The sequence below is a fragment of the Canis lupus genome, chromosome 28, assembly GCF_003254725.2.
Source record: "Canis lupus dingo isolate Sandy chromosome 28, ASM325472v2, whole genome shotgun sequence".
NCBI classification, from domain to species: Eukaryota; Metazoa; Chordata; class Mammalia; order Carnivora; family Canidae; genus Canis; species Canis lupus.
Window position 1 is genome coordinate 29,838,573 of NC_064270.1, and position 58,957 is coordinate 29,897,529.

Below are 58,957 nucleotides of genomic sequence, written 5' to 3' on the forward strand. Positions count from 1 at the left end.
GGTTCCAATGTGTCCCCAGATGGGCTATGGGGGAACGAATCATCCCACCAGCTCCGTCATCGGCACGGGCCATGTGCCACGAGCTCGTCCAACACCACCTTGCGTTGTCACGGGGGACCCTGAACAATTTCACATGTGTCCTTCTTTCTTCCTGGTTGAGATCCTGTTTCTGTCAAGGTGAACTATTTATCTGTGCTGCATGAAATGTCACAGACGGTAGGCAAAACCAGGACAAACCCACACACCAGAAAATAAGAACCCTCTGATGATGCTCACACACAGCTCCCCAAATCTGTAGAGGCTGTCGGTGAGGACTTTTCCTTTCCCAGGTCGGAACTTACTCTCGACAGGTACTTAATCCAAAAAGGTGCCTGACAGATGACACCCCCAGGGGCCTGGGTTTGACAAGTCATTCTTGAGCTGATTTGCCAAGTGAATCGGTGGACATGCATGACCCCTCCCGCAGAGGCCGGGCAAAGACTTAAAGGCAACAGGTGGCTCTAAGTTTCACCTGGTGGCCTCACAGGATGTTTAATCAGGCTACAAAATGCTCAAAGTATCCAGTGTTTAAGGACTCTTCTGCTTGTGTGTGTGTGTGTGTGTGTGTGTGTGTGTGTGTGTGTTTGTGAACTAAAACCTCAAAGCTATTTGTTGTTTTATGTAAGATTAGCCATCATGCAAAACTTACAGGTCAAGCAGTTAATAAAATACACATATCCCATTGGAGGGAGGGTTTTTTTACATTTCAGTCCTTACAGATAACAAAGCAATGAGAAACCCTGCATGGTCCTGAGAGTGAGTCCCTTTGCCTCTGACAGCCGCCAGTCCTGCCAGCTCTTGGGCGGCTCATGTGTTATAAATTCTCGAAGCCCTTTTCGCTGCAGTTTGGGCATCGGGGGGATCTTCTTCCTCTTCCTCGGTTCGCTTGTGTTTTAAAAACAAGTCAGACTTCAAGAAGCGGCTGTAGCTGTCGTACTTCATGAGGTTGAAGATCTGAGGAGAAAAAGGAAAAAGAGTCTAAAGGTTGAGGCTTAATCAGACCATGAGTCATTCTATCAAATGTTCATTAAATACCTTCCGTGTGCCAAAGAAGGCAAATATGTGCAAAACACACCAAGCAAGTTAAGTCGTGTGCTGGGCAGGGAAGGTTTCCTGGATGGTTTGGGTCATTATGAGTCTCGACGGAATATAATAGTTACTGCCACACGAACAAATCTATCTTTATCTTCCACGGAAGTATGAATGTGGACAGCAGATTCATACTCTTGTATCAAGAGGTCCGTTAAGAACCTCCACTTTATTTGTACAGATAACACAGGGATGGATTTCACCAGAACCTGGAGATGGCCGAACAGAAACCATTCCTGTAGAGAGGGTGGTTACTGGGAAGGCCACGGTCACTTCAGGTGATGTCGATATTGTTAAGACCCCCCAGAAGTCTGGCATCCAAGGTCTCAGATAAACCTGTTATTATGCCAAGGAACAAAAATAGGGCTTATTTAATGCAGGCAGGGGTGGGTGAAACCACAGTCTTAGCAAGGAGAGGCTCTGGGAACAGGCCCTAATTAAAGGAAGCAGCAGTTGGCTGCAGCTTGCGGACACCTGCGCACTCACACAGGCCCAGGAGCGTGGCTCTGGGAAAGCAGGGACTCCCTTGTGTGCTCGTGGGGTACGAGAGGACCACCCATCCCGGAACCTAAGTCCCCTGGATTAGAGGGCTGCCTCCTGCACCACAGGTCCTCAGAGAGTCGCCCCTCTCTTCTTAGCCACCGTCCCTATTCCCAGCCTCCCCTCTCCCCCACTCCCCTACCCCAATCCTTTGCCACTCTCCTCCCCTGCCCTACAAAAGTGGTGGAGAAAGGAGAAGCAAACAGAAAAGTATTTTCCGGCTGTCATGGAGTATCGTCTCTTGAGAAATCTCCCTCATTGTCTCTCTCTCAAACCTTTCAACTGAATTTTCAGGACATTCTGCAGATGGAAAATCTGCAAGTACCCTGGTGTCTTCGCTTACTGAACTATGACAGGCTCAAGTGGAAAGTTCTAGGGGTGTCTAGAATGTCACTCACTGCCAGGCAGGGTTTTCAAGTGGGTGGTAAAACCCTGACATCCTTTTTTTTTTTTCTTTTCAGATTTTATTTATTTATTCTTGAGAGACAGAGAGAGAGAGGCATAGACATAGGCAGAGGGAGAAGCAGGCTCCCCACAGGGAGCCCGATGCGGGACTCGATCCCAAGATCCCGGGATCATGACCTGGGCCAAAGGCAGATGCTCAACCACTGAGCCACGCAGGTGTCCTCCCTGACATCTTTAAAATTTGACCTCAGCCAACATACAGGCAAACTATTTTGAAAACTGAATGTCTGGGGCGCCTGAGTGGCTCATTTGGAGCCTGCTTCTCCCTCTCCCTCTGCCTGCTGTGTGCATACGTTCTCTCTCTCTCTCTCATAAAATCTTTAAAAAATAAAGAAAGAAAAGAAAACTGAATGTCTGATGGAGTCTAAGGACTCAGAACATCTGCCTGGGGGATTGGAGACCTGGAACCTTCCGCCTTTATACCTTCCTTCTCCCAAGATGGCTTCACCCCCAGGAGAAGCGCCTAAATCATTTTGCTAATCCTCCAAGTCCACCGCTCAGCGAATTTAGGACTCTGTGTTTTCCTTAAACTCTTACACTCTTGCCTGCCCTTCCCTGGGTGTCCCTCCAGTCTTGCCTCAGATCTGCAGCTGTTCAGGAAGATCACGCCTCCATAAATCCCCACCTTGTGTCTCTCCATGGCCATCACCTATTTTATAGCAATTTTGCAATCCTAGACTGATTTGCTGGGGTTTGGAGAAATCATTCATTTTAAAACAACAATTAAAAAAAAATCTCCCAGAAAACACAAAAATCATAGCCAAGGGCAAGGCGGGGGATGAGGAATGCCATGATCATGCCGCGGCCTCCCACAAACATGCTGCGCAGGTGCTGCCATCCATCACCACTTGCATTATTTGGCTTTTCCAGGCACAGGGCTCCCAGAGGGGACTGTGATATGCCCACCTAGTCAGGAAGTCTGGAATGAGGCTCAGAGTGACTCATGAAGGCCGCCTCATGAGTACCCCTCCTGGCACCCAGCCCTGCACCCCTCCCACACCAGGTCCGCAGCAGATGGGACCCACCACTGCCAGCAGGATGCGGTTCGACCCAAGTGTCTCGTCTGAAGTCTCTGCATGTGGGAGTGGAACATCCTGTTTGCCTGTCGTGGCTCTGAGGCTCACACTTCAAAGAAGAGAAGAAAAAGGCACCCAGGGATGGAGGCGGCAGGGGACAGAGGGCAGGGGGTTGCTTCAGCTGAGGGGAATGCTCGAGATCCCGAGAGGCCACAGGCTCTCAGTACTCCACGGGTGCCAGCAAGCTCGAAGGGACAGGGCTGCAAACTATTTAACAGGAACATAAGGGCCACTCCCTGCCGTGGGCAGGTGTGAAATGCCCATGAAGGCTTTTGGGCTAGGACTTCCTCCGCCAGGAACCTTCGCCCGCCTCCAGGGGCTGTGGAGTCACGGGGTGGTGGCTGCAGCCATCAGATCCCCATGGGAAAAGGAAAAAGGAAAGGGCTATCGCTCCCAACATTTTCTGGGGCTCTGAGCTGCCTAATAGCTCATCACTGCCATCAGCAAAGGCTCTCCTGGGCACAGGCCTCAGAGCATATGGCAACAGGGTGCTCCCATTACAGGGCCCCCATGGGGGGGGTGCTTGGTGAAAACAGCTCGGAGAATAGAGAATGCTCCCAAAAATCCCTTTCAAGAAAGTGGCCAAAGGCAGCGTACCTGGCTGCTGACCACAGGCCACAGTCTTAGTCATCACGGGTCCAGTGGCCGCGACTGGGGTCCAGTAAACATTCGCCTAATGAATGAACAGAAACCACCCACCGTGCAATGACAGGGGGCTGGCGAAATGACGCAGGGGATACCGAGACTGCAGGGAGCACCTGCCAGCCCAGCGCCAGGCAGCACCGAGCATTCTCGCCTTTAATCCTCACCGGGACCCGATGAGACCTGATTGCAGAGAGAAGAAACTAGGCCTTCAAGGTTTGGTGCCTTGCCCCAGCTTAAAATGGCTCAGATTATGATTTTTTTACTTTATACCAGCGCAAAAACAACACACATTCAGTAGAAACTGTACTTCAAACTTTGAAATTTGATCTTTTCCCCCCGGCTAGCGATTCATAGTACGTTCCTTGCTGGTGACGCTGGGCCCCGGCCTCCAGTCTGTCCCCCGATCACAGGCGCAAACAGCTCATACTGACAACCACCCCACACCCTTACGGCAGTTCTGTTTCCACTTTCAGTCTAATATTCCATAAACCATGTGAGATATCCAACACTTCGTTGTAAAGTAGGCTTTGTGCTACATGATTTCGCCCAGCTATAGGCTAATGTTAAGTGTTTGGAGCATGTTCTAGGCTGAGTTATGAGGGTCGGTAGGTTAGATGTGTTAAATATCATCTTCAACTTACAATATTTTCAACTTATGGTCAAGATGTACCTCCATGTTGAGTTGAAGAAGCTCTATAAGTGGCCGTCTTCCTCTGTGTCCTCACACGATCCTCCCTCTGTGTGTGTCACCTCTTCTTAGAAGGACACCAATCATATTGGATGTAGGGCCCACTCCAATGACCTCATTTTACATGAATTATCTCCTTAAAATTATCTCTTTAAAGGGTTATTATCTGTATATTAGATATTTTAGATATTTAGATTTTAGATTTAGATATTTAGATTAGATATATTAGATAATTAAAATTATCTTGAAACACAGTCACAGGGATCCCTGGGTGGCGCAGCGGTTTAGCCTTTGGCCCAAGCCTGCCTTTGGCCCAGGGCGTGATCCTGGAGACCCTGGATCGAATCCCACGTCGGGCTCCAGGTGCATGGAGCCTGCTTCTCCCTCTGCCTATGTCTCTGCCTCTCTCTTTCTCTGTGTGACTATCATAAATAAATAAAAATTAAAAAAAAAAAAAAAAAGAAACACAGTCACATTCTGAGGTGCTAGGGCTTAGGACTTCAACCTCGGATTTTGGAGGGCGTCACAGCTTGTAACAGCCCAAGAGAGATGGGTGGGATGCGAACACTGGCCACCTTGCCTCGCGAGCCCCTACTCCTAACCACTAGGCAGTCCTACCACTCACCTGACAGACCCATAGGCAGTCACTAAAAATGAAGGCTGCAAAGAGAGACATGGAAAGAATGTAATAGGTGAGCGTTACACCACTGAACATTAAATTTTTAAAATGTATGAAAACGGGAAACAATGATTCCAAGTATGTTCTCCAAGAGTGTATCTGTGGGGGCACCTGGCTGGCTCAGTCGGAAGAGCTTGTGACTCCTGATCTCAGGGTCATCAGCTCGAGCCCCATGTTAGGTGTAGAGAATACTTAAAAATAAAAATAAAAATCTTTTTTAAAAAAAGTGCATTTGTGTGTATAAATGGGAAACAAATATCCCTAAAAGTCAGTACGATGGTTGAATCCTGGACCTGCAAAGTGTCTGTTCACCTGGAACCTCAAAATGTGACCTTATTTGGAATAGGGTTTGGTGAGGATCTCGTCACGGTGACATCATCTTCCAAGGAGCAGGGTCTTCCTAAGAAGAGGATAGGACACACAGAGGGACACAGAGAGAAGAGGCCATGTGAAGACAGAAGCAACCACCAGAGTGATGCAGCTACAAGACAAGAAGCACCAGGAATGCCAGTCCCCACCAGAAGCCAGGAGGAAGCCGGGAAAGATCCTTCCATACAGCCTATGGGAGGAGCACAGCCCTGCCGACACCTTGATTTCAGACTTCTGACCTCCTGAACCGGGAGATTAAATTTCTGTTGTTTTATGCAACTCAGTTTGAGATAATTTGTTAAGACAGCCCTTGGAAACTCACAGTCGGCTTATTGATTTCAGCTCACTCTTACTGGAGCACAGAAAATGAGATGGCCTTAGGTGTTCCAGAAGGTTCTACAAAATGAGGACTCTCTGATGGGGAGAACTGGCCTCACCAGGCCTGAACTGAGAGCATCACCCTTCCAACACACCTCAAGTTGTCCGCAGGGAAGAGAAAGCAGAAGGTGGAGACAAATCTGGGGTGCGGGGTGGTGCTCCAGGTGGGCAGACGGCATCGGAGCAGAGCCATAGAGCAGAAGTCCTTCTGAGAGACAGGCAGCCAATGAAGTAGAAAACTCCAGTTGGCAGCTAAGGTGCATTCCATACTTTTTTTTTTTTTTTTTTGCCAAGACAGCTGTGGCTCAGCAGGTTGAGAGTTTTGGCAGCCCCACATCTGTAGGCAGCATGCCTTGTCTATAACCTATTTAGCATCGTTGCCTTGGGATCCACTCCTGCAGGAGGCTGGAGGTGAAACTCTCAGTGATAAAGGCAAAGAGAGGGAGCCCCCCTGCCCGTGGGCATCTATGTGCCAGGTCCCCTTACATGACCAGGACTCTCCCTCTCCACACCCAGGGTGCTGACTGATTAGGATTTCCCTTTCCTCAAGGGAAAACAGCCACGGAGTGCTGCAACCGGAGGTCATTCCGAATCTGCTGCTCCAGGAAAGGACCCCCTCCGGGAAGCACCCTCATCCATGGAGAAGACAGGATGCCTAAACTTCCTCAGTAAAGATTTCATCACTGTCTCAATCAAGTGTGTTTCAAGCCTAATCTTTTCATGCCTCTCAGACAGCAGGAACATTAAAAGACCTAAATGAGCATCCTCCCTCCTTTTCAAACCCCTCTGCCATGTGATTTCAACTGGGTACAAGGAGAAAAAATAAATCCTTTAATGCAACAAAACGTTTTAGTAGTGGGATTTCATATTTGCTTCAAGAACTGAGTTCTTGAAAGAAGGTGGCAAGCATCACGGTCTCTGAACTACACTTCTAGAACGTGCTCTCCTCCCACACACCCAGACCACAGACATGCTTTCATACCCACACGTACAGACAAAAAGTGCGAAGAAAGCAAGCTCCCTCCCTCCAGCCCTCAGGCTATGAAATGATCAGAAGCCACGGGGCAGGGCACACACAGGGATGTCCCCACCGCGCAAGTTCCAGACGGCCTCGCCATCTACTGAGTGGGGTGCATCCACTGCACAGCAGCTCAGCTCGATACTTGTCCCAACCTGCGAAGCTGGGCCGTGGACACTTCTGTTATCCTGGATAGTGCTCCTGCTTCCTGGACAGGCTGCCAGAGAGGGACAGCGTGCTGGTGGGATTAAAACTCTGGAAAGAAGGTGGACATGGACAGAGGAGGAAAGATGCCTGTTCGAGGGTGAAATCCCCTCACAGGCCCATGGGTGGGGTATTATCCTATGGAGCAGGGGTCAATTCATCTACTTTTTCCTGGAGTCCGTAACACTCTAATCCAAGGCCCAAATGACATGCTTTATACGTGGGGTGAAGGTATTTTATTTTTGCCTTTGCCATCAGGAGGAGAGTTAAAAGCTATTCTAGTATCCCTCTGATCTTCTTCCCTTAAACACATTTTTAGAGTTATATTAAAAAAAATCTCAAAGTATTTCAAATACTATCCTTCCTGCCCCACCCCATCCCTCATAAGGCAAAGGCTGTGGCAGATGGAGGGAGCCAACTTTTCTTCCATTTGAATGAAAACCCATGACCTGCCCTTTCTGGCTTTGCACTCTGGAAAATGCCAATTTCAGGACTGGACTCAATCTTTAGGGGCAGATGTCAGCTGGCACCCACAAGACGGAGGCGCCCAGGATCCCCAGCCTCAGCCCCCACTGCAGACTTGAAGATACTAGGGGTGGAGGGAGGGAGTGGACCCCTACATGACCCCGGAAGCATGGGGTCATGCCCCTCCCCCACTGCTGGATCCTCACCAACTGGTCCACCCCTTCTTCTTGATGTCTAAAAAGGAAGTGTTTCTCACTTCTTGGGTTCTGGGGAAATTCAAAGAAAAGACAAAAGACATTACTAACAAGGGGCCGGACGCATGGTTCCTTTCTGTCAAGGATGTGGCTGGGAGCACTGACATCTCACTGAAGTATTTTCTACATTTTTTTTTAAGCATCGGAGGTTGAAGGCTTCCTTTTCCGTGGAGAAAGCTGCCTCCATTCTCCCTTCCCCCAAACCAGACTTAGCACGAAACCTGGATGGGAATGTCCTGGCAGCATCTGAAAGCTGCTTTAAGTGTAAGCATTGGGATCCCTCGGGTTTAAGGAAGAAGGATTAGCTTGCCCTCAAGCCTTCTTTTTCATGGTCCAAGAAAACGATGATTTCAAGTTGCCATGTGCAATGATCTTGACCCTCCCATCATCTCCAGTCTCCTTGCTGTCCCGGAGCGAACAACCCAAGGATTGGGTTGGAACAAGGATTCCAACCCAATCCTGTGGAATCCAAACCCGAGGCATCAGGGCAAGAAAGGGGTTTAAGATGGTGCTGAGAAACTTAAAGGAGCAGAGTTTTGTTTCAAATCATTGACATGGCATAATGTCAAGTCACTGAGCAGATTTCAAAGCTTTCCATTCTTATACTTTCAGGGAAGGGTCTGGAAGGATCTGAAACATATGGGGCATTACTGCCTGGGAGGGAGAGAGAAGGCACGGCCTGGGGTGTGTAACTTTTTACTTCAGACCCTCATGGGTCATGTGAATTTTCTTTTCTTTTCAACAATGAACATGTAGCTATTTAATAATTAAAAATAATTTTTAGGAGTGCCTGGGTGGCTCAGTCGGTTAAGCATCTGTCCTTGGCTCAGGTCATAATCCTGGGGTCCTGGGATCCAGTCCCATGTCGGGCTCTCTGCTCAGTGGGGAGTCTGCTTCTCCCTCTCTCTCTCTCTGCCTGCCTCTCTCCCTGCTCATACTCCCTCTCTGTCAAATAAATAAATAAAATATTTTAAAAAAACAATAGTGGGCAGCCTGGGTGGCTCAGCAGTTTAGCGCTGCCTTCAGCCCAGGGCCTGATCCTGGAGACCTGGGATCAAGTCTCACATCGGGCTCCCTGCCTGGAGCCTGCTTTTCCTTCTACCTGTGTCTCTTTCTCTCTTTCTCTCTGTCTCTCATGAATAGATAAATAAAATCTTTAAAATAATAATAATAGTAGTAATTCTTAGGGGTGCCTGAGTGGCTTAGTTGGTTAAGCATCTGACTCTTGATTAAGCTTCAGGTCATGATCTCAGGGTCGTGGGATCGAGCCTGGTGTCCAGCTCCACACTCAGCACAGAGTCTGCTTGAGATTCTCTCTCCTTCTCCCTCTGCCCCTCCTCCCGCTTTTGCTCTCTAAATAAATAAATACATGAAATCTTTAAAAGAATTCGTTTTTAAAATTAACCTGCTCAGGATCTTGAACGGCACAGTAGCAGGATGCGCTCAGGGCTAGTGCTGGCCGAGCGGGCCCTGGGTGGCCTTCCTCCCTGGAGCTCCCAGCCGTGCGACAGAACGGGACACACGTGTTCCCAGCCCACTGAGCTGACAGGGCCACCGGGGATGGGCGCTGTCCTCTCTCATACAAAGAGGAGCGCGTTAGGCCGCGGGGATCGATTTTGCTCCCTGCATGTTGGAGAAGGGAGAGCACTGGCGGGGGTTTCATGCTGCCCTACGGCATGTGCAAAGGCGAAAGGTGGCCCCAACCAGGAGGGGACAGTGAGGAAGGCCACCGCTCGGCCCAGGCCAGGTCCGTGGGCCACGAGCCCACCCATTCCCCTTGCCCCGCGCGGTGACCTGGGGCCAGCCGTGCCGCCATCCCCTGGGGTGACCTTTCACACTTCCCCGGGACCACCCCCCCCCAAGTCCCATGAGATGCGCACGTGGAGGCATCGTGGAAACCACGGGGGGGTGGGGCTCAGCCCTCGTGTTTCCCGAAGTCACGACGCTGGAGAAAGCTGCGCGACCCTGGCTGGTTATCGGTGGGGGCCTGAGTCCGCGAGCTCCGCTGCGGGTTTGGGAGTCCTTTGGGAGTTCTGTTGAGCTGGGCTTTCCCGGCCTGGGCACCACCGACACTTGGGGCCGATCATTCTGTGTCGTGTGAGGCTGTCCCGTGCCTTATATTTAGCAGCATCCTGGACTCTGCCCAGGAGCTGCTGGTGGCCCCCTCGCCACCCCGCTTGTGACAGCCAGAAAGGTCTCCAGACACTGCCCAGTATCCCCTGGGCAGGCTGGGGGGGGGGGGCACAAAATCATCTATTAAGAACTATTGCATGAAATTAAAGTTTATCTTCACATGACAGTCTAAAGGACACGCACAGTTAACACGGAGGGCTCTGAGTAAACACAGACACGACTGCATTTCGCCTCGTAAGTGTCTTATCATAATCTCCATTTCACAAAAGGGGAAGCTGAGGCACAGACTGTATCTTGCCCAATGTGTCACAGCTAATGAACTCTGAGGTCATAGGAAAGGGGGGAAAAGTCAGGCCTAAGGAAATAAAGATGTGGCTGGCAGGGAGCGGCTGCAGGGCTCTAGATGGCTTCACTGTGCAGCTCCGAGGGGCAGCAGAGTTTGCCAGAAGCCGCACGCCGTAGAGGAGGACACAGAGGCCACACCAAGAGCCCCCACGTCCCCCACCCAGTGCACCCAACACGCAGTGATCCTGACAGTAAATGTGAGCTCCACATCCAGGAAGTGATGAGCAGCGAGGGAGATGTCAGGCCATCAGGGAACAAATGATGAGCCATGGTCAGGAGGCTGCGGGTTCACAGTTGGTACAGAGAGGCTCTGCACCACCGAGTCATCATCAGGCTCCTGCACAGCTCATGAGACACGGGCACGGCTGGAGCTGGGGATCAGGGCCAAGGCCCACCTTTGAAGAGGCCCTAACCTTATTAGCCCAACTGGCATATTCTAGAACGAGTTACCATTCAAAATCCTTGAAAGTAAACTGGTTACCACAGCTTCAGGGCCTCACCCTGGCCAGCGCCTCCTGACTTAGTTTCTACTGCCGTCCTCATTGACTATATACTCCAGCCATACGGACCTCCTCCAACACGCCTAGTGGCTCCCCACCGCAGGGCCTTTGTGCTTGCTGTTGCCTCTCCCTGGAAGGTCCTGCCCCCTTCTCACCTGGCTTTCCTTGCCACTCAGGTCTCAGCCACCTCTTCGGGGTGCCCTCTCTGACCACTAGATCCCAAGTAGGCCCCCCTCAATCATCACTCTCAGTCCACCACCTGCTGTAGGTACTTCATGGCATTTATCTTTTTCTGTCTCTTTGGTTGGACAGGGGCTGATTTCCTCACTGCATATATAGTTCCTAGCACGGTCCCAGGCACACAGTAGGCTCTCCATCGTCATTGTGGCACAAGGGAGTGAATAAAAGAACAAATACCAGCAAACCAACCAGAGCTAAAATAAACCAGCCAGCAGTGGATTTTTAAAAGAAGAAAACAAAGCAAAACAAAAAAAAAAGACACTGCAGGAAATTGCAATTCATTGAAAAAAATCAACTCTTTGTAAGGTCGCCTCCTCCTTCCTGCTTCCCACAACTTAAATTTGTCCTCTGATTCTAGCTAGGCTAAGGTTCCAAGGAAACGGCCACAGTACTACCCCCACCTCTCCTGGCCTTATCCGCATGTGCAGAGCGCACAGAGGGGCTGTGTTTGCAGAACTGAGTTAAATCGGAGCATGATCCCTCCACTTCCATAAGTTTTCAAAGTGACAGAGTTCTGAGCCCCCAAACTTCTCGTAAGATATCAAACTTCTTTTAAGATATTAAAACGTCTAACACATCCTTCACAGAATATGTCGACCACAATTCAAACTTGATGCTTTGGGGTATCAGGATCACTGGTGTTGCCACCATCCCATAGCACAGGGATGCCCCCACAGTGGTGCGTGGGGCCAGGGGCGCCCACACGCGGTGGCTCTAGATATCTCTGCGCTGTGGTTTTATGTTTAGTTTCGTTTTTCTGTCTCCTCCCTGCCTGTCGGTTATCGCTTCTTTCTGCCCATCGCTGCACAGCTTCTACCGGCACTTCCAATCTGCTGGGACCTAAGAAGCAGAGGCTGCTAGAACTGTGCGTAAATCAAGAATAAATAGGACTTGAATGAAGAACCAAGAAGCTTTTCATTTAAATCAGATGCACAGATGGGGGGTCATCTGATTTAATGCCCAGGGAGGATTTTCCCACCCTTTTAGGTTCTAACCGTGTCCTAAAGTCCATCCTGCCCTCTCAGCACTTCCACGGCTGGGGCCCTGCTGCCCTGAGGAGGGGCTGAGGCTCCCCGAAGTCTTCCTGGCAAATGGGGTTGGGAGGTAGGGAGCGGGAAGCAGGCGGCTCAGACAGCTAGCTGCCTTGAAGTGGTGCTCAACAAAGCCAGAGCCATGGAGCCGGGTGGGATTCAAGTTAGGTGAACTCTTGTGGTTGGTTCTATATATGTGCCTCTCAGCTTCAAATTCCTTCACTTAGAAAACCAGGGCCCTCTGGGGGGCCTTTTGGGAGCAGAGAACCGCAGGACCATGCTGAGCACACATTTTGATGGTTACCAGCAAGGCTTTCACGAGGCAGAGTTTTCCAAAGTGGAACAGAACCCAGAAGCCCTTCCCAGGGATTCACTGTGGAATCAGCTCAGATGCCAAATACCCTGTTTCCACCTTGTTGTACCTTTGAAAGAGAGTTAGTTCCCCTTGCTCCCTCTCAAATCAGTGAATTTTAACAACAGGATACACAAGTACCTTCTTCACACTAAATCCTTTGAACTGCATTGTGGTACAATGCTGTGTGCGTCTGCGCATGTGTGCTCGCACAAAGAGAAGGATGGAAAATCTAGAAATCAAATGTTATTTCTGTTTTTTTTCCAGGTATAGAACTACAAATTTTTTTTCATCTTTATATTTTTGATTTCCTAAGCTCCTTTTGTTAAGCATGTATGACTTTCATAGCTAGGTAAGTAAAAGTAATTTTTAAAATATTTTTCTTTGTCACTTAAAAAAAGATCTTCCTTTGTTCCTTGTGTGTCCTCCTTTCCCTGCTGGCAAACCCCCCCAATGTATGCATCGAGGGGAGCGTGCCCAGTCACAGGGGTCCAGTTCCATTTTAAGATGTGCTGCAGGACTAACTGCAAGAGGCCTGGGTCCTGGGGAGCCCACGGTCTCATCAAGTGCAGGGCTATCAGCTTACTGCATTCCTCACTAGTACCTTGGCTTCTGCAGTCCCGGAAAATGGGGTTGCCTGTGCTCACCTGGTCTCTCCAGTCCCTCTGCTCCAGCTGGTCTCTTGGGGCTTTGAGGAGCCATGAGAGGCCCCCAGGAACCCAGGCTGTGAGTGTGGCAGAGAGAGTGGGGTCTTTGAAGACAGGAGGACGAGAATGCACCTGGCCTCTAACACTTCTTGCTACCTGTGTAACTTTGTGCTAACAAACCACATAATCTCTCCCAAACCTTGCTTTTCACATCACCAAAATCAGAAAAATAACATGCATTGGAGATTAAGGAGATGGTATGTGCCAAGTTGGCATCAGGCACTGAAGGGCACTCCTGAATAGTAAATATTGTTATTACTGAGTTTTCCGTCTAGGACAACAGGGGGGTTCAGTCCAGGTTCTCAACTCTAGCTGTATTTTAAGTGACTCTAGGGAGCTTTTGAAAGACTCTGAGGTCCATGGGGTGCCTGGATGGCTCAGTCAGTTGGGTGTCTGACTCTTGGTTTAGGCTCATAACCTGAGTCAAGGTTATGGGATTGAGCCCCATATGGGGCTCCACACTTGGTGGGGAGTCTGCTTGAGGAGTGTCTCCCTCTGCCCCTCCTCCCCTGGTCTCCCTATCTCTCTAAATGAATAAATCTTAAAAAAAAAAAAAAAAAAAAAAAAAAAGGACCCAGAGATCAGAGATCCAGGTGGAGCAGATATCCTTACGCACTACAGCCAAAAGAAATGCCTTTTCGCCATACATTCTACTTTATTTCCTTTCACTCCACAAATCCATGTCCATGGCATCTTTCCCATTAGCTCAAAACTACCACCTCCAGGAAGCCCTCAACTAGTCTCCTGCACCCACCAGAACTCCTTCAACACCTAAATTTGATTAAGGAGTCACATGGAGTTTGCACTTGCCACTGTGTCAACTAGAAAACATTCTCAAACTACTTTTCAAATTTGTATTTGCTACTTGTTTCCTAATCTGATGCTGAGCAAAGATGGGGCATCATGGATGCTGGGACAGGCTCTGGGCTCTGCACATGCTCCCAACGATCACAAAAAGGCCAACCAAGGTCTTGTACCAGTTGTCGGAGTGTCGTGCCAGGACCTGCAACCTCAGCGTCGCCGGGGAACTTGCTGGGAAGGCAAAGTCTCAGGCCACCCGGGAACCATCAGATCTGAAGGTTAACTCTGGAGGTGAGGCCCAGGGTCTGTTTTAACAAGCCCTCCAGATGGGTATGGGCTTGCTTACCTTTGAGGGCTGCTGAATAAAGCTAAAAGCTAATTTCCACCTGTGAGCCAAGGAAAGCCTCTGCTCCCTTAGTAAGGAAAGTGCATGCAGAGTCTGATATTTGTCTGTGTTCCATCATCTACAAGTGTATAGATAACATGTCGGGAGAATGGAGCACACTCTGAATAGTCACATCTGCAAATTCACGTCTAAGAAATCTCTGAGTGCAATCTCATCCCTTTTCCTGTTACCACTGGCAAATCTCATAAAAAAGCTTGCTAGAAAACTAATTTATCCCTTACAGGTCCTTTTTTAAACTCAATTCTTTCTGCTTTAAGTGGAATAAACTGTCAAACGTTAACCTTTTTCCTTATAACTCAGGAGCCTCACTATGAACTAGCCTACGGTCTTGGGCCGCTGGAAGTGCATGATCATGTTTAGATATTTGCACCAAAAACGGCCCCAGGTTCCCTACCACTGTGAGTCCTCGTGCTCACTTTCTAGATTTTTCTCTCTGTTCCTCCCTTTAGCAGTTACATATTGCTTCCTCCATGTAGGTTCCTTGAATAGCTCCAGCCTCCCTTCTAATCTGGGTGGAGAAGACAGATAATACTGTTGGTCCAACCTGTGTGTAGACGAAAAGTAAGCAGGCATGTGGGAGACTCCGACGGGTCAAATCCTGAGCCTGGCATTCCAGTCCCCTCTAGTTCACCAACCACAGCCTCTCAGGATGCCTCAACTTGCCCAGCTGGATGGGATAGCTTCTGGGGTGTCTAACATTTAGTTTTAACTGAATTCTCCCCAGCCTACGGGTAAGTGTCACATCCAAGTGCCAGCTGGGAAGACAGGTTACCTGGTCCTGCAGTTTCTGGAACATTAATGGGTGCGGTTCTTCCAGTATCTTCTCATTGAGCCGGGACTGCCCCTCGACGTTGACTTGTGACGAGGCCTTACTGGACAGAAAGGTCATGTAGATCTCTTTTGCCTTTTCCTGCATCTGGAGGAGACACAGGGAGCCTGTTATCTGGAAGCCCAGCCCTTCCCCACTGCACCCAGTTCTCTACTCCAGCCAGACCCAGAAGCTGCTGTTGCTCCATAGCTCTTGGGTATTCCGGCTGCTGCTCCAGGGCTAAGGTCTCTGGGAGGGCTCGTGGTTGGTCTAGCCCCTACCCCCACCCCTGTCATGCATCTGTAGCTGCATCTCCTGTTACGAAATTGCTATACTATCTATGGGGAAATGAAGACAGAAAGAATCCCGGCCCAGAGTGAATGACTGTCTGCACCATTCAGGACTATCCTGTGAAGTCTCCAAATTAAGGACTCAAGGCAATCTTGTTCAATCATAAAGAGGAGGGAGGCACTGACCCACACTACAACATGGAGAAGCCTAGGAAACATCATGGTGAGGGCAAGAAGCAGGCACTGAAGGCCACATAGTACATGGTTCCATTCATATGAAAGATCCAGAATAAGCAAATCCATAGAGATGGAAAGATGAGTGGTTGCCCAGGGCTGGGGGGAGGGGAAATGGGGAGCAACTGCAAATGGGTAAGGGGTTTCTCTTTAGGGCAATACAAGATTCCGGAACTGGATAATGCAAGTGTTCTTAATGCTACTGAACTATACATTTTAAAATGATGAAAACAGTAAAAATGAAAGCCCTAAGAGATGGTTAAGTGGTAAGATTTATGCTGTGTGTGTTTCACCACAATTTAAAAGATCAAGTTTGGGATGCCTGGGTGGCACAGTCATTAAGCATCTGACTCCTAACTTCAGGTCATGATCTCAGGGTCGTGAGATTGAGCCACACGTTGGGCTCCATGCTGGATGTGGAGTCTGCTTAAGATTCTCTCTCCCTCTCCCTCTGCCCCTCCTCACCTCCAAAACAATTAAATTAAGTAAAAAATAAAAATAAAAAAGACAAAAAAATCAAGTGAAACCATGCACACAGATCCCAACCACTCATCCAACACCTACTATGCCCAAGACACATGCCAGGGGTTTTACAGCCATGATCTCATTTCCTTAATCCCCTGAGCATCCAGCAAACGGCTGTTTCCTGTTGGCACCACCTCCCTGGGGAGGACACAGAGGAGAGTACTGTGGCTTATTCAAGAAGCCTGCAGGGAAACTGAGAACTGTTTGGCTCCAAAGCCTTTCAATTCTACCACCACCCCCGCCCCCCACCCCAGTTCCACGCTCACGAGATTCATCACCACCTCCAGGTGTACCATCTGTCTGCATTCCAGGACAGGGATTTTTTGGTAATGGGATAGGAGTACAAGCAAAGAGGAGAACACTTGCTGCCCCCTGAGTCCTAAGTGCCGTCCTGCTGGAAAACATCAGCCCTAAGTACATACAGGCCCTTAAAAGGCTTGTAAGCACAACTGGAAAAGATATACCCACCTGTACTCATGGTGCTGTGAAAACCTGGAGCAAAAACACTTAGGGTAAGTGCTTTGTCTTAAAAACAGCATGTCTCCCTGCTGGGGCTGCAGAAGGCAGCCCGTCCTCCAGGGCATCCCCCTAGGGTTCTATTTTCTCCTAGAGAAAGGAGGCACTTCGCTGGCTGCAAAGATGGGGGTCGATCCTCTGAACATTACAGCCTAACTAGTACCTCACCCCACAGAGCAAGTCAGGAGACAAATGCTTCTGACATACAGCCACGGAGCCATGATGTGGGGGGAGCACAGGGGCCTTTGTGGGGCCTACAGAACTACTATTCCCTCCAGAGAGCCCACCTGGGATCCCACACAGGCTGCAGAGCTCAGCTCAGGAAAGCCCAGGCTCTGGAAACGTTCAGCCTTAGAGAAACCACCAGAAGGCTTCAATATTTGGTGCTTGAAAGGAGGGGAGTTTAACTTATTCTGGTTCCAGGGACTGGTTGACAAAAGACCCCATGAGGCTGAGGCCTGACCATCATATCCCCCAGAAAGAAAGTCTTGACAGTACTTGCAAGAAGAATCCCCAGGTGGGGGTCAACATTCAAGGCCCTGGTGTCATTTCTTGATCAACCGTTACTATGAGCAGTTCATTGAGGTCAAACTCAAACAACCCAGGAGCATCTCAAGGTAAATATGGCTACTCCACGGGACAAGTCTGGAGACCATCACAGAGACCCAGGGAGGGCAGCACTTTGGAGCTTCTTTGCCTTTCAAAGACCCACCGTTCCATGAAGTCATGAGCCTTACTCCCACCACCCCTTCTGTCAGTGAGGAACAATTTTAGAGAACTACTTCCTGTTTTAACAATACTTCACAAAAATACAGTTTCAGCTCGTCTGATCAACAAACTTCATGCAGAGCTCTGGAAATAGAAATCACTTTGGGTCTCCCCTCTCCCTTGAACATTCTCTCTATCTCACACACACACACACACACACACACACACACACGTGCGCATGCATGCACACACACACATTTTCCAGATGAATCCAGGCTATCTTGGGTGGTTCTGTAAAGGAGAAGTGTAATGAGTAGCTTGAGGCTTAGAGGTGGGGGTAGGACGGGTAGTACAAGGATGGAAGGCACCAGGAGAAGAGGACGCAGGCTGGGGGGCCTGAAGATATCTTAGCCTCTGGATGGCTCAGCCCCACCTTGAGGCCCCCGTCCCCCCTCCTGAGGCTGTCGGGGAACAGTGCAGAGTCCCCGAGGCACCCAGGCCAGGGCCGGCCTAGTTTGTGGCTGCCCCCACGCATAGGGGAATGGCTTCAGCCACAGAGCTTATCTGGGCCGGGGTAGGAAGCGTGACTGGAAAGGGAAACCCTTAGACTACAGACCACAAGCCAGTCACGGGAAGGCCTGGTGCCCATGCCGAGAACTCTTAACAAAAAAGAAGAACCGGGTCTCTCGAGTTATTTTGGTAGATTTTCCATAGCTTTGTTAACCCTATTCTAGCTCCTGTCAGGAGCTACCCGGGTCTCTGGTTCTGGGTGCGACCTGGAAGGATGGCCAGCTTCTCTTCCCTACCGCGGACAGCCTCCACCAGAGCACCTGCTCCATGGAGAGCAACTAGGCCCAGCATCTGATCCTGACCATCCAGAAGGTGCTGGAAAAGGATTCCCCGCCCCCGGGACCCATGTGATGACTCCTGGCATCATCCTGAGGACTGCCTGTGGGGGCGTCTGCACCCAGATGAGCTTCTCCCAGGAGTCTGGGGCCTTCCTTCCACCTGGCAATGCATCAGCCATAACAATGTGCAGACACCAGTCAGCGCTCAGACGCTGCTCCCTCAGCCGATGCATGTTGAGGAGAAGCAAATTCGTTTTAATATCAGCCCGAGACACAGAAATCTCCTCAGAAGAACAAAAGCATTAGCATTCCAAAGCTCAGAAGAGTGTTGCTGTGTATGCTCTGGCCCCTCTCCCTCATCCATTAAGAGTGCTGAAACTTTTTCCACTGGGAGAATGAAACAAAACCTCCTTCTAGTCCACATGCCCTTACAGCTAATGACCTCCCCACCCCTGACTTCTTACAGAAACATCTCAAAGGAAAAGCATGCACTTGGCTCCTCCACTGTCCCCAAGCCACCCCTCCTCAACCCGCTCAGCCCAGCTTCCGCCCACCTGCCAGCGAGGCCTCCCAGCAGCTCCCTGATGCGGCCTGGTGCCTAAGTCCCTCAGACCTTCTTCTGGTCCACACTCTGGCCCCCAGCTGCCCTTTCAGGATCCTCCAACACCTTCCTGTTTCTGTCTCCTTGGGAGGCTCCTGTCTCTCTGTTCCCCCATAAATTCTGGGTTTCCCAGACTTCTGCCCTAGGGGAACTGCTTTCCCAACCACATGCTCTCCCAAGATTTCAGCCCAACCCCCTCCCCCAAGCTACGGACCACGGAGCCAACCGATTTCTAGAACTGTGGGCCTGGATGTCCCACAGACACCTCCAACTTAACACACCAAAGAACCAAGTGGCCCCTCCTGGACGGTGGGTCCTGCAGTCTCTACTCCTGGACACTGGGAGCTGCGGTCCCCAACACATGCCTCCCCCTACACTGCACCTATCACCAAGATCTGTTCCCTCTGTTCAGTCTGCCTTTTATACGTGCCTGCACAGCCCGCTCTTGTCCACTCCCGCCACTTGGCCGGCAATGGTCCAGAAAAAGAATGAGGCAAAGAATATCAAGTAGAGGATTCGAAAATATTTCTGAGAACTGGCTCAGGAAATGGAAAGCAGTTGGAGGGACAGTGGCTGACTCTGCCGAGAGCAAGCGTACACCTGCATGGGTGTTGGGAGGCAGGGAGTGCCAACAAGGAACCTCCGAAAATGGCAGGAGCTCAGGGGTGTCAGGTTGCCCAGACAGAAGGGACAAGGAGGGCAGCAGAGAGAAGCTGCTAGACCCCCAGGACCCCCGAGGGCCCCCAACCCTGAGCAGTTATCCCCCTCCCTTCTCCGTGGGGAGCTAGAATCTTCTCTAAAGAAACTTAGGGAAGCTGCCAAACAGAAGCCTGAGGAGAACAAGGATGAGACAGCATATAGTTAGGTGGACCCCCAGCAAAATCCTCCCAGCCCCGTACACTGGACCTATGTGTGGTTTCCAAGCACATCAGGCTTGTGGCCACCAGGAAGAGATTAAACAGGGCCCCCAGTCTACAGAAAACAAAAGCAGAAAGAAATTCCACAGAAGGATGTGGAAATAAAGTTGAAATCTCCAAAAGAGAAGTAGGAATCAAAAGCCAAAGAAATGACAAAAAAAGAGGAGGAAAAAAAGATAAAAGCGAAGGGGTCGCTCAGTCCAGGGGATGAGGGCCTTCCCTGGGAAAGAGACCAGAGAAAGTGGGAGGAAAGGAGTTATAAAAAGTCATGACAGGGACGCCTGGGTGGCTCAGGGGTTGAGCACCTGCCTTTGGCTTAGGTCATCATCCCGGGGTTCTGGGATCGAGTCCCGCATCGGGCTCCCCACAGGGAGCCTGCTTCTCTCTCTGCCTGTGTCCCTGCCTCTCTCTCTCTGTCTTTCATGAATAAATAAATAAAATCTTTTAAAAAAAAGTCATGACAATCATAACAACAGAGCATTGCCTCGAACTCTACATGTCCAGATCAATACGCTCCATGAAACACTCACACAGTGGGTGAACCCCAACCCCCCAAAGCCTCTGACTATACAGCTGTAGAATATTTGTGATGAAAAGGAGACTGTATGCTATTCCAGAGGGGAAAAAAACAAAGGGAACAAAACAAATAGTTTACATATAATATATTAATTCTTAACAAAAAGGGAAGGCGATGGGGCAGTGTGTTCAAAGTTCTAAGACAATGTCAACCTATGTCAACATTCAATTCTATGTTCCATCACTGTATCAGTGAAGTGGGAAAGAAGGGGGGAAAATCACATTTTCACTCAACGAGATCTTTAAATGTCCACCTGCCGTGTCCCCTTCCTCAAGAAGCCACTGCTGGCTGTACCACAACAGGCATGAAGGAGTGACTTGGGACCGAGAAGGTGCTGGGTCCCAGAAGCACGAATAGTGCTGGTGGCAAAGGAAGATCTGGGGACACCCCGGGGGGAGCTGCGGTCAGCGGGCCCCAGGAGGATGGTCCCCAAGTGAACCCCAGCTGCAGAGGTGAACCGAGAGGGCTGAGCCCATGCGACACCGCATCAAGCATTTTAGAGGGCTACTGGATGTTATAAAAATAAGAAAACCAAAGATGGTCCAAGAAGAAAAAATGTAATGGAAGCATCCCCTTTGGCTCGGCAGCAAACAAGAAAGATGAGTCTTAATCATGAAAATACAGTAGACAGGGATGCGAGTAAGTGAAAGCTCAGTTATAGCAAGAGGAAGCTGGTAGATAATATCTAAAAGTGATGAGTTAGCTCGGAAGGAACGGGGGTGCAGGCCAGCCAACGCTGGGCCTAAACCACACCGGGAGCAGCTGAGCTCCACGCAGGCCAGCCTGGATCCAGCCAAGCCCATGCTGAAAGGCGCAGCACGAACCAGAGTGGGGGATGAACTCGAGGGTGCTGCGGGGTGAAGGGAACCAACCCATCTTACTCCAGAAGGAGCATGGGTCACTTTGGGATATTTAATACTTTTTTTTTTTTTAACAAAAAAGATGGTTTTTAGGAAAACCTTTATTGTAGCACTTTTTTTTTTAAGATTTTATTTATTTAAAAAAAATTTTTATTTATTTATTTGAGAGAGAGAAAGAATGAGCAGGGGAGGGGCAGAGGGAGAAGCAGACTCACTGCTGAGCGGGGAGCCTGATGTGGATCTCGATCCCAAGATCCTGGAATCATGACCTGAACCTAAGGCAGATGCTTAACCGACTGAGCCACCCAGGCGCCCCTACTTTAGTACTTTAGATAAGAATCTCAAACACACTAAATCCTGGATCAAGTTGTAGTGTTAAATAGTATGTAATAAAAATCATAAATACCATAGGCCCTTACCCCCATAACTCTGTTAACACTAAAACACTATAAAAATGCAAGGTACCATTATATTTAAATACAAGTGCAAGTCGCTCTTGGAGCTATGGATTTTTTTTAAAGGTTTTATTTATTCGTGACAGACACAGAGAGAGAGAGAGGCAGAGACACAGGCAGAGGGAGAAGCAGGGAGCCCGATGTGGGACTTGATCCCAGGACCCCAGGATCAGGCCCTGGCCCTGGCTGAAGGTGGCGCTAAACCGCTGAGCCACTGAGGCTGCCCTTTTTTTTTTTTTTTTTTTTTTTTTTTAGCTATGATTATTAGAAACCTGTACTGTGGGGCACCTGGGTAGCTCAGTCAGTTGAGCATCTGACTCTTGATTTTGGCTCCCGTCATGATCTCAGGGTCGTGAGACAGAGCCGCACGTTGGGCTCCGTGCTCAGCTCAGTCTTCTTGAGCTTCTCTCCCTCTCTGCCCCTCTCCACCACACTCGCAGGTTCTCCCTCTCTCTCTCTCTCAAATAAATAAATAAATCTTAAAAAAAAAAAAAAAAAAGAAAGAAAAGAAAGAAACCTGCACTATCCTACCACTTCACCCCTACTCTCAGCTTGTTTTTCCAAATCTGTACAAACTAACTGGAGCTTCTCCTGAGGTTTTATAACTCAGAAATGCTGCTCGGTTTTAGAAGATAGATCCATCTCTCGTGCTAATTCATGGGGGAGAGGCACTTTATAGAAAAATTTCAAGCCATAAAGAAATTGAGAAGGGGGAGACATGTTCTGAAAGCTGCCTGCTGCATATGAACACCCTGAGTTACAACCATCCTAGAGATTCCAAGGAGGGTGGGGGTGTGGGGTGTCACCCTCCCAACTCCCTAAAGTCCAGCATCCCTGCCACACATGACGAGTGTCAAGACCCTCCCAACCTAAGCGGCCACAGGCCAGGGAAGACAGCAGGAACACAGCACGGGTCCACTATTTGGAGCTTCTGGGCAAACACGTGCGTCCCCGGGGCTATCGCCGCTGCAGGAGGGGAAGGGGCTGGGACCTCGCCTCTGGTGGGTCTTCAGGTGCCCGTGCATCTGAGTGGGGAGCACTGGAAGTAAAGAGTACCAGGCTGCTCTAGGCACTCGGATACAGTGGGGAGAAGACATTGATCTCAGACCTGCAGAGCCTGCGGGATAGAGGGAAGCCAAGACAGTATAGAGGAAATAAAGAAATCATACACATAAGGTGCCAGATAAGTTGGTTAAGTGCTCTGGAGAGATCTAGATAATCCTAGTAAAAGAATGAAAAAGACAAGCTAGCACGGGTCCTATTTAAAATAATGGAGGAGGGGATCCCTGGGTGGCTCAGCGGTTTAGTGCCTGCCTTCGGTCCAGGGTGTGATGCTGGAGTCCCGGGATCGAGTCCCACATCGGGCTCCCTGCATGGAGCCTGCTTCTCCCTCTGCCTGTGTCTCTGCCTCTCTCTCTCTCTCTCATGAATAAATAAATAAAATATTTAAAAATAAAAAATAAAATAAAATAATGGAGGGGCACCTGGGTGGCTCAGCTGGTTAAGCGTCCGACTCTTGGTCGTGATCTCAGGGTCATGGGATTGAGCCCCACATTAGGCTCTGTGCTCAGCGTGGAGTCTGCTTGAGATTCTCTCTCTCCTTCTCTCTCTGCCCCTCCCACCCATGCTCTCTGTCTCTCAAATAAATAAATCTTAAAAATAAATAACTAATAAATAAAACAATGGAGGCAAAGTAAGATTCACACCAATCCCACCACTGCCTTAGTTCACTGTAGAGATGCACCCTTGACACACTCCCCACTGGACCAGACGTGACAAGCCTTATTGTGAAACTCAGTTGGGCTCACTTCTCCTCTGGCCTCCGGCCTCCCCCACTTTTTAAAATTAGTGCTTCAGAACTTACTCCCGGTTTTACTTCCCCTGTAGCCAGACCTGCTGGAGAATACACAGGCCCCGCAGTTGGAGACCTGGATCTACACCCTGGCCCCGTCTGCAGCAAGCCGGGTGTGTATCCTCCCAAACCACAGCCCGCACATCTGGAAGGATGGAGGCAGTCATGAGGTTTAGGGTGATACCCCAGACTGAGGTCTGGGCACCATGGGCCTCGTGGATGCTGCTTCCTTCCCAGCACTGTCTTCTCAGGCAGCTGGCAGGTGAGGCATTCACTGCCCGGAAGCAGTAGCCAGACATGTTCTAGGCTTAAGGACACGAACCTTCCAGGGGTCACATGCTGGGTGTCAGGGGTGGGGGTGCAGCAAGGGACTGCCAGATTCTGGAAGCTCTGTCTATAGGATGTGGATGGGCCAGTGCAAACCAACCCTGCGGCCTTCCAGCATTCACCTTGACTCCCAGGCTCCCCGGGTGTGACCCCCAACTCCCTTCCAGCCTTAAGTGCAGCAGAGCCAGCCTGCCCCTCAAGCACCACTCTCCCATCACCTGGCCTGCCTTTGGCTCATTTCTCCAAGCCATCCCCGCCCACATGCTGTCCCCTATTCCAGGAACACTACCCTTACCCTCAAACTCCACCCCCAAACTCTGTTTCCCCACCGACCCCCACCTGTGCCCCGGGGGAACCCACACTTCCCATTTCTCTGCTCAGCACACTTGCAAAGGCTGTTTGAACAAGCTGCTTTCCTTTTATATGCCTGTTCCCTAAAGAAGCTCATCTGTCTTGTCCGTGTGTGTCTCCCACACTCTTCTCAGGGCCTGGCCCTGAGCAGACACTCCCCAAAGATCTGGTGAATCAACTGAAACTAAGGACGCACAAGCATGGTGTACAGAGAGAGCGTCTAGGTGACCTGGAAATGCTGGTCCAAGTCCCAGCTCAGCCGTGGGACGGGGTGGGGTGGGGGGGTGAGGGCTCAGCTTTCTGATTAGTACAACGGGGTGGTAGGATGGTGGGAGGAGGGACAGCAGACCTGTAGGCCCCTCTCAGCCCCAACACACAGACTATGGCAGAAGAATGGACATGTTTGCTTGCTTGGCTCTCACCTAGGGTTTAGGCTGGGGCTGGACAAATCAATTGCACAGTCCAGCATTTATGGACAGTGGTCCTGGGCACTGGGGCTGAAGGAAAACAATGAGCACTCCTGTGTCCAGGGTGGCATCCTGGCCTTCCAAGGCAGGCAGCCCCACCTGCTTGCTTTTCCCCAGAGGCCACTCACCGCCCAGGAGGCTCAGACAAAGTTGTCCAGGGAGGAGAAGAAGCCTGAAGGAAGCAAATGCCAAGGGTCTTGCCTGGGAAGGCTTTCTAGGCTGACCTAGGAAATTTGAGCTAAAGGGAACCTATCTTAGCATCCACCCTTGCCCTCCACCCCCTCCACCCACAGACAGGAAAGCGATAGAAGGAAGGCTTCGCTGCCCCATCTTGGGGGAAGTGTGTCTGAGTCGGGAAAAGGCTTTGAGCAAACCAATGATGAACATTTTCCAAGCTGTTGTCTACAAACATGTAACCGCTGCTGGCTTTGTGGAGTAGAGCTTTTGGAGACAGAGGCTCAAAAGCTGGCAGTCCACAAGCTGCATCTGCCCGTGGATGTGTTTTGTTTGGCAGGCAAGATTTTACATTTTTTACAAATTAGTTCCAACATTTATAAAATCGGGATGATTTCATAAGAATCCAAATGTCCAGCTTCTCTGGAAAACCAGACAGCACTGGGCTGGAGATGGAAGAAGCTGCCCTGGGAAGAAAGGCCCACCACTTAGGATTCTGCGGGCAAGGGTGGGCAAGCGAAGACCCAGGCAAACAGAACTCAAAGCACAGAAAGCCCAGACAGCCACAGGCCCCAAAGCGTTCATTGCCAAAGTCAGCTAAAGAATCAGCCACAGCCCCTGGATGCAGGGCCCGCTACCCACAGCGGCCCCAGTCCCCACCACTCCCTATAGCCTCACACCAAAAGCTTCATGGACTCCTGTTACTCACCAGCCCCTGGAGGCATTTGGCTGGTAGCCTCTGAGAAATACATAGGCATAGGCCTCATGAACACACTCAATCCACAGGCCTTGTTCTCTATCATCTCCTCCACCTCCCCTGACACCCCACTTTCAAGGACAGAAAATCCACTGACATCAGAATTAAAGGCTACCTCCTGCAAAGAGCACACATCTACCCGGGAGAACAGTGAGAAACTTTCTAGGTAGGACGCCTGCCAACTACAGGATGTTTCGTAAAGATACGCTGAATAATTGACAATCTATCTGATCTGAGCTGCGCTTTTATCGCCACACATCTGTTAATCGCTTTACTACATCCGTACAAAATGCCGACATGTCAAACTCCGGGGAAGCATCCTCATAACTTATTCATGAAGAAAAAAATCGTGCACGATGATAAACTCGAAATAACAGAAATCGTTATTTTTACTTCAACTCTGTGTCCATTTGAACAGCTCCATTTAAAAATTAACACACTTTTAAAAATTATTAATATTTGATCAACACAAGGTACCTAATCTGAAGCTTCGGTCCTTCCCCAAACCCACCATGGATCAGATTTCTTTAGGCAATTTCAAAGTCTATTGGAAAGGCAGCAATGAGAGAAAAAATAATGAGAGAAAAAAATATATCAAGAACGTGATTATAGACTGGAAGACATACCTGCTTCTTATCCTGTGTTTTCTTAAAATCTTCACATGCTAGCCAAAATAAAACATTTTCTTCACTGAATTCCTTTTTTAAAAATTCCTATGGATAACGAGAGGAAAAAATATCAAGCAATATTCCACTTCAAAGAGAGAAACAAACAAATAATGCCTTTTCCTTCAGGGATGGGTTTGGCTAAATGCAACAAATGAGTGCGGTTCAATCTCCCTTTGACACCTCCATCCTGAAAAACAAAGCGTATGTTTAATGTTAAAGCTAGAATTTCATGTGCATTTGAGCTTGATGACTTGGACACCGTAAGGAAGAGTAAAAATGAAGCAAGAATCTACTCACAAGTCTAAGATGACAATAAATTACCAAAGAGTAAATTTAAGTGGGAGATATATTCATTCCTTCTAGACAGTGTTTAAACAAAATACATTCCTCTAAAATCAGGCCCATTTTTTTAAACAAAAGAAAAGAAACATATTAAGCATGTCTAAAAATGCCATGATGAAAACTATTTTAAGTTGGAGGTGTGTTTTTTTTTTTCTTTTTTTTTGGAGGGGGCCGATGTTGGGGGCTTAGCAGTACAGCCTGCTATCCCGCCGTGCACAGAACAGGGTCCTGCCCGAGATCTACACAGTGCTCACTGCGGCCTGGTATCCAGGATTGTAGGAAATCCTGGTGGCTGGCCCGCCACCCCGTCCCTTAGTACCACGACGGGGACCCACAGCATCAGGGCTCACTCTGACCTGAGCCAGGGCTTAAAGACAGAAGTCGGTGGGACTCAGGCAGACCTGGAGCGTTCTCAAAATTCACATGTGGTTCTTCTAAACTGACACCTGGGGTTTCTGCTAGCCAAAACAGTTCTTTCTAGGCAGCCCTGACACCCCCATCCTTCAGCCCTCCTCTCTGAGTTCAACTTCACTTTTCCAGCTGTTGTCCTTGTCTCTCACTGGATTAAAAGTGAATCCTGAGATGGGGTGCCTGGGTGGCTCAGTGGTTGACGTCTGCCTTTGGCTCAGGGTGTGATCCTGGGGTCCCAGGATCGAGTCCCGCATTGGGCTCCCTGCATGGAACCTGCTTCTCCCTCTGCCTGTGTCTCTGCCTCTCTCTCTCTGTGTCTCTCATGAATAAATAAATACAGTCTTAAAAAAAAAAATAGAATCCTGAGAATCCCTCCCCAACACCCAAAGGAACAAACCTTCACATCAGCGACACCCAGACTACCCCCTCCCACACGTCACAGAGCTGGAAATTCTTTTTTTTTTTTTTTTTTTTTTCTTTTTTTAAGAATTTTATTTATTTATTCATGAGAGACACAGAGAGAGAGAGAGAGAGAGAGGCAGAGACAGAGGGAGAAGCAGGCTCCATGCAGGGAGCCCGATGTGGGACTCGATCCCAGGTCTCTAGGATCACACCAGAGCTGGAAATTCTTTGTAGGTTTTACCTATGAGCAAAGTACCTCTTCACCCACCACTCCTAACACCTCCCATCCAACTATACAAAAACCAGAAAGAGTCTGGGCATGCCCCTCAGTTCTGGTCCACGGCTACCTGGGAGAGTGACAGCGTCTCCATCGTGGCCATGGCAAGTGAGAAGTCCTTATTCTCAGGTTGGGGCACAGAGTGTGAAAAATCAGCCTGTGTTTCCCCCCACAGGTGTCTAAACTACTTCATGTGTTGCAATCCACCCCCCCACCCCCGTCAACAATGAAAAAGGCAAACCCTAAATCTTTTCACGCCTTCTGGGTCTTCAAGCAGATTCTCCAGGGAGGCGGCCCATTTGTCTGTGCTCTTGGGGCTCTGGTGGCTGCTGCTGGAACTCCCATCGCCGCTGTGGATGTCTGTAAAGCAAAGTTCAGACTGTGTATGTGGCCCAAGGATACTTTCATTTAAAAATATCTGCATATCAGCGTCATCACCATTGTGGCTATCACAGGTCATGTACCAGAATCTTCTCCAGGCACTTAGCATGGGGAACTCACTCCAGCCCCGATGATAACCTCAGGGGGTAGGCACTGCCTTTTCCTACTTTCCCACCACTCTCCATCGCCCTTCCCCCACCCACGCCCTTCCCCCACCCACGTGTCCTCTGGCCAACCCTCAGGCAGCCCTCAAGTCTCTCTCCCACCATCCTCCCAGGGACCCTGACACAAGGGCAACTACACTCTGCACTGTCTTGTAATTGTCATGCTGTCGTGTGATGAGTTGGATGACTGATGCGCTAGTCTGAAGGCTTCTGTGTCTCTTTATCTTACACCTGCAACACATAGCAGCTCATTGGCTGGCACGTAAATAAAAGGATGCACCAGCGCTGGGCCTAGGGTGGGAACAGGAAGGCACTGGCTACAGGTGCAAAATTTCAGGGGGTTGCTAAAAAGAAAACTCAGGCATCAAGATAAATGGTATTTTCACGCAAGATTTTGAAAAATCAAAATATGCAAAGAATTCCATAACAAACAAAATACCAAAATTGTAAATAAAGACCAGATGGGGGACGCCTGGGTGGCTCAGTGTTTGAGCGCCTGCTTTCGGCTCAGGGTGTGATCCCAGGGATCTCTCGAGCCCTGGGATCAAGTCCCACATCGGGCTTCCTGCAAGGAGTCTGCTTCTCCCTCTGCCTATGTTTCTGCCTCTGTGTGTGTGTCTTTCATGAAAAAAATAAATAAAATATTTTTTTAAATTGGCCGGATGGGTATTACTGATTTTTCCATTGCCTCCATTAATGGTTCGGCATCACACCATTCCTGTGTGTGTAGATTGAATAAACAACTCTTCGTACCTGCACCTCTGCTGCATTCTCTTTCTCAAGACACCTGAAGAGTTTCTTAACTCAAGGAAAGGGGATGGGGGACCTCCAGCTAACACACTTTGTCAACTTACTTGCCTGAGAGGAAGTGACAACACAAACATGTCTCATTCTACAGAATTCAGCCCCTTCCTAGAGCCAAGGAAAACCCATGGAATGTCATTTCGGATAGGCCCAAGTTCCAAACCCAGTTTGGCCAATTCAAACTGTGTGGTAAGAGGCAAAATTCTGTGGGCCAGATAAAGATAATCCTCCTACCTCTCTGGTTATCCAAAGGACTAAAGGGGAAGCACATCAGGCATTTAGAAGCTCACAGCGGACTCTCAACAAATGTTAGTTCCTCTCTCCTCTTCCCTAAAATAATGATACATCGAGTGAACTCTTTTTATAGCTAATGCTTTTTCTCCATTGTCTTTTAAAAAAAAATTCAACGTAGAAGCATATTTCTATAAAGAAAAGTTTGAATGTAGGAGAAAATAAGCTTTTAACTAAAAAAATCAGCAAAGCTAACCATTTGTAAAGGATAAGTGAAAAAAAAAGTCTTAAGAATATTAATTACTGGACGCCTGGGTGGCTTAGCGGTTAAGTGTCTGCCTTTGGCTCATGGGATCCGGGATCGAGTCCCACATTGGGCTCCCTGCAGGAGGCCTGCTTCTCCCTCTGCTTATGTCTTTGTGACTGTCATGAATAAATAAATCTTAAAAAAAAAGAATATTAATTGCTGCAAATAGCTAGGATGCCATACAGTTTAAAATGTTTTGGGAAATAAAATAAAATAAAATAAAATGTTTTTGGAAGAAAGTTGTATCTGAATACAGTGGACTTAAGAGTAACTCAGCTTCCATGATCTTTCATGTTCTATTGGGGGTCAACACACGAGTTAATTTCTCAAGCAGCTGAGACTCTGTCTCCCAGCATCTGGGAGAACTATCTGGATTTTAGACATTCGCTGGCTGACTGGAGCTAAAAAAAAAAAAAAAAAAAAAAAGAAGCAGAAGCCAGAAGCCCCAAGAGGGGGTGGGGGCTGTTTCAATACACACTGGTGATGGAGCACGAGAGAATGATTTGGGGCAAATCTAACCCTTTAATTGAGAAGCAAACTCACTTGAACACAATATAAATGGACCTGACGCTTCTCTAAAGTGAATCTTCGGTTCGTGGATATTACATTAGTTTCCTACTCTCTTTGCAAATGCTGGGACGGCAAGCTTCTGAACACTGAGTTTCTTCCCAACAAAGTATAAATCAAATCAAAGGATCACCATTATAAGAAAGTTCAGCACAAGGGTTCATTTTGCCAAGCATTTCACCAATTTACTCTCCTGTTCGGGGATACAGCTTGACAATTCGCTGCACTTCCTCAGCTGATCTTCTCTTAAGTAAATACACATGGAGACACAAGTGGGCTGCTCCCAGGGACAATGTTAGGCAGCCACAAATTTTTCCTGCTGTCACACAACACCTACTTTGCCCGTAAGTTTTCGACCTTGGTCTGAAAGGGTTCCAGAACTCCTGACATCCTTTTCAATAATAAACCAAACCACATTGGGGTTTTTACTGCCACGCTGTCTTGCAAATAAATACATGGTGGATTCCCATTTAACCAAAAGAGTGCTCTGGTTAACCAGATCTTCTGGTTAACTGAGAGCTCCGATAGCAAGCCCCACCATTAGATAATTGCCACCACCCCCAACCCTTAATTCATACTCAAATCATCTTGCATATTAGGTTTCATTTGATCAAAACGTCTTATAATTCAATACGCACTAGTCTGGTCTAGTCTCTTTTATTTTATAGAGTAGGAAGTAAAAGTTTAGAGGGTATAATGATCTATCCAAGGTGACTCAACCAAAGAACTGCTCAATGGAACCTATATTGAGACCAGTATAGAGAAGGTGACTGTCCCTACCAGGACCACCTGCACAGAACCCCAGGGCTGCTCCAGAAATCAGGACTTTGCAGATAAGTGGCCCTTCCTCTCAGTTCTCAGCTGGGCTATCATCTCCCTGCCGTCAAAAGTAATGAAATATTTTTACCACCACACTGTTACATAAAGGCACAAAATTTCCAGGGCTGGCTCCGAAAGTCCACCAGGATGTATTACTCCCCATAGCCACGGCCACTGGTGTCTGGCTTCAGTGTCCTGGATAAAGACAAATTCCTTCTTGCCTTTTTGCCCACCTTCTGCCCCAACCATTCCTACTGTAGGAATCTTCTACCCACAGTCTGTCTGATGTATGTTTTTGCTTTTCCCAGAAGTATTGGTTTCAATTTTTCCAAGACTTCCTGCTTGTCTCTCAATTTTGATAAAAGCTTTTGGCTATGCCTTTTTTCCTTAATCTTTCTTGACTGGCATCAATATAAAAAGATAGCTCTAAATAGAATAGCATTTGCAAACTCCATTCATTTAATGGTGTATCTTCTCTCCAAGTCATTATCCTGACCTCCTGTGAGACTAAGCCGAGGGCCTCCCCATTTGGCACTGCCCGAGAGATTGTCCCTCTACCTGGGGCGTTTTTTTTTACTCAGGGTCCCCTCCTCAGGAGACTTTTGCTACTTCCCAATGCATGTAAGTAAAGGTTTCCTAAGACAAGTTCACCTTAAAAGTTACAGTCAGTCCAGTAATCATCAGAAAAAGGAAGAACCTTTTTCCAGAGTAAGCAGGTTTATTTCCAAGCTTAAGAATAAAGGAAAACAGGATCTCTGGGGGGCTCAGCGGTTCAGTGCCTGCCTTTGGCCCAGGGCGTGATCCTGGAGTCCCAGGATTGGGTCCCACGTCCGGCTCCCGGCATTGAGCCTGGTTCTCCCTCTGCCTGTGTCTCTGCCTCTCTCTATCATGAATAAATAAAATCTTTAAAAGAAAAAAAAAAGAATAAAAGAAAACCAAGAGTTCCCAGCTTCCCAATTCCTGGCACTTAAAACCATGAAGGTATAATTTTCTTCTTTGCTTTTTCATTGATAAAAGTTGCCATTTTAGATGGATGACACAAGAAAGTAAGCCTGGAGGGACACCTGGCTGGCTCAGTGGTTGAGCACCTGCCTTTGGCTTAGGGCGTGATCCCAGGGTCCTGGGATTGAGTCCCACATGGGGCTCCCCATGGGGAGCCTGTTTCTTCCTCTACCTTTGTCTCTGCCTCTTTCTCTGTGTCTCTCATTTACTAATAAATAAAATATTGAAAAGAAAGAAAGTAAGTAAGCCTTGAATGCACAGGTGGAAAAAAAAAAGTCAAACCTACTTTTCTAGCAGCCTTAAGATCACTCAAGCTAGGAGGGAACTATTGGTGATAACATTTGTTTCCATTTTGTCCTGCTCTTTTTTATCTTGTCTTGTTGTTTAGTTCACCTTTAAAATATTCTTGCAATGAAGAAAAAAAAAATTTTAACCTCCTGAGGTCTTTAAAGCATTTTGGATCAGATTTTTGTAGGCACAAGTCTTATTTTTCTTTTTTTTAAAGATCTTATATATTTATTCATGAGAGACAGAGAGAGGCAGAGACTTGGAGAAGCAGGCTCTCCGTGGGGAGCCTGCTGAGGGACTCGATCCCAGGACCCCAAGATCTTGACCTGAGCCAAAGGCCAAGGCTCAACCACTGAGCCACCCAAGTGTCCCAAGACTTATTTTTCAATAAACTTATGTTCAGATTAATCTATCGTGAGCTAATAACAACAGTGAACACTTGTAAATGGCTTACGCTGTGCTGGGTGCTGTTCCAACGGGGGGTTAAATCCTTCACACCTCCCAGGGCCCTGTGGTGAGCTTACGATTATCCCCACTTCACAGAGGAGGAAGCACGGATGAGGCACAGTGACTTGCGAGGGTCCCCCCGCTGGGAAAGGGGGGACTGTGCTCAGAGCACAGGCCCACAGCACATGTGCTTTACCACGAGGCCCTGTGGCCGTCTTTGTTTTTGATAAATGCTGAGGCCAGAAGACAACGGCCTTGAAGAGAAAGACAGCAGCTGCCCCGTGGGAAAAGACTGAGGAAACCGAGAGGGAATTCAGTGCAGAGGAAAACCCACACAAGACCGGGCCAGAATCATCTCACAATGCAAACACAAAGTACAGACACTCTCCATTTACACTGATGTTGTTCTGGGTGGTTTCTGACTTCAGCAAAAGCCATTATTTCAAAGATACAGATGGCTGAGGCTGGTTGCTGGCAGCATATTTCGTAATGCATTATTTATAGATGCTGTGATGTCATATCTACCAGAGAGTTTCGCCAGACATTAATTCTTTGGAAATCCATACGCAAAAGGCATCTGTAACACTCCTCGGAACTGAATGCCTACAGCGTGGATCCCTCCTGTTAGTCTGCAGGAAGGCCTGGCTAATGATCCTGCATGGACCATTTTCCCAAGGCAAAAAATGTCCTGGGAATATCTCAATACGCAGCTTCCTCGAAGCAGAGTCAATGCACATCATCAAAGAGTCTATCCTAAGTACCCCTAAAACTTACAGCATTATTAAAGAAAACAAACCCAATATTCAAGCCCAGGAAGAGGCAGAAATGTTCACTCCAAATTCTGAAGTGGTTTGGTGCAACACACACACACTCACCCCCTCCCACGCACATACACACACACACACCATTCTCCTGTAAATATTCAAGGAAAGTGCACACCCCCAGAACTTTATTTAAAACCTCACATCAGGGGCGCCTGAGGGGCTCAGTCAGTTAAGCGTCCAACTCTTGGTTTCAGCTCAGGTCGTGATCTCAGGGTTGTGAGATCAAGCCCCGTGTTGGGCTCCACACTCGGCACAGAATCGGCTTCAGATTCTTTCCTTCTCCCTCTCCCTCCTCCTCTGCCCCTCCTCTCCCTCTCTTTCTCTCAAATAAATAAATACATTAAATCTTTAAAACCTCATATCAACTACACCCATCAAATGTATTACTTTTTTTTTTTAAGTCATCCAAACTTAGAAGCAAAAAAATCGGTTTGTTACAACTGGTGATCTATGTAAGGCTCTGGAGAAACTGGGTCATGGAAACACTCTATCTAAATATTACTTAAGTGTTTATCGGCTCCAGTATCTAATGTCTGAGAATAACTACCCTTCGAGCATGCAATTCCCTTGGTGGAGAGGTTTGCGTGAACTGGAATTAGCAGAATATAAGAAGAAGAACGAAAAAGTATTAAAATAATCATCATAATAGCAAGCATCAAAGACCAGAGGAGGAGAGCAGACTGCAAAGAGGATTGGCTGGGCTCGGAAAGGGCTTCTTGGCATAATTTTGCACGTGAAGCCCAGACCTCAGGGGCCAAGTGCTCAGGCGGTGTCTGCAAAGGTCGCCTCTGCACCTGCGTCTGCCCTCCACACTCCCCCAGCCCCTGCCCTGCCCCGCTGTCACCCGGGCAGTGGGCGAGCTGAGGACATCTGCCGACGGGGGCGGGGGCCACTCCTTACGTTCCATGCTCTGGGGTCCACCCGAGGCGTCTCACGCAGCCCAGAAACCCACTGCCTTCTCAGAGACGCTTCGTGTCTCTGCCCGGGGGCTGCGGGGGCTCCTGAGCACCCTTGGGTCCGGAGGAAAAACAAGACTCCATCCACATCCTCTTTTGAGTGGACTAAACAACAGATGGCCACTGGTTTCCAGTTTCTACCAGAGGGAAGGAAATCAGAACGCCAGACTGTTATTTGCAGCCTCCCTAGAATCTCTACTTTCTAGGCAAAGGCCCAGAAAAAATAAAATTACCCAGGAGCCCTATCCTGGGGGTGCAAATGAAGACCCCGGCCTTCACGCTTCCTTCACATCCCAGAAGCCCTGTGCTGCCCCCAGGGCCTGACACTCGTGCACAAATGTGTCCTCGCTCCACCGGGGCCCCACCCGCCCGGCGAGGAAGTGAGCCTCGGAGAGGCTGTGCGTTTCTTGAGTAGGAGCTGCGCCTTCCCCAGGGTCGGCTGTGTCTGGCACTCCTGTTCGTGTTTACACTGATGGATGTTTCCCGATAGATTGGGGGCGAGGCAGGGGAGCGGGACAGCTGTAAAAATAGCTGCCTGGCTGAGCACTTGCTATAGATCCCGTCTCCACGTCACAGCAACCCTTGGAGGTGTGGGCTCCTCGGTGGCCCGTTTTACAGAAGAGGAAACTGAGGCACGGGGAGGTTCAGTAATGTGCTCCAAGCAAAGAAGAGGATGAGGTGGGACCCAACCACCCTAAGCCGTCTGGCCGCAGAGCCTGGAAAGGGAAGGGCAGTGACAGATGCAAGAAGTCAAAGGCGGGGCCCTTTTTCTCACGGAGCTTAAAATTAATTGAGAAGATGAGCCCAGGAGTTCCCAGCTGGCTGCCTGCCCCCAATGCCACAGGCTGGCATGAAGTTTTCTTCACTGGTTCATGAACAAATGCGAAGATAAGGAAACATTTACCATGTCAGCTGTCTTGATATGGTCAAGACAGCCTCGGGTTGTTTTTAGGAAAGAGATCATTGTATTTATTTACACGGTACCAAAATCAAGAGACACAGGGGGAGTACAGGGGAGCAGGGCGTCCTGGCCTGTCCCTCAGCCAGCCACTGCCTCTCCCTGGACACAGCAACCTCTAGCAGATTCCTGTGGATCAGGACGTTTCTGACATGAGAAACTATCTGGGGTGTTCGGGGATGGTTGACGATGGCACGGTTTTCAATGTCCTGACTGGAGAAAGGAAGAAAGGGGAGAAAAGGAAGAAGGGGGTGGGAGGACAGGAAGGAGAAAAGTGGTCAGCTCCATATTCGTATTTATATATATACATATATATATTTTTTTAACTCTAAATATAACTTAACACGATGACTAAATGGATACTGCGTGAACTCAGGCAGGTGGCTCAGGACTTGGGTCAGACATTTGCGTTCTCTGGTCTGTCCCGTGGGAAATGGGTGGCTCTGCCCGTTGGTGGCCTCTGCAGCTGCCCAGGGACAGACAAAGCGGGCAGGCTGCGGCTCAGGGGCACGGAGGCCGGGAGAGCGGGCCCGCGGGAACAGGGAGACCCGGCCCTGGGAGAGGGCTCAGGAGAGAGGACGCTGTGGGGGAACAAAAGGGGCAGAAGTGGGAACCCGCAGCCACCCACGGGCGGAGCGAGAGCCCGGGAGCAGGCCGGGGAGAGATGAGGGGTCCCCGGGCGCTGCGCAGACGCAGAGGGGGCAGCACGGCTGACCTGCAGGCGCCTGGCAAGGCCCTGGAAGGATTCGAAGTGGCCTAGAAGGGGCACGAGGCCCCAGAAGTCTGCATGGGGCCGTGTGTATGTCCCCCCCACCCCCCCGACAGTGGATGCCTCCTGACGGCTCTTATCGAGGAACTGCTGCTGCGGCCTGCCCGGGCCCCCCCTGCCCCTCCGCCCCTCTCGGGGCTGCTGCCCTGGAGAGCTATCTGGGGGAAGCAGAAGACAACCAGGGAGAGTAAATTTAGTACAATTTAAACAGCAACTTTCCGAGCCCAGCGGCCCCCGGGGTGGTGGGGATTACTCCATCAAGGTAGGAAGCCCAGGAAGCCCCAGGAAATGGCCCACCAGGCACCTGCTGGGGTCCCCCCAACTTCTAACAGTGAGGAAAGGAGACATCAGTCACATAGAGTCGATGAAGAGAAAGAAAGCTCCAGCGGCACCTGACACCTGCCAGCCTCCAGGCCACTCTGGGTGGCACTGAGAGCTGACACCACCGATCCAGCCGGCCACGGCCCGTATAAGACAACACCCCTCGGACCGCCCAGCCCCTCTGTCCCTGAACTGCTCTCCCTGAACCCACAGGCCTGAGCCAGTGATGATCTGCAGGGCAAGTTTCCCCAGAGGCCAAGACTGCTCTGCTGCTGGGTTTGTTAAAACAAAGACGTTAAGTTGCTATGTTGACTGTCATCTTTAAATAAAAACTTAAGCCCAGTAATAAATCTGAAACTGGTCCCAAGGGTTTAATGGGATAATGGACAACAGGCCTCGGGGGAGGGCCGAGGCCTGCCTGCAGGGTGGGGATTCCCTCGACGGGTCACCCCTCAGTCCATTTGCAGAGGGGAGGCTGTGGCTTTGGCTTTGCTTTCCAAGTGAGCAGCATCACAACTGCCACCAACAGTGTGAGTCGTGGTGGGGGGCAAGAGGGTGGCCAGATTCCTTCAAGGGGTCCTCACACTTCAGTGGCCTAAGAATCAACTGGGGCGCTTATTGAAAATTCAGCCTACTCTCCCTGCCACCTTGGGTCCCCAAGACTGAATCTGTGGGTCCAGGGTGTGGCCTGGAAAGCTGCATTTTATCAACCTCCTTTCCACCCTCAGTTTGTTCACGAACACACTTTGGGAAATCTAAAAAAGGAAAATAAGGAAATCACACTTTGAACCTTGCAATTAGGGGTTTGGGACTCCAAACTCTGAGCTTGAAGACGTTGTCTCCAATAGGTTTTGCTGAAAAGCAGGAAACGTCTACGGCAGAAGGTTCTGGGAGGCAGGACAGCAGTCAGGTCCATATCAGGGGCCTCCAGGGGGTGGATCCAGCACTTGTGGGGCTGGAAGCTTATACAATTTGGAGAGCCAGCTTAGGAAAAAAAAAAAATCAAAACTACCAAATAAAAATGTACAGGGTCCCGTGGATCGCTTGGCTGGCTTCCCAGCATCTCTGCCTTGGGTCCCACATTTCCTTTCTCACTTGACTCCTTTTCTCAGGGCTGGATGGTGATGCCCAAATGGCTGGGCGTCATTTGCCGTTTCCCATCAGTGGGGCACACTTTAAGCCTAAAAATCCCAAGGAGATTGGGCTCTTGGAGGCCAGGCCCCCAATACCAATCCATGATGCTTAGCTACTAATCTTTCTATCTGTGACCTCATCCCATGTCGTAAGGCTGAAAAGTAGATGCCCTGAAAGAGGTATACTCCACCGATGTCCCTAAAAAGTGCCCCAATCTTTCTGGGGGTACAATCCTCACACATGGAACACCCTTCAAAACCAGTATGCCTGAAAATGACACAAAGCAATGAATAACCAGGCAGGGATGTTCAGAGCAGCTCTGTTTATAATATAAAAGGGGGAAACTAACCATTCTTAGTCATTTATTATGTGCACTAAGGACTTCATGTGTTCCGGTGTGTTTAATCCCAGGACTCTATGAAACCCACTTTACAGAGGGGAAAACAGATGCAGGGGTGTGCTAGTAAACCAGCTATCCTAGGGGGGAAAAAAGAACTTGCTTTTTAGCATTTGCCCATTTCCATGGTGAAACGTAGTAACCAGTTCTCAGATTTCCTGCTAATTTGGCAATTGGCTCAGAGGTCAAGTGGTCACTGAATGATAGCCAGGATGGGAACCAGGAATTGAACTCTAGGGTCCAGGTTCTGACTACCCTCCTGTGAGTGAATACCCACCGACACGGAACACCTAAAACGAACACCCTCCCACAAAGGAATCCTTTAACCCACAGACAACACAGCAAGATCTAGGAGCCCGCTGCCACAAATATAAGCTCTTTCCACTAACCCTATGAAATCTGCCTTTAATAGAGGTGTCCTGAATATTAAATATGAAGATTTGCCTACGTTGTTGGATGGGAAACCAGGTCCATTCCAGTGCTCACAGAGGGACAGCTGTTTGGTTCCCATTTTGCAGATCTTTATCTGCACAGATACAAAGTTTCAACAGCAGCCGAGGTGGGATTTTTTGTCCCAGCGGGTCTGGTTCCAGTCTATCCTCTCAACTGCAACGTCTCTCATAAAATAGGATATTCAGTGAAAACAGGACACGGACCAATGTGTCCAGAGTCTTAGCACTAGAAAGAAGTGACTCTTGGAGTGGGAAGGGGCAGAAAAGCCTCTGACCTCCACAGTCGGGCAAACTTGGGTTTCCAGGATTCTCCGTCCCCCAGTTAAGTGTGACTTGGGCCGAGTCACCTAATAGCTCCTGGCTTCCGTTCCCTCTTGTGCAAAGTGGCCTTACCTGTCCCTATCTCACAGGGTCGCCCCTCAGGGTGCAGACAAAACACAAAACTTGGTGAGCAGAGACCGGGGCCCACATTGCGGGCTCACGGGAGCGCAGCTATAACTGAGAACGAAAGGGCAGGACGGTTGGCATCAAAGCCACGGGCTCATCGTCCCCGTGGATTCTTTGTCTTATCCAACGGGCTCCAAAGTGAGGCTCCGGCTGGTCCAGTGTGGCAGCCAGGCGAGTCCGGGGTAGTGTCAGCGCGCCCCGGGCGCCAGGGGAGAAGCGCCGGCCCCAGCCCGGTGTTCGCCTGGGGTCCCGCCGCGCCCGGGCGCCGCCGAGCATCCCCGAGCATCCCCCGCGAGAGGCGGCCGAGCTCCAGACGGGCCGGGCCCCGCCACGTTCTGCTTTCGGGTCCGGAGCGCGCGCTCCCTCCGAAGTTTGGGGGCGCGTGGGATGCCCTTTCCCCCCAGACCATCGCTCAAAAGAAAACTGCCGTTGTTCCCCCTTTTGCCCAAACTTCCTCCCCGGGGCGCCGTTCGGGGCCCTGCGCCCCCGCCGCGGCCACGACCGCAGGGGCGCCAGGGGGGACGGCGCGGGCGGAGGAGGGGCGCGCTCGGGGGGCGCTCGGGGGGCGCTCGGCGGGTGCGGGCACAGGGGCGGGGGGGCCCGGGACCCGGCGGGCAGCGGCGGCCGAGGCGGCAGCTCCGGGCGCCCCGACCCGCAGCCCCGGGCCCGGGAGCCGCTTACCTGACGGCGGCCGCTTCCTGCTGAGCCTGCTCACGGCGCGGTTGAACATCGCCGCGGTGGCCCCGGGAGGAAGGAGGAGCGGCCGGGCGGCGCGGCGGCTGAGCCCGAGGACCGCGGGCAGGAGGAGGAGGAGGAGAGGAGGAGGAGGGGGAGGAGGAGAGGAGGAGGAGGAGGAGGAGCCGGCTCAGCGCCGCCCCGCCCCGCCCCGCCGCGTGGCGCGCTCCGTGCGCCCTGCCCGCCCTGCCCGCCCTGCCCGCGCCGGGGCCCCGCTGTCCAGCCCCGGGGGCGCGGGAGGCCGCGGGTGACCCGACGCCGAGGCCCGGCCCCGCGGCCCGGAGGGAGAGCCCCGGCCCGGGGCCCCCGCCGCTCCCCCGCCCTGTCCCTGCAGCCCGCGGCCAGGGGCGCCCCCTCCGCACGGGCCCGGGCTCCCCGCGGGCCGGGCACTCCCTCCGGGGAGAGCTCCGGGGTCCCGGGCCGCTGCGCGCGGGGGGCACCTGGGCGCCTTCCCCGGGGGCCCGGGGGCCCGGGGGCTCCGGGGCGGGCCTCGGCGGAGCTCGCGCGCACCCTTGGGTTCCGACGCCCTCGATGCCTCTGCCCCGCACAGCCGCCGGCGGGGGACACTTCTCCAACTCCGGGGACACGTGGTGCGGCTTCCGGCAGGGCTTTCCGCTCGGGCCCGCTGGGCGCTCCCTCCGCTTCCCACCTCGCCGCCGCCGGTCACCTGCTCAGCGCGGCGCGCCCCCCTCCATCCATTGTCTCGTTTCCGTGCAAAACAGCCCCAAAGGGGGTGTCATTAGCCTCGTTTTCTTGAGCGTTCGGTTTCCGAAGAATTGTCTTTCTGGCGAGTCTTATTTTTCTCCTTGTGTATCTGGCTTTGTCTCCAAATTGGTCTTTATTTTTAGCTGTGCTAATTGCTATTTTTCTAAACCGCTCCCCAGTCGTCGGGCCCTGCCACCCATCGTTTTGCAGTGTTTTCACTAGCTGGCACTTTCTTTTATATCATCTATTCTGAGCTGCCCGTTCTGCTCGTTTTTCCTCCCTCCTTCTACCCACCCGCTCGGTCCCAATTCCAGCCCATCTTCTGGCCTTCTACTGTTGCTTCTCATTTCTGTCCTTTTGGCCCCTCAAAGCCACTTTTCTCAAAGTATTTCTAAGCACCCCCTCTCCTCTCTTGCCAGAAGAGGATTTTCTGGCTCCTGAAGATGATCATGGGGATTGTGAGGATGGTCACTACGGTGACCAGGAATAAGCTTAGAGCCCAGGAGAAAAACCTCGATTTAAAAAAACAAAACAAGACAAAAAAACCCTCTTCCTCCTATCCTTAGCCTGCTTTGGGGGTGGGCTCCCCACCTGCTTCCACACCCTTGTAACATACTGCAACCACAGGCAGCGGCTTCATTAGTTGTCTAAGAGCAGGGCTTTGAAAATCCCAGAGTCCTGGATCCAAATGAAGTGGCTACAGTCTCAAAGCAATGCCAAGGGTATCTGTGCAGCGCACCTCCCCAGAAAACCACTCTGGAGACCAAATTACAGGTAAAATTACAGGTAATCCTAACACAGGAAATAAGGAGCCGGGCACAATGGGTAAGCATCAGGCATAGCTAAATATGCCAGTTGCCAGGTCCAGCCCCACAGTGTCCTGAAGTGCCCTGCTGTGGCCTAAGACATACCCATGAATGCCTTCTGAGCTAAGAAGGCAGCTAGGCCTTTCTGATGTAAGGGGAAGATCGCCCAGCTTCAAACCACTTTCACTGTGCTGTTAGCAAATCAGATGGTGAGTTCAAAAATAAAGACCATGGTCAAGGTTTAATGTACAGTTTAAAATTTCTGTTTTGGGACATGAAGAGTCTGTCTTAGTGAAGTTGCTTTAAATATCTGTTTTAAGTGTCTAAAGATCCAGAAGCCAGTTTTCAACATGCACTGTATAAAAGACCAAATAGACAAGTATAGAGCTTCACGATTCCTGAAGCTTGCCAAAAGAAAACACACCACACACACACACACACACACACACACACACACACACACACGATTAAGTTCTCCTTGCAGTTTGCATGTGGGCTGACAGTGCCCACCATCCAGATAGCATCACTCACTTTCTGTAGCTCATCTCAAGCCTTCTCAAATGATGATAACCAATCTGGATAGGAAGAAGCAGTTTGACCTCTTCCTACCTCTGTTGGTCTCATCCTTGGTTGAACAATTTTCATTCAGCCAGGCAAGGAGAAAGAGAGCCCAGGATTGTCAGAGTGATCATTGACTTCGGAGTTCAGTATATTTTTGTTCTACTCAGAAACTTTAAAAAATTAGTAAGCTGTGAATATATTAAAGAGTTTCTTATGTTTTAGGATCTCTCCTAAAGAGTACTCTAGGCCAGTTGAGGCAGGTGAGGTGTCTAGGAAGATTTATAAGTAAGTGCCTGCCTTGGAGTCAAGACCTAGGTACCAGTCCTGGGCATATAGCAGCCCAGCTAAGTGTCTTCAAACACACCGTCGTGGGATTCGACGGGGAAAGGATGCCACTTACATCCTCAGGGTGTGGCGTTCCCCAGCAATAAACAAGAAAGCCACTGGGCACAGTACCCGGCACATATAGAAACACAAAATATACTGGAACCTGAATTACTCTTGCTCCCCCTTCCACTGCTGCTTTAGTGTAAAGTTTAGCCTATATGCAGTGAGAGGCGGCTTTTTAAAAAAGATTTTATTTATTTATTTGTTTGTTTATTTATTTATGAGAGACATAGAGAGAGGCAGAGACACAGGCAGAGGGAGAAGCAGGCTCCCCATAGGGAGCCCAGTGCAGGACTTGATCCCTGTACCAAGGATCACGCCCTGAGCCCAAGACAGACGCTCCACCACTGAGCCACCCAGGTGTCCTGAGAAGTGGCATTTTAAAAGAAAAAAGGGAGAATGGGAAGGGTTAGTAACAGTGATGCGATTGATACAGAGAAAGGAAGAAAGTAAATTGTTACAACCTCTCTGGAAGGCAAGAGAGGCAGATGTGTTAAGATGCATATTTGGCAACATACATAAAAGCTTTCAAGATGTTTATACCCATTGGACCAGTGAATAATTCTACAGCTGGTAATTTATGTGGAAGAAAGACTGAGGGGCAAAGATTTCTATGTACAGTTGAACATCCTAACTCCTCTTTCATCAGTGCTGTTTATAGTTGCTATAAACACTCATTAATGGAGTGACTAAATGACAGTATATTCCTATGATGAGATACTTAACAGTTGTAAGAACTGCTTTTTTCATTGAAAAAAATCAGGATACAAATATAGAGAAATTTTTCAGTGGGGAAGAAGAGGAAACATAGTCTATTTTTATATATAGAAAACTTGCAGAGAACTACACCAAAATGTTACTAGCATTTATCTAGAGATGGGATAAGGGGTGTTTTTAACTTTCATTATTACATTTTCCAGTTTTGCAAAGTTTCTGTGGTGTATATACTCTTAAATCAGGAAGAAAAATCAGTAGTTGGAAACTGGTCAAAAATCTCTTCAGGGCTTAACCTACCAATATTTAAACCCACATTTTTACAACATGAGTCTTTAGACTCTCCATTTCCCATGGATGGAGCAAGCAGACACCAATGGCCTTTCCCATCTTTGATCTCCCTTGCATTTCAAGTCACACATTCATGGCATCCCACAGCCGGAGGGATCCTTGAAGGTCAGCTATTACCCTGCAGATCAGGAAACTGAGGTCCAGAAAGCTTTAGAGAGGATGTGTTCCTAGGTCTCCTGAGAGATTTGAGCCCATTCTTCCTCGCCCCACTCTCCTAGTTTTCCTTCTGCCCCATTTGCTGCTCCTGCCGCTGCCACCTTCTTCGTAAAAGTGGGCACTGCATGCCTGGTCTTTGGAGCTCTTCTCTTACATACTTACTTCACTGACTATCTCATCAAGTCTCATGGCTTTTAATACCATTTTTTAAAAAAATACACTTTTTAAAGAGCACTTTTAAGTTTATAGCAAAATTGAACAGAATGTACAGAAGAGTTCCCATATACATCTTGCACCCCAACATGCACACCCCCCTCATGTGAACCTCCCCCACAAGAGTGGTACATTTGTTACAACTGATGAACCCACATGACGCATCATAGTCACCTAAGTCCATATGAAATCCCATTTTTATAGCACAGAACTCCCACACTTCTCTTTCCAGCCTGGACTTGCCTGCTTGACATCTTCTCTTGGATGCCTAATGAGACCTCTCAAACGGAGTGTGTCCAGAATGGATCCTCCCCTTCTGGCCCATATCTGCTCCACCTATAGGCTTCTCATCTCAATTAAGGGCAACTCCACCCTTCTAGTTGCTCAGACCAATTATCTGGGAGTCATTTCTGATCATTCTTTTTCTCACACCTCACGTCTAATCCATCAAGTCATCCTGTAGGTTCTACCTTCCAAATAAACCCAGAAGTCCATGCTTTCACCATTTCCATCTCCACTATAAGCACCTTGTCCGAGGTGCCACCCACTGCCTGGACTAGAGCAGCAGCTTCCTATGGGCCTCCCTGCCTCCGCCTCACTCTGGTCTGTTATATACCCAGTACCCAGAGGTATCAGTGAAACAAGGGAAGTCTCACCATATCAACCCTCTGCTCAAACTGCAATGGGGAGAAAGCCCAAGACCTTATCAAGGCTAACAAGGCCCCGCGTGACCAAGACCTCCATTCCCCTCTGACTTCTTTTTCAGGTCTTCCCTCTGCCTCCCAACTCATCTGCTCCCACTAAGCCTCCTCATCCTTCCAATGCTTCCACATGTTCCTACCTCATGACCTTTGCACTGGCTATTCCCTCTGAAACACACCGCCCTGGGTGTGTGCATGGCACACTCCCTCACTTGCTTCAGATCTTTATCCAGATATTATCTTATCTGTGTTTAAAATGGCAACCCCACCTCCTGTTCTTCCACGCCCCCTTTCTTGCACCCCCGCCATGGGTTTCTTCCTTTTTTTTTCCTTTTAACATTTTATTTATTTATTCATGAGAGACACACAGAGACAGGCAGAGACATAGAGGGAGAAGCAGGTTCCTGCAGGGAGCCCGATGCAGGACTCAATCCCTAGACCCTGAGATCATGACCTGAGCCAAAGGCAGACACTCAGCCACTGAGCCACCCAGGTGTACCCCCGGCCACAGGTTTCTGCATATCATGTAGCACCTTCTGGCATACTTATTTTACTTGTTATGTTTGCTCTGTTTCTCCCTACAGCCCCTACATTCACGATACCTTCCATTCCATAGTCCCAGCACCTAGAAGAGTGTCTGTCACAGAGTAAGGACTCAATGAAATGTGTTGATGACGCAAGAGAATCCTTATCTCCTCTCTCCCAAAATCCCAATCAGTTGACAGAAAAGCTGTTAAAAACAAGGTATATTTTTATAGTAGGGTATAAACCCACCTGGACCAGGTATATGGGAAAGGAGGCAATAATAGGAGAGAGATTTCAAGAAATCTGAAAGCAGATGGAAATGCAGAAACCGTTAACTCAGAAAGTCTACCTCATACATATCTACTCAAGAGAAATGAAAACAAATGTCCACACTAAAATTTGTACAAGAACGTTCATGGCAAAATTGTCGATAATAGCCCTGAAGCGGAAACAACCCAAATGTGCATCAACTGACAAATGGATAAAACATGCTGTATCCTTACAATAGAATATTATTTGTCAACAAAAAGGAATTAAGTCCTGATGCATGCTACAACACAGATGAACCTTAAAAACATCATAGAATAGCATACATCATATAGTCCCATTTATATAAGGTCCAAAATAGACAAATTGGTAAGAGATAGAAAGTGGATTAGTGGTTACCCAAACCCAAAGCAAAGAGAGTGGTCAGGGACTGTTGACAATTATGAGCTTGTTTTTGGGGATGATGAAAAAGTCCTAAAATTAGATTATGGTGATGGTTGCACAACTCTGTAAATATACCAAAAATCATTTAATTCTATGTTCAAATAGTTGAACTCTATGGCATATAAATTATATCTCAACAAAATTGTCAAAATTTTAATTTACAAAGATCAAAAACAGATCACATATAAAGGTTCAGAACTCAAACTGTCCTGTGTCTTTGCCTCTCTCTGTGTATCTCTCATGAATGAATGAATAAAATCTTTAAAAAAAAAAAAACAGCAGCACTGTGCATTGTTCATGAGACATGGACGTTAAGTATCACAAGAAACCGTTCAAGTTTTAAGAGTGGCCTCTGAATAGTAAACCTGGGAAAGGACGGTGAAGGGGACTGCTATTTTTCATTGGCTTTTAATACCATTTGACTTTTTAAGACTCTTACACATATGCATTATTTTAGTGAAAATAAAAATCGGTTTTTAAAATTTTCAGCAACCACCACCTGCCTCATACATAAGGAAAGAGTTAAGACTTGGTGATAGCACTAATAACTGTAATAGCTACATTTCATGGAGCACTTACTATATGCTCCATTCTAAATGCTGTTTGAAATATTCCTCATTTAACAGTCCATTGGAGAGATCTCAATCCTAGACTCTCTAAGGATGGCTAGATCACCAACTAAAAGTAAAACTGTGGCTCTTCATGGATTAAAAAGCACATCCAAGCTTATTTTCAGGCGATCTTCCCTAACACAGTGATATGGGAGTTTATAGATGTAGAAAACATCTCCAAGACCTCTGGGAGGACTGGAGAACTACTCGATGTCACAGGTACAGGTGAAAAAGGAGGGCTGGAGTTCAGGTCTCTTGGCTCCCAGTGTTCTTTCCATAACTGCCTGCCAGGAAAAAATTATTAAAAAAAAAAATGCCTGTGGAGTGCTTGGGTGGCTCAGTCAGTTAAGCGTCTACCTTTGGCCCAGGTTATGATCCCAGAGTCCTGGGATTGAGCCCCGCATCGTGCTCCCTGCTCAGCAGAGAATCTGCTTCTCCCTCTCCCTCTGCCTGCTACTCCCCTGCTTGTGCTCTCTCTCTCTTTTTCTCTGTCAAATTAATTAAATAATTAAATCTTTTTAAAAAAAGAATCCCTGTTCCAGGTGTCTACTTTGTAACCCTGTACCCTGGTGTTATTTTTAAATGTTAATCTAAGATTCTTGGGGATCCCTGGGTGGCTCAGCGGTTTGGTGCCTGCCTTTGGCCCAGGGCGCCATCCTGGAGTCCCAGGATTGAATCCCGCGTCGGGCTCCCTGCATGGAGCCTGCTTCTCCCTCTGCCTGTGTCTCTGCCTCTCTCTCTCTATCATAAATAAATAAATATTAAAAAAAAAAAGAATCTAAGATTCTTAACCTGGACCTTCCTTCAAATCCAGATTCAAAAATATCCTCTGAAAGGCAAACAACAAGAAAAACAACACAAAGCTCATGGGTACACATGCACACATACACATGTAAGGCGTGACTATAACGTGATACTATCTGGGGGTTCCTGAACAATTGCACTGCAACACACATCTCCCACCAAGTGTGGCCCCATTCAGCGTGATCACGCAGACACCCTACTGAGGCACCTGGAGCCACCACTGCTGAGACCTTTTCAAAAACTTCTCCTTTGGAATGTCATATTCTCATAGGTATTTCTAATAGTGAACACTATCTTCTGGACCTAACTGGTTTTGGGAAACCACCAAAAAACTATTTGATGAAAATCAGCAGACTGAGGTGTGAGATGTGGCAGTGAGGAGCCAGCGTGGGGATAGAAGGCACAGATGTGAAATCACTAGGTCAACTGACCCATGTGGCTTATAAACCAAGCCCAAAAGCGACTTCAAAGGAATCAGCATTTGGGAAGAGAGAATTCCAGCTGACTCCTTTTAAAGACAAATGTATGTTTCACATCTTGGATATATAGAATCTGGCATGGTTAAAAGAGATTCACTTTACAAAAGCAAAAAAGTTACATGACTAAAGTTTATCGCCATTATATAATAAACCCACAAATGTTCTTACTACTTAATAAAAACAATGGACACCTTGTGCCCAAGACAGAATTCAATAAAAAACATTTTTAAAATCATCTTTTTTTACCCAGGCCTAATTGATATTAAAAAATGCAAAAGTTTTAATGATTTTTATTTTCCAGTTATTTATCTATGCTTATATATTGATCTCGAAAACTCTTAAAATGCTTTTTAAAATCATAAAATCCCAAGATTCAGTTAGAAAGCAATCTTCAAAAGATAGATCATTAAACTGTTACCATGTATGATTTCCAAGTACCTTTTGACCAGCCATCCAATTTCACCTGAAAGCTATTTTACACCTGCTTTACATGTAATTGTAGAAAATACATCAATAAGAAAGTTAGTGAACATATAAGAAAATCATCTGACAAAAACACGGGGACTGTAAATCATGCCTTTCTTGCTTAAATCTTAGCCAGATGGAAACTTTCCTGAATTATTACTTCCTGGATACACACTGACCAAGTTCTCAGGAAATGTTGACCATATTATGTTCTCAGTTTATCAGTGTAACAGAACATTACATGTGAGTTTTTGCATCCTAAAGAAAAAACTGAAATAATATACAACACCATAACTTAGATTTTGAATATACTTGAGGTAGAAAAATACACGTGTATATATGTATAGGTATGTATACACATATGAACACAAATGTGCACATATATGTATGTATATGCATATATACATATTTAAATGAGTTTTAAGCAAGCTGAAAAGCAGTGAGAGTTGTCAGCATAGCAGCTAAATGTGTTATTTATTTATTTATTTATTTATTTATTTATTTATTTATTTAAAGGGAGAAGCAGGCTCCATGCACCGGGAGCCTGATGTGGGATTTGATCCCGGGTCTCCAGGATCGCGCCCTGGGCCAAAGGCAGGCGCCAAACCGCTGCGCCACCCAGGGATCCCTAAATGTGTTTTTTTTTAAGTTTACTTATTTTTTTAGTAATCTCTACACCCAAAGTCAGGCTTGAACTCACCACCTTGAGATCAAGGGTTGCATGCTCTTCCATCTGAGCCAGTCAGGCAGCCCACAGCTAAATGCATTTTATTTTATTTATTTTATTTTATTTTATTTTATTATTTTATTTTATTTTAATTTTATTTATTTTATTTTAAAGATTTTATTTATTTATTCATGAGAGACACAGAGAGAGACAGGCAGAGACACAGGCAGAGGGAAAAGCAGGCTCCATGCAGGGAGCCCGATGCAGGACTCGATCCCAGGACTCCAGAATCACACCCTGGGCCGAAGGCAGACGCTTTAACCGCTGAGCCACCCAGACGTCCCAGCTAAATGCATTTTAGAAACAATTTGTACAGCTTATGTCTCTCAAGAGTAGGCATTAATTTCACACAGAGATCTGGCCATCGTCAGATCCAGAGTTTAAGCCCAAAGATCTTTCCATAAGGAGTTACCTGGACAGGGAGGCAAATACCACAAATTTCTGGTTATTCGTATCATTAGATGATCTCTATTGATAAAGACAGGAGAACCCATTAATGGTACTTAGTTTTATGTGCTTCCAGTCATAAATACCAAAACACTTTCTTTAATAACTGTAAGTCCCACACATTTACATAATAGGCTATAAAGTGCCATTCTGGATACAGGCCATATTTTGAAGGGATTTATAGATACAGGTAAAATTTGTTGCCAGGCACCATTTACAACCTCAAACAATCTTTCCCAGCTGAGGCCAAGTCTGTTCTCAGCCACCATTATCCTCAACCTTTTTTAGTCATGGTCACCAGAGAGTTTTTTTCACCCTCAACATAAACAGCAGTAAATTCTCCAAGTGCAAACATACCATTCTTGACTTTATAGTCTAAATGGACACGGGGCAGCTGAGGCATAAAAAATGTTATCTGCTACATTTTGCAGGCATTTAGAACTTCCTCGTACTGGATCCACCTTCTTTCTTCAGGTCTAATATTTTTATGCCAGTAGATGAAAATCACCGTAAAACAATTTAAGTCAAAAGGCAATCCACCAATAACCTGGTGACTAGCTGAGATCTTAACTCTCCTAATGTCAAAGACTTAAATTCTGTCATATAAAATGGACATTTAATAAGGCAAAGATGTGGAAGTGTAGTGTTTCTCAAGAGGAAAAGTACCTAAGAACAGTCACCTAACAAAAGGGAAGCTGAGTACATTTGCACAGAAACCCAGATTTGGAGAGCAGTGGATGAACCTGAAAGGGAACTAAGTATTTACAACGAAGCAGGAGTGGCTCTCCTGCTTATTACAACTTTTATATGTGATCTATAAAATTTAAAAATCATATCCTTTTATTGCAGCAAAAATACACAACATAAAATTTACCATTGTGGCCATTTTTAAGTATACAGTTCAGCATAATTATATACATTCAAATTGTTGTGAAACAGACTTCCAGAACATTTTTATCCTGCAAATCAGAGACTACACCCCGGAAACAATTCCCTTCCTTCAGCCCCTGGCAAACACCACTCTATTTTCTGTTTCTATGAATTTGACTACCTTAGAAACCTAAGTGGAATCATTCGGTATTTGTCTTTCCATGACTGGCTTATTTCATTTAGCTATTGTCTTCAAGGTTCATCCAGGTTGCAGCGCACGTCAGATGTTCCCGGCATTCAAGGCTGACAGTCTGTGTCTCCATTCATCCACCAATGGACATTTGAGTAGCTTCTCTCTCTTGGCTGTTGTGAACTCTGCTACTATAAACATAGGTACAACTATGTCTTCAAAAATCTGTTTTCTGTTGGATATATACCCAGTAGAATTGCTGGATCTTATGGTAATCCTATGTTTTAATTTTTTGATGAAGCTCCATGCTGTTTTCCAGAGTAGCTGCATCATTGTTACATCCCCACCATCAGTGCATAAGGGTTCTAATTTCTCCACAGCCTCACCAACACCTGTTAGCTTGGGGGGGGGGGGGTTCCTCTGTAAAATAAAATATATACATTATATATATACACACTTATAGACATATATACTTACATTATATATACATATATACATACAATTATATATATATTTATAGCTTTTACATCCACGGTAAAGTTTTCAGTTTAAGTTATTGAAAGTTGAAAAAAATTGGCAACAATTGTCTGAAACTTTTCAAATACAAAAAATGAATATTGTTAGTGGAATCATGGTCCCCAGAACTTTTTAAAATTTTAACTTCAAGATCTTTTTAATTTTAGATTTCGACTTCTTTCTTTTGAACACCCTGCCTTACTCTAGTCCATCAGGAAGGTGAGAAAGGGTCCATTCAATGGTAAACATAGGAACGGTTGGTTGGTAGTGTCAGAAAGGGGGAAGAGGGGACGGAAGGGAAGATGTTGGCATTCCGACTGGCTTCCCTTGGAGATTTCCTTTCCAACCACTGCCACAAGCACCTTCGAGAACACCAATGGGCACTCTCAGGAAGAAGCGGGATTTGCCTGTTCCCAGAACACCTAAGACCTGGGGTTCTCTTCACCAGCAGTAGCCGCCCAGGCTGCCAGAGGAGGCTGTCGGTGGCTCATACCCAAGCAACATGGTGGGAAGCATAGGAACTACATCTTGGAAGACAGAATGGCCTGTACTGCTTTATCAACACGTCTGCCTTACTCTCACCATCAGACTGCTACAGCAAATTTGTACACAAGCACCTATTTCCCTTCTGCCCCAGTCCTACTTTGTTACTTGCCATTAAGCCCTTTGTATGTTTGCAAATTTACCTCACATAAATCATTCACTCAACAACTATTCATTAAACACCTAACACATAAACGCCACGAGTGGTTAAACGAGACAAAGTCCCTACCCCCGTGGAATTAATAATCTAGTTGAATATCATTAATCAAGTAATCACATAACTACATGTCTAGCATCTCAAGGATCATAAAGAAAAAAATGCAGGGATAATGAAAGCATAACTGAGGGACCCTTAAATTACATATAGGGCTGAGGGACAGTTAGAAACTTCTGGGAACAGTGACAGGCCGATGTAGAAGCACCTTCTAGGTTAAGAAGGCATATGCAAGGGCCCGGAGGTGGGAGTGCCCAGTGAATAAAGGACGTGATCGATAGGGTGACTAGAGCTTGCTAAGGGAGAGGGCATGGAGGGGTGGGGAAAGCTGGAGTAGGTGGGCACCTGGTCCTGCAGAGCTGGAAAGCCTGTGAAGCACGTGGGATTTCATGCTAAGTACAATGTGAAGTTACAGAGGCATTTTCAGGTTACATGCTAGTAGCTGTTTTAAAAAAAAATCGATGCACTCTTATAGGATACTCTCTAAGATTTATCAAGTGAAAAAAGAAAGGTGTTCAACAGTATATGTACATCATGCTATCATTTCTGGGGGAAAGGGAAAATATACGTTGATGCATAAATGAGTATTTCTGGAAAAAATACCAGACAGCATCTCGAGAGGGAACTAGGTGGTATGGCTAGGAGGGAGGAGTGGGAGGAACGGGTTTTACTGTGTATCTTTTTGTATCTTTTGAATTAGGTATCATGCTTAAGAATTATCTACAGAACAGTAAATTAAATTAAAATTTAAAGTCACTCTGGCTGCTGTGTCAGAACGACTAAGGGCTTAAAACTTAGGAAAAATACCAGAACAGTTAAAATGAAAAAGACCAATGATTACTGTTGGTAATGTGGGGAGTCCGTGGAATTTTCACATGCTGCGTGCAAGTGCAAACTGATGTAACCATTTTGGGAGACTGTGGGGCAGCAGCTACTGAAATGCATCAGACACACGACAGGACCCCAAATTCCATCCTTGGGTATACACTCAACAGAAATGAATACATATGTTCCCCAAGACATTTATAAAAATCCATTAGAGCACTATAGGTAAATCCCAAATGGAAAGCCATGGGCTTAATGAAGAGTAGAATGGATAAATTGTAGGACACTCACACAATACTACATACAGCATTGAAAACTCAGTGGCATGCAACAACTCATAGCATTAAGTAAATCAGACACAAAAGGATATAAGCCGCTTAATTCCATATTTACATAGTTAGAAAATAAGCAAACTAATCTATGGTCACAGAAATCAGGCCACCAGTTACGTTAGCAGAAGAATGGAGCTATCCAGAAGAGCAGGCAAGCTTCTGGGTGCTAGCAACATCGTTGCCCGATCTCATGCCATCTCGTGGCTGTGTTCCCTTTTTCAGAGTTCAGAGCTGTGCACACACGTGTCCTCTCCTATGGAATGTTCAGGCACGTACTTAGGTCTATGAGGTAGGAGCTCCTGCAGTGGTGCATATGGAGGACAACAGTCTGACTGGGGGGAAGAATGCAGTGGGGGGAGAGGGGGTGCGGACACAAGATCTACACGATGACAGGCTTTGGTTATTTCTGCTTTTGCATTTTGTCACCAGCCTAGTAAGTCTAACAAAATCATCAGCAAATTTAACGTCAAAACAAAACATTTGTTTGAAAGAGGTAAATTACCTGTGAGTAAATCCAGGTAATTTCCAGATATGAAAATTTAAAACCTTTGACAGCAGAGCCAGATTCAGGGCACATTTAAGACCCAACCAAACTAAGAATACAGAATATAAGGTCTTCACTAAATATTTACCCTTCAGGATAGAAAGGCAAACCAAATTTTAAACAAGACACTATTTTAATTGTGCGCTCACGTGGCAGACACCATGCCATGAAAGACTACCACTGCTCAGATGACCTGTTTTCCAACATTGTACAAGTCTTTTATAAGTTGTCTTCTCATCCTCACTTTAAACAACTAAGAAACTGCCGTCTGCTCTAACCAGTTTAATCAGTAAATACGCTGAGGCACACACTGACTTTAGATGCAGTCTATGTACTATATATACAATTGCCACTTTAAGAATCTCAACTGTGTCACTTCCCACAGCTATTTCCAGGTTGTCTGTTATACTCAGATGTTGCCTGTCCAGGAACCCAATTCCTGCCTTGCTGTTAGCCCATCTTCCTAAAAAGTAATCCTTAAACTATCTGGCACTGTGGCCCAGGATCACATTCTTAGAAGAGTGCCATGGAAGGGCAGCTATGGCTCCTACTTGCTGCACCCAAGTACATTACAAGGAGAACATAATCACCTCCAAAAGATGTCTGACAAGCTATATAGGGTAGCGATTACAGAGATCATTAACTCCCCAAAATCCATTTTTTTCTGGAGAATGTGTGACCATGGGCAATAGGGGTTTCTTCCCTGGACAAGAGTTAGAAGAGGAAAAAAGGAATCCACACCAATTAACTTTATTTCAGATTGCCTTCATCCACAACTGTGGGGACTCAGAATCTGCATTTTGACAAGCACCCAGTTGATTCTGGCCAAGTTCTACTCCAGTAGAACACTAGATGTTCTGGTTTTTAAGAGGGAGACTAAAATGTTTACCTTTACTTCCTACATCATAGTCTTGGCATTCAACATTTACTTAACATCTACCATGTGCCAAGCACCGTTCTGTAAGTCCCAGGGTCCGAGCAGTCACCAAAAGTCCCTGCCCCCATGGAGCTTACATTCTAGCAGAGGGCGACTGACAGAACCAAAGATACAAAAATAGCAAAGCAATCTGGAAAGGCAGTTGTCCATTTTTAAAAATAAAAGATTCCTGGTTATAATAAACTAAATGTGGATTTTGAAAGGTATCTTAATCCCATTTTACCGAAAACACTCAAAGGCAGTATTTTAGCATTGCAGCATCTGCCCCACATTCTAACAGACATATAGATACATTAATAGATATACACGTTAAAGGAAACTGCAAAGAAATGATCAAGGCCAGTAAATAAGACAAAAGTGTTGGTGATAATTTATTTTCAATGACCTGGTGAGTCTCCTAGTCTTCCTCATATGTGCCTATGGTCTTAAACTAAATAACCTATAAAATTATCAGCACTGAAGCCCTGATCACCATGGTTTGCTCTACCTGCCCAGGGCTGTCTTTTCCCATATCAACACTCTTCCAAATCAAGGACCTCAGCCCCCTTTATTATCCTAGTCATCACTTTCCCAGTCCAAATACTCATTAAACAGATAACCAAGTCTGAGTGGGGCCACAGGCTAAAATATAGCTTAGCTACTTAGCTAAAGGAAACTAACAATATTTTTATAAGTTTAGTTTTTTTCAAAAAGCAAACTAAGATTATTAAAACGGCATTCTCAATTTTGTTTAGCTATGTTAAGATTTATGAATTAGCTTTACTTCTGTGAGCAAAAGTAATTATATAAACCACCTATTGGGGTAGCCCCGGTGGCTTAGCGGCTTAGCGCCGCCTTCAGCCCAGGGTGTGATCCTGGAGACTCGGGATCGAGTCCCAAGTCGGGCTCCCTGCATGGAGCCTGCTTCTCCCTCTGCCTGTGTCTCTGTATCTCTCATGAATAAATAAAATCTTTTAAAAAATAAAAATAAAAAATAAACCACCTATCAAACAATTCAAATCACAACTCTCAAACAGTAAAACGAACTGTGAAAATGTAAAACATACATTAGTATCAACTCTCAAAACAGGCAGGTTGCATAAGGCTACATACTTCATGCCCATTCTGTCAGGATGGTTTTGGACTTTTCTTCATTAGTATACCAAAACCCCAGGAAGAAAGATGGAGGAAAAGAAAAAAAAAAAAACCTAATTGGGCAAGTTATGATACCAATTGGTTACTTACGGCAAAACCTGTTACCTCAAAAATGCAACTTTTGAGTATCACCTGGCACTAGGTTCTTTGCGAGTGTCTGTCAGTTCACCAGAACAAAGCAGAGTCAAAACAGGAGATCTGTAGGTGAGCTGAGCCCAACTGCAAGATCAACTGGACAGCTCCACCGAGATTACTATTCAACATGTTGCTTAGCCTGCCCTTCCTCTAACAGCCAGCAGACAGCACTCCAGTTGCATTTGTCTGGCAGACTTTCAAAGCTGACTTCAAAACATTAGATGGCGATCACTTTTCCAAAGAACACTTCAGAGAAATAATGGTTAGTGATTGCAAAAAACACAATTTGGAAAAGTCAAATTTAGCAACTGTATTAGAACGGAGTTAGAACATTTAAGACAATAATTTGATACATACCTTTTGTCAACAGTTACTCTCATTGACATTGTTTAATAACCAAACTGTGTACAGGATGTGGATTAAGCTCTCTTCCCTCAAAATATTGACTAGATCAAAAAGTCAATTATTATTACTGCCCTCTTTTGCCCAAGATTACGAAAAACCCCAACTATATATACATCCCCACCCCTCCTAAACTTCCTAGATATAAACTGAACCTCCTTCACATTCAGGCAATTTTAAAACCAAAAGTCATTCTTACCCCCAAAAAAGATGTTTATGCAAAGTACCTTGTGAATTAGCTTCTAGCCTCCATACTAATTGTCAAAGTAGATCCATCTGAGCAGACTGGAGCCCACATTTCACAATAATCTGTACTAATGAACACATTTATTTGAAGTCGTGATTATTCACATTATTTCCTTGTTTCAAAATAGAATGGATGGCATCCTAACTCATGGTAACCTATTCAGACAAAGTAGGACACTTTATTACTACACATAGAATTCACATTTAACAAAACCTCTCATTTGGAACAGAAGGCTTATATAAAGTCTTTATCGTTTTTGCACCTTTCCAATGTACACTAAAAACCAACTTCAAGGTTTAAATTGTATTAAGTGGAAGTCCAAATACTAATTTTTAACAAACAGGTAAGATTTAATTTTTCTGATTTGTCTGTTGAGTGCAAACTTAATTCGCAGATACTCCCAAAGATCAACCTAGACATGGTAAAACAATGATTTCCATTATCTGGGGACTCTAATAAAATTTTACTATATTAATATTCAGGAGAGCATACAATTTTAGAAAGATGTAGGTTTCTACTGCTCCATATCCAGAAATTAAATTTTAATTAAAAAATTTAATTCAACAAAGCCAATGGACTTTTGACACTTATACATAACACATAGATCCTGAATATATGTATATTCCATATACCTTACTAATAAGTTACAACAAAACTGCTTATTTCATGGCAGCCTGGAAGGAATAATTAAGTAATAAACGACAATAAGAAAAAGCCACTTATCATATAGTCTAGTCTTTATTGAAAGACTTACTTCAACTGTGGTTTACAGCTTTGGCTTACGTTGGCCAGTCATTTTAGCCTCTCACTGCCAGCAGACATAAAAATCAAGTGGGAATGATATGGGGGAAATACTAGTAGAGAGATTATTAGAGCAAAGATGGCAGTCAGAAACACATCACCAAAATAAATCTCAAAATAATTAAGAAATAAGAAACATTTTGTCACGTGCCAAAGAATCTCTGCTGTTGTTTTTAATGAACATGGAAAAGACAACGATTCTTAGGCTTAAGTTGATCAAGATAGCACTGACTTCACTTTATTATAAAATAGACTTGAGTCTGTGTTAGCTTGACAGTTGTATTTTAAAATGGTGCATTTCATTTGGATAAGTAGCTTTGTATTTTAAAAACCATTTAATATGAAATAACTTCCACTAACTGATCATGAAACCTTTCTCTCTTTCAGATTGAGACGAAGGACACTTCAGTAATACGTTTACTATGGCGATATAACTAGTCTGGATAATTTTATTAAATCATAGAATATACAACCAGGAAACACTGCAGCTACGTTTAACTGCTATTGCAATAAGCTACTTAATTTACTGGCAGACCAAAAAAGGCAAACTGAGAATATCAATATATAAAAAAAAGTCTTTAGTTGTTCAAGTTTCACATATATTCAAGAAATTTTAAACTAGGAGGCATAATTGATATAATTTGAGTGTTCTCCTTATAAAATATAAAGTAACTTTTCCATAACATCCCCCAAGGACACTAGCCATTAACAAAGAAATAAGGGTAAATTTTACACAGAAGAGGGTCACAGATGACTCCTGTGGTTAAAACTAAAGTGCCATAACAAATCTGGCCCAAAGATGAACTTCAGACCCCACAAATATTCATGTTTAATACATTTGACTGTTCTTGTAAATGAGGGAAGAAGAAAAATAATACCAGAATTATTGTAGTCACCAATTTATAAAATCATCATTATTTTAAAGCTAATTGTAAGACTTTAAATGTTCAAAAAATAGTAATTTGCGGGTATTAATTGCACCTTACTACTTAACTGGTAAAGGTTTTCTCATTTTGGTGCCCAGGCCTCAAAGCAACATTTCAAATACACTGCCTAAACATTTGCACCCTCTAGCTGTCAGAATTCGAATACATAGGATTTTATCTTTTACATTCTTGTTATGATAGAAATTTGAGGCAGGTTTTATCCACACAGCCTGAAAAAATATCTCAGAAGCAAACTTCAGTATTCTACATCTACCCAATTGGTTCATTTACAAACTCTGCACACATACAACTCAGCCTCTGATCAGGCTTATTATCCCATGCACACTACCCACAAGGAAAAAAAAGTTAAATAAAAATAAAAGTCACAACTCTGTGTACTACTTAAGCTGAATACCCAATTATAAATTGGTACATCAAACTGTCTAAATAAGATGTTTTAGCAATCTTGTTAAAAAAATTCTCGGGCAAAATATATCTAATTTTAAAAAACACCCCAAGATTTTTTAAAAACACTTGTACTATACAACTTATAGGAACCTTGGAATAGGTTTACAAGGTTTTAATCAAGGTATTTACATACCAAGTGATGTAAAGAAAAAAAAATCTAATTTCCAATGACATTTTAAAATGTACTTATGCATCAAAGATTTGTATGAAATTAAAATTAAGGCTTTTTCTGTATAGTAATTTGTATAATTTTAATTTTACATAGTAGCCAACCTTGGAAGTGTCAGTCTTAAACATTCTTATCAATCCATTGCATTCAATGCAGTGGAGTGTGTTAAGTGTTACTTCAAATAATTACATTGCTGCTACTTCTATGTTGAAGCATGCTTTTTAAACACTGTAGTTATTCAATATTTACAATGTATATCATTTAAACTTCATGTAAAAGCACAAGTATGACTGTCTGACTTAAATACAAACACCATACTTGGAATTTCCCCCCCAAAATGAAATGTAATTTACTACAGTTTTAATAATCAACACTTTTTAAAGTTTTAAAAATATGTCTTAATGTGGACCACCAACATTCACTCAAGTAACTCAAATAATGCTGTTCCTTATTTAGTTTGTAAAATTTCTTTATCAGTCTGGCTTCAGTTTCTTTAGGTATAAAGAAAGTATTTCCTCCAAAGCGACTCCAAAAACATGCAATTTCT

The 58,957-nt window shown here is 46.7% G+C and overlaps 1 protein-coding gene across 3 annotated transcripts; it reads right to left on the bottom strand.

Annotated features, from left to right (window-relative positions):
* Positions 1-638: 638 nt before the first annotated feature.
* Positions 639-39,900, bottom strand: RGS10 (regulator of G protein signaling 10). Of its 3 annotated transcripts, XM_025467411.3 has the most exons (6): positions 39,741-39,876; positions 29,375-29,470; positions 28,033-28,151; positions 26,318-26,404; positions 15,197-15,340; positions 639-993 (listed from the first exon to the last, which is right to left on the bottom strand). In XM_025467411.3, exons 2-6 carry the CDS (start codon positions 29,409-29,411, stop codon positions 847-849), a joined length of 534 nt encoding a protein of 177 aa, XP_025323196.1. In that variant the 5' UTR covers positions 29,412-29,470; positions 39,741-39,876; the 3' UTR covers positions 639-846. The 3 variants fall into 3 exon arrangements, with proteins under 3 accessions (XP_025323196.1, XP_025323195.1, XP_035563750.1); XM_025467410.3 differs by lacking the exon at positions 29,375-29,470 and having other exon boundaries at positions 39,741-39,900; XM_035707857.2 differs by lacking the exons at positions 29,375-29,470; positions 39,741-39,876 and adding an exon at positions 34,526-34,885.
* Between the last annotated feature and the right edge of the window lie 19,057 nt (positions 39,901-58,957).

What these genes read in the sequence shown, in the direction of transcription:
- RGS10 (XM_025467410.3), bottom strand. Translation starts at nt 39,789, where the DNA reads ATGTTCAACCGCGCCGTGAGCAGGCTCAGCAGGAAGCGGCCGCCGTCA. An exon ending in CAGGAAGCGGCCGCCGTCAG is followed by an intron (nt 28,152 to 39,740) that starts GTAAGCGGCTCC and finishes TTTGCTTTACAG; the next exon opens with ACATCCACAGCGGCGATGGG. An exon ending in TCCAGAAACTGCAGGACCAG is followed by an intron (nt 994 to 15,196) that starts GTAACCTGTCTT and finishes TTTTCTCCTCAG; the next exon opens with ATCTTCAACCTCATGAAGTA.